The sequence below is a fragment of the Phyllostomus hastatus genome, unplaced genomic scaffold (genome assembly GCF_019186645.2).
Source record: "Phyllostomus hastatus isolate PE091 unplaced genomic scaffold, TTU_PhHast_1.1 phas_contig_150, whole genome shotgun sequence".
Classification (NCBI taxonomy): domain Eukaryota; kingdom Metazoa; phylum Chordata; class Mammalia; order Chiroptera; family Phyllostomidae; genus Phyllostomus; species Phyllostomus hastatus.
Window position 1 is genome coordinate 36,392,225 of NW_025333611.1, and position 72,089 is coordinate 36,464,313.

The following is a 72,089-nucleotide window of genomic DNA, read 5'->3' on the forward strand; positions in this document are numbered from 1 at the left end:
ATAGACCTGGTCTTCCAAACAGCCTGGGCGATGCAGCCATAGGAGCCGAGGATGAGAGTGAGGGGTGCCAGGAGGAAGAACACACTGACCAGCAGGAGCTCCGTCCGATTGAACGTGGTGTCCACACAGGCGAGTTTGAGGAGAACCGGCACTTCGCAGAAGACATGATCTATGACGTTTCTTCCACAAAGCGGGACCCGTGTGGTGAGCACAGTCTGCACCAGTGAGCTGGCCAGGCCAGTGAGCCAGGTTGTGGCCACCAGCTTCCAACAGGTGCGTGGGCCCAAGAGGACAGTGTAGTGCAAGGGCCGGCACACTGCCACGTAGCGGTCCACAGCCATGACCGCGAGGAGCAGGCACTCAGTGGAGCCCATGGCCAAGGCCACATAGAGCTGAACAACACAGCCACCATAAGTTATCGTCTTCTCTGGGCTATACAGGTGAGCCAGGAGCTGAGGAGCCGTGCTGGTGGTATAGCAGAGGTCCATTAAGGACAAGTGGGTGAGGAAAAGGTACATTGGGCTGTGGAGCCGGGGATCCAAGCGAGCCAGAACAATGATGGCCGCATTGCCCAGCAGGGTGAGCAGGTAGAAAACCAGGACGATGGCGAAGAGGGCCGCCTCCAGCAGCGGCTGCTTGGAGAAGCCCAGCAGAAGAAATCCATCAAAGAAGCTGATGTTGGGAATGACCATCACTTTTCATCACATTGCTGCTAAAAGAGAAAAACGTACTGGAGTAAGAAAATACGTGAGATGGGTGAGAAATCTGCGCTGTCCCCACCTCGAGGACTCGGAGAGCACATTTTCTTTTCAAACTGTGAACAGTCCCTTCAAGTTTGAACCTCATGAATGCCTACACTCTTCCTTTCCCTGCCTTCCCCGGGAGTTTGGTCCTTTACTTATTTTATGTATTTACACTGTAAATTTGATTTCTTCGCTTCTTTACCTCTACCTTCAAACATGCACAGGTCTTCTTCCCTGTTTTGCAAGTTGCCGCTGCTGTTGAAACTTCTTTTCCCCTGCTGCTCTCAATACCTCCCACTGTCATGGCCCAGCAGACACTGTAACAATATGATTCCAGTGTATCAGTATTATCTGAGGGGCCCCACCCCTGACTTCGCTGCTGAAAGCTCTCTCCTCCCACACTGCTCCAGTCCTCCCTTGATAAGTTTATGCGCACCATCTATTATTAACCACTTTCTAAATGTACTCAATATCCTAAATTTGTCTTCTGTGCTTTTGTCTCACTGAAAAGGACTCACAAAACTTAGAAATAATCTCTTAACAGTAAGCCCTGTGAGCTGACTCCCTTCCGCTCCATCTCATTACTCTGAGCAATAAACCATGTTGTCATGTTTTATTTTTAAAACTCTACCTATTATGAGATTCTAAGTGTATTTTGTTCTTTCTGCACTATGGGAACTCTTGCCTCTTCTAGATTGAGTTTGTTCCTCCTCCTCTTTGCCACTCGGGTCATTTCCTAATTTTTCAGACTCATTTTCTTCTTTCTTCTGTCAAACTGCTCATGTTTCTCACCTAATCACACCATGCCCCTCGGCTGTGTCTTTAGTTGATTTTCTCAGTTCTGACTGTGGAACTCTTTTCTGGTGTGCCCATGTGCACCTGTGTGTGTTAAAACCCCACCATGAATTCACGAGTCTAAGAGTGGGTCCAGGTACCCACCACCACACAGCACTTTGTGATGCTGTTTGAACAGTAGTGTGTCTCCCCTCTCAGACTCCTTGACTGAAATGCAGCATCGTATTTGAAATCACCCTTCCCCTCTCCTGTCCTGAGCAGCCCTGCCTCCGCACGTCACTGAGACTCAGATCCCAGTAATTCACTGAAATGTTGAACATGCCTCTTTATCGCGATTCTTTCCAGACTGCAATCTTCCGAAGTTCCTCAGTTCTTGGCAGATTGAGATAAAAACTTCAGAAGTTTTAATATGTGCCTCTCTCTGTGAGCTTCTAGTGTTTTTTGTCTTCACTAGTCATTTTGATCGATCACACACAGACTTGCATGTAGAGTATCTACACTTTTTCAGGTTGGCTTTATTACACATACTATAAGCACTGGAAGAAAAGAGAAATACATGTGTTCCAATGGCCTCACAGCCAAAGCTTGCAAATAAAACAGAAATGCTATTAAAATGCAAGCTGATTGCCTGATTAACTGAGTGCCGAGGTCTAGTTCTTTCCTTTCCTAGACGAGATGTTTTCTCATTCTCAGCCCTCTCCTTAGGGTTCTGCCCACTGAGCTCACCCATGTCCCAGCATCGCCCATTGTTTCTCAGATAACCCACAGGTGCATACACACGTTCGTGCACAAACAGCACACACGCACACACACCTCACCCCTGCCCTCCAACCTCACATTTTACCTACTCTTAATCCACTTTAGGAATAAAATAATGATTAAAAGACTCATGTCTCCTCATTGTTTTGACTCAATATTGTGTTTTGTTAACACCGAACGAAGCAGGAGTGAAGGCACTGTCTCAGCTGCACACACTGAAAGACATTTGCCCACAGTGACTTTCATCCTGAACCTGGGTAAGAACCTCGGGTGTGTGGCACCGTGCTCGGGGCTTTGTCAGAACAGTCCACCTGCCAGATTTTGACTGTCAAGCAAATTCTTTAAACGTGATTACAACACAGAAGAATGGAAGGACAGTCAGCCACTTTAAACATCAGTCATGTCGGTGTAGTCACAAGGAAAGCCACCTATATTTTGCTTTCTTAATAGCATTTTAAAAGAATTAGTTTATACTTTCTGGAAATTTAATCTAAATATAAGTGTGCTATACAATATTTTTGACACAATAACACATTTGCATGCTGGAAGAGCACAGAATTATTTGACATGTTTGCATCAACTCCAAATTATTTTTCAAGTTAGCACTTCTTCTGTGACATAAGATTAATAGATTGGTAGTTCTGTAAATAATTCATTTAGTCAATCCACATAAGAGAAATATGTGTCTGCCTGGTAAAAATACTGAAAAACAATCATATCCACTGCCCTTAAATCTGATTAACAACAGGACACTTTATTTAATTACATATTTATTCAATAGAAAGGAGCACAGCGATTGCCTTCCTCCCTGCAGAGTCTTTGCCACAAAATCGACACACACTGCACCTGGGGGCTACTGTGGGCGCTGCCGCTGGCACCATTTACCTGAGGGCAGAGAGCAGAAACCGCAGGGAGCCGGAAGGGAGAGGACTCTTCTTTTTCTCTGAAATGAGGAGGGCTGAGAAAGTCACAGAGAGGACTGCGTGGTGTGTTTACTCGGCTGGACCACTGGGGCAAAGGGTCCCAAGGAAGCAATTAACACTTGTGTTCACTAGTGTGCAGTTAGGCAGAACCTACTTAGGGAAAGAAGGCCCAGGGGGCAAGATATTTTGTCAGTCTGCTTTTATTACTGACTGAGAGATTATTTGTAGTGTTCAGCTTTCAAATAAGATGACTAGTAGGATGGGGCACCAACTACGTTGAGAAGCACTAACATTTTTCAAACCTCTGCTGAAAATTCATCTTTTCCTGATGTTCTCCCAACTGCTCTCTCCCCAATCACTCTGAATAAAGATTGAAATGTAAATGGTCTCACTAGAAGGCTCGTGTAGGTACATATCATTGATTATTAAACTATGGAACTAGGTTTGCCAAAATCATTAAAATCCAAACAAATTAATATGCAAATTAAGCTTAACTACAACGCTGAAGTTGATCAGCAAACATAACCTCAAACGACACCAACTTTTAGACAAAAACCATGTTGGAAGACCATGGGGATGGTCTCCCTCTCCTAGAGGGGTATAAATTGAGAAGAGACCATCAGGAATTCTAGGAACACGTGTGTGCACGTGTGTGCACACACATCTACAAGGCTGAGCTCCAATGTCACTTTCCCACAAGACCTCCCTGGGCCTCCTCATCACAGACACTCTTCACTTACTTGCTCAGGGACACACCACCCCAAGTGTTCCTGCCTTCTGGAACTTTCTGTGCTCTCACTCCTGGTTGTAATCGTTTGACTGCAGACCTGCTCCTCTGTGCAATCACAAACTCCTGCAGAGCTGTGGCTGAGCACGTGTCTCATTTTTCAAATTTGCAGCTCATTTGGATTATTTTGCCTTTAGTTTCATGGAAATATTGTTGCATTGAAAATAGATAAGTGGCACAAAGCAACCCCTCATGTTTTTAAAAGAGTTAGTTTATGTTTAGTGTTATTACTTATTTTGATCAATATTATTATGTACAATATTAGGTCAATATGTTTAAACCTAAAAAGGATAACTGCCTAGAAAGTAAAATAAAATTTCCAAAGTGGATTTAGTAATAGGGAGCTTAAAAAATAACAATAGAATTTAAATCTTTAGTGGAACATCTGCCACATCCACTAAAAGCAAATGTAGTAGTCTGGAAGCTCAGTTAAAAAAACAAAACAAAACAAAACAACATTCAGAAAGGGCAGATAAAGTGCTTCCCAGATAAGGTCAAGTTAAAGGAGTTCATCATCACCAAGCCCTTATTATATGAAATGTTAAAGGGACTTATCCAAGGAAAAGAAGATAAAAAATACAAACAGTAAAATGACAACAAACTCACAACTATCAACAATTGAACCTAAAACAAAAAAAAAATGAACTAAGCAAACAACTAGAACAGGAACAGAACCACAGAAATGGAGATCACATGGAGGGTTATCAGTGGGGAAGGGGAGAGGAAATGGGGGAAAAGGTGCAGGGAATAAGAAGCATAAATGGTACATAGAAAACAGACAGTGGGAGGTTAAGAATGGTATAGGAAATGTAGAAGCCAAAGAACTTAAGTGTACTAATCATGGACATGCACTGGTGGGGGAATGCAGGTGGGAGGGGGTGTGCAGGGTGGAGGAGAATAAAGGGGGGGAAACTGGACAACTGTAATAGCATAATCAATAAAATATAATAAAAAAACATTCAAGTGCAAAGAGTGATTGGCTGCACCAAATGCTGCTTCCACACTTAGTGAAACTTTCAGGAAGACATTGATTTAGCAACAAGATGTCAGTGTAGCGATTTTGACAAGAGATGTATTTTCACATGACCGTTTCTTTTAGGTATATACCCAGGATTGGAATTGCTGGGCTGGCCATAGGTAGGTGTGTGTTTTAAATTTATTAGAAACCACTATCCAGTATTTCAAATTGTTTTACCCTCGCATCAGCAAGTATTCTGAAGTTCCAGTTGCTCTATCTCTTTGTCAATATTCAGTGTTATAAAGCTTTTAAATTTTAGCCATTTTCGTCAATGTGTACTTTGTCTTGCTGTGAGTTTAATTTGATTTTCCTTGATGAGCTGGTATTGAGCAACTTCTCACATACTTCTTAGCCATTTGATTATTTTTTTTTTGCAAAGTTCCTGTTCCAGTGTTGGTCCACTTTTAAAACTTGGATCGTTGGCTTTTTGTTAGTGAATTTTAGAAGTTCTTTCTAAATTCTGAATCCTGTTTTTTTTTTCAGATCTGTGTATTGCGAATATTTTTTCCCAGTCTATACCTTGCCTTTTCACCCCTTTATTTAACTTGGAATTCTATACTTGGTCAAACTCCCCAGCGAGTATGAGATCAAAAGTAAAGACCTTTTTCAGGTGTACATAACATGTCTCAGGATCTCCTAAGATCCTTCCTGGAGAAGTTATTCGGGGATGACCTCTAAGAAGACAATGGTGAAAAGTCAAGAAAGTGGGCCATGTAAGAAGAGCCAAGAAATAGCCAGCTTCAGGAAGACAGTGAAGAGAAGAGGACCAAAGCTCTGCGGGAGCCAAGCTCCTTGACTGGAGCAGGAGAAGGTGGAGCTCGGGAGCGCCATCTCTGGAGGAAAGGTGAACTGCAGGCACCCGCCGTGTGATTGAGAATCTGCACAAGACTGGGGATGAGGTCAAGGCGCCTCATTCTTCTTCTATCAGCAAGAAAAAGGAAAGTAATTATGCCAGGAAGAAAAAGAAAATCTTATGTGAGAAAGTATCATTCAGGTATTATAAAATAAAATAAATGCCACTTAAAGAAAGAGATGTATTTCCAGTATGGTCATGTGAAATGTGGGCGAAGAGGATGTAAGAGCCAGCGGTAAAGAAGAATTTGAGGAAGGAAGTCAAGATAACAAGATTTTTGCTTCAAAAGGGAAGAAAAAAATAAAAAAATCTAGGGTGAGAGGTCTTGTAGATTAGAATAAAATAGCACTTCTTTTTTTGCGTTGCTTGAATACTGTAAAGAGGGGGGAAATGATGTAGGAGAGAGAATAAAATTCTGGAGCAGTTTCATTTGAGGTGGCGAGAGAGACAGGATCTAGGCTACGAGTGGGAGAACCGGCTGTAGAGAGGGGTACACAGTTCATCGAAAAGTGGAAACTGGAGCCAGTAGGCGTGGAGGCCAGCGGCCGACAGAGCAGCGGGAAGCACGCCCTGAAGTGTTCTTCCGACCGCTGTCATTGCCCTGAAAACACGCGAGGGAAAAAAGTAATTAGTAACAACAGCATAGGCCAAAGTCCGACAGACAAACGCAGAACAAACGCAGAACACCGGGCCCCGGGAAGAAAATTAAAGGGCATTCATTGCTTCATCCTAAAAAAATCAGCTTTTCCATTTCAGCCCTCCGGCCTGGGCCGTCGCCCTACCAAGGGCCCGGTGCTTGGGCCGTGGGGCTGGGCTGTGCCGCGCAGGGCCCCCTCGGAGCCCCGCCGCCCCAGGACGCCCTCCCCGCTCGCCCGCGGTGCGCTGTCCTCGGCGCCTCTGCAGCGCCGGGAGCTTGCGCCGATCCGGGCCGGGCTGCGACCCTTCCCCGCCAGGGGCGCTGTCCTCCGCCTGGACTGTTGCTGATCGCGGAGAACTGGAAGACAGGCCCCCGCGCCTGCCGGGAGAAGGAGCAGTACGGGTTTTAGCACCTGGTCAGCCCATCACAGTTTGAAACCGTCGCCCTCTCTGTTTCACAGCGAAAAAGCCCAGGAATAAAATCACCTCTATAGCCTCAGGCAGAGAGAAAAGAAGGAAGGAAAAAGAGAAGGAACAGTCAGAAGTTTCTCGTCCATCTGCTTTGAGCACGCCGTCCTTGTAGGCTTTGAGGCTGTCCCTGGAGAATTCTCGGGCAGGCTAGAGCGGTGGGCTCCGTCATTGCAGATTCCCAGCATCACCGAGCTGAAGTGAAAGAAGAATCCTTAGGCTGTGCGGGCGTCATCACGTTCCGAGGCTCCCACACAGTGAAGCAGGAACATCTGAGCTTTCCTCCCCCGGAGAAAGCTGGCTTCCCTTCTGGAACCCCAGCGTGAACACTCAGGGAGCAGAAACGTCAGGTGTAGGAACGGAGGAAGATGATGATGATGAAGAGGCTGCTGCTCTCGTTCCTGCCCCACCAGCGGATCACACAAAATCAATTTACGCGTGGTCTGTAACTCACCCATTCCTACACCAGTTGGTGATTCTAATGGTGGTAGGGGTGCCAAGTCTTTTCACAAACAGAGACCAAATGACAGATGAAAAGATTATGGAGAAATTGAGAACTATGTGACCATAGGTGACCCTAAGAAAAAATACACACTATATGAAAACATTGGGCAAGGGGCTGCTGGTACAGTTTTCAGTGCTACTGATGTGGCATTTGGACAGGATAGTGATACTCAACAGGTTAACTTACAGAAATAGCCAAAAAAGAAATTGATCATTAAGGAGATTCTGGTGACGAAAAATTAAAAGAATCCCAACGTAGCTGACTCCTTTGACAAAAAATGCCAGTGCCGTTGGTGAACAATGTCAGAATATGCCACTCCAGATACACCTTTTTGGCATAAGGATTATTCTGAACTGATTATTTAAAAAAAACTGCAGGCATAAGAGAAGCTCTGAATATCAAAATGCAAATAAATTTCTTTTGTGAGGGTGTCTTCGTCTCTTCACCAGGAAGAGAAAGATCACTGACTCACAAGAGATTGAACAGCTTTTATGGATCTGAAGAGCATTATGCTGAGTGAAGTAAGACACTTAGACAAAGACGAGTACCATATGATTTCATGCATATGTGGAATCTAATGAACAAACTGAACTAACAAGTGAAACAGAGACGGACTCATAGAGAGTAGGCTGACAGCTCTGTGTGGGGTGTTGAGTGGCTGCGTGGAGGGTAGAGGAATTAAGCAAAAGGGGAAAAACTCGCTAGGGGGAGCAGGTCAGGGAGGCTGGAGGAAGGTCTAGGGGGATAAACGGTGATGGACGGAGACCTGATTTGGGGCAGTAAACACACACTACAGTGTACAGGTGATGTGTTGTGGAACTGTGCACCTGAAACCTATATAGTCTTGTCAGCCAGTCTCACATCATTACATTCAATAAGAAGGAGAAGAAAACTATCAGCTTCTACTCACTTGGTAAGTGTCTCACAGCTGCACACCCAACGGAAGAGGGTGCTGTCTCCATGGTTACTAGACTCAATGTGGGGATCACATGGTAAGGAATAGAAATGTCGAATCACTATTTGTACACCTGAAACTATTATATATAATACTGTGTACCAACTATAATTAAAAAATTAATATATTGTCTCCAAAATCCATGGAGGTTCACTGGTGCTGTGCCTTTACTTTTGGTCATAGGAGGGGCCAGGTGCACTAAATGATTTTTCACCTGAGAAGGAGTATCTCAGGACGCCCCATACCATTGGATCCCTAGAACTTTCAGTTCGGTAGAAACTGGGAGAGAAGCATGAAACTGTTTCTCCCTTAGAAGCCTCAGAGAAATCAAATCTACTGATACTTTGATCTTGGGGTTCCCAGGCTCCATATTGTGAGAACATGAATTTTTTGTTGTTTAAGCCACCGAGCCTGTCTTGGGGCAGCCCTGCAAACACACATACCTGGGAGTGCAAGTATATTTGTAGCAGCTTTGTTCATGATGTCAAAAACTGTAAATACCTCATGTACCCATCAGCAAGTGATTCGATTTATAATTATAGTATATCTATATAGAGGTATGCCCTGAAAAAAGATGTCAACTACTGATACAAGGTAAAACATAGAAGAATCTTAAAGATGTGATGAATAAAAAATGCCCGAATGTAAAAAACACCACAAATACTGGAAGGACCAATTTTTATGCATCTTCAGAAGAGACTAATTGATCTAGTTACACAAAGCAGGACATTAGTTGCCAGGACTGGTGAAATTGACTGAAAAGGAACATGACAGGACTTTCTGGAATGACATGAATGGGGAAGGGGGGAAATGGATACATTTGACAAAATTTATATAACTCCTTATGGTGGTTACATTTTATTGTATGCAAATTGATTAAAGATATATACAAGTTTAAAATTCCAAGTGTTTATATGCACAAAAATAAATTAACCTTTAGAAAACAATTTACAGGTTAAAAACACATCTACAACAATAGTTTTGTTTTTCAAAACCACATAAGATATTTAATTTTGAAAATTCTCTTTTGCTGAAAAACTGAACCTCAGAAAGATTAAGTGGTCTGTCCACAACTAGGTCACATTTGTGCCTTTGAACTTCAATGATTCTTCTATTAAACAATGTTATTCCGTTTGTTCACTAGATTCCACAGGGGACAGACTCGGAGAGCAGACGACAGCTGGGAGGAGGAGGGGAGGGGTGGAGGGAGTCAGCAAAAAGGAAAAAGGACTCATGGACATGGAGAGCAGTGTGGTGATTGCTGGGGGAGGGGGGTATATGGGGACTAAATGGTAATGGAAGAAATGCAATAAAGATTAAATGAAAAAAAACACATAGTATTCATGAGTCTATCGCCTACCCCTTCTCCTATAATTCCAGATTGTTACACAATTAAAAATTACTCAGTCTTACTTTAAATGACACTTATTATATATTAAAATACAAAGGCATATAGAGAGTAACTAATTTTGTCATTTCCTAAATTTAGCTGATTTCTACAAGACTGGCATAGTTCTGACAGAGTGACTGTTCACAATTGTAAGATTTCTATGATGGTCTCTGTTCAGACCTTGAAATCACCACAAAAGAGCACAAGAACTAGTGAAGAGCAGGGAGTCAAAACTTGCATAAAATGATTGGCAGCCGTGTCCATCTACTGACGGATGCTTGTCCACAGCCAAAGGGCCATGATACAGAAAAATGAACCATGGATGCTTTGTCCATTAGAGCCTGTGTCCTCATTGGGAAGTTGGCACCTCAGTTAAAAATTCCTTGGGAATGAAAATATAAATGAATGGGTCATTTATCCACTTGCCTAAAATTTAAAATCAGAGATGACCCCTTCTTTAGCAGAGGTAACTAACAGAGGTAACTTTAGCAGAGGTAGTTCCTGGGTAATTAATTCCCCAGTACGCTGTGAGCAGAGCTACACGTACAAGGTCACTTTTGGTTTTTACTGATATATGAACAAAATCATTCTATTTACTATTGAAAGAAAGACAGCAGACAGCTAAGCCTGAGGCACTTCTTTTTCAATGAATGGCACGCTCAGCTTCTCTTCTCACGAAACCCAGTTACCAATCACTGTCGATTCTTGAAACATTACCACAAATAAAATTTCACACACATAGAAAAGGCAAAATGGAAGTATCAGCTTAGCAAAGGATCTCATCACTGGCCTTATATTTTAAAAGTTTATTGAGCAGTTTACACATCAGAAATAAAATATATACTTAGGAATGAAAATGTTGGCATTTGAAATTTGGAGACAATGATTGGAATGGAATGTTCTGGGTCACATACCGGTGGGTGATTATTGTCCTAGAAAGGCGCCCCACCATCTCCACGTCCTCAAACCTCACAGACAAAAAGGTGGAGAACACTTTATAGTGTCACAGCACCTGGCTTCGCACAGACTCAGCGGGGCCATGTTGAAGGGTCTCCCAAGGCCGCGTGGTAGAAGGGTACCATTTCTCAACTCTGGCGAAGTGGGTGTTCTGTGAGCTGAGTGTTGAGAGACCTCCCCAGAAGCCATAACAGGGTGCGAGGGGCCTACTGGGGCAGCACAAGTTCATAATCGTGCTCGAGGGTGTAGGAGGGCCGCCTGGAGGTGTGCATGGCCCTCAGGAGGGTGTATTCGGTTTCTGGCTCTTCGTTCTGGGCTTTCACTCTCTTTGTGACAGCGTCAATGTTCTCGTAGCCACCTTCGCTGGAGCTCAAGGAGGGCCTGTGGCAGATGACGGTGTAGCACACTTCGTCAGAACCCGCACTGTGCTGAGCTCCCTGCCGGGCACAAGGACAGGAAGGAGAAGAGGAGTCAAGGCTGCAGAACTATCCATCAAGCTGAAATTCAGTGCCTGTCCCTCCTCCTTTCTGACCCAGCACCTTGGGCCCTGATGTCTGAGAGACCTCAGCTTAGTGATGCGTACTGGGGGTGGGTGGCAAAAGTAGGTTTACAGTTGTGAGTTTTCGAAACAGTTTATTCTTGTATTACTATTATTTATTAATTATGGTAGTTTCCATATGAAAAAAATGGTAAACCTACATTTGCCGTGCCCTGCATGTGCTGTTAGTACTCTCTCTGCTTTTATTTCACTTCGTATAACAAAAGGAAAGAAGAACATGGTGGTCCCTCTAATTATCTAGAACAGGTGTGTCAAACTCATTTTCACGGGGCAGGGGCACATCATCCTCGAGGTTGCCTTCAAAGGGCTGAATGTAACTTTAGGACTGTATAAATGTAACCACTCCTTAACAGTTCATCGAGAGCTCGGCGCTGCCGCTGGGGAGGAACGAGGTGCTGGGCTGGATAAAACCAGGTGGAGGGCCGGATTCAGCCCGCGGGCCTTGTGTCTGCACCTGTGCTCTGGAGGAAAGCACTTGCATACGAGGTTACTGTAGGTCACAGATGTTGAGACAGAACTCAGTAAGGGATTAATCAAGTTACATACCTATGAGTACTTATTAGATTAAATACAATGAATAACTTTAGAGTGTAAGTACTTTTTTGTCATATTCCATTTGGTTCTTTCTATTGGCAGCTGAGACCACAGCAAGCAGGGCAATTCCATGGTGACTGGAATTACCACCCAGTTGCCTTTTGAAGCCCCAACCTTCTATCACTCCAAACATGCTTTGTGGTTTCAGCAATTTATAACGGGGAAGGGAAAATATATTGGAAAAGGCCACTATTTACTGGTGATAGAATGACGCTGTAGAGGCCCTGATCAGCCTACAGACAAAAGAAGAAAATGAACAATCTGCACAGGGCAAGCAAGCGTCTGACCGCTGAGAGAGAGGCCCCTGGGCGCCATCCCGGGAGAGCCGTCGGCGAGACAGTGAGACCAAGAGTCAGATGGAGCGCAGCGAGCTGCACTCAGACACACACACAAATGGGTACTCACGCACCCCAGAGAGAGAGATTTCTACTGCACTCTATGTCGTCGATGTTAAACTTCGCTTTTCCTAAGGGTTTGCACTAGGTTGAAGCAGATTCAGCTCCTCCTCTGGGGTGCAGGGTGATGGGGCCCACGGGTTGCTCATCTGCTGGTGTTGCTTCGAGCTTGCATCTTACGCCCCACATCCCAGTGCATGACCATAGAGCCAGTCTGGCTTCTGACACGTGCTGTTGTGACCGCCCTTCCCATTGGCTGCATCCTGCTGGGCTGACTCCCCTAGGGGAGGGAGCCTGCTTTTTATTCTGCTGGGTCCACCTAGCACCCAGGCAGTGGCCTTGTCCAGAATGAAACACTCTTAGTTTCTCCCAAGTTCTACAACGGATTCTTTCTTGCTAGTTCCCAGCTTTTGCTGGAGATTGGAAGGGGGGAGAAAGGAGAAAAAGAACCGAGAAAACCCTATGCGGAATAAATTCCATAATCCCAAACACCCAGTTCAGGGTGCCCCACACTTAGGGCCTCATTGTTTTAGTTTTAATATCCACAATCCCCAGGATGTGACGGTCACCTAAAGTCTCGGATGATGGTAAGTAACCTAAGACTCATGTGCTATTTGGGTGGGTCTCCGAAGACGAGGATGCTGCAAACCTGTTTCTTCCTCTACCACTCCACCTGACACCAGAGATAGGGTACATCTCAGGCATGAGCAATCTCTTTCACTTCTAGCAGCTCTGCAAAGATACAGCTTTAAAGCTTCTACCAGACTCCCTGTAACAAAATATAATTCCCTTTTAAAACTTCCCACCATGTCATCCTTTAAAAACCAGGTTCAGGGACTGGTTATAACTCTATGCTGGGTATCAGGTCCTGCTTTACAAAAAGTTCTGCTGGCCTTTTTGTTCAGGAGAGCCGACGGATCTGTCATAGTGAAGCTCTCCACACAGTGTCCCAGAGGTGGACCTGTCTTCCTAATCCAGAGGAAGCAGAGGAAGAGGAGCCCAGCGCACACCTGGACAAGGTGGACTCCTTAGTGGCTGGCTCGGTGCCAGGAACCATGATAGGAGCGGGGGCAAAGGGAGGTCAGTGATTACCTCCAGGAGGAGGAAGCGGGGTTGGGGCAGTGATTGTAATAGAGGGACATTTCCAGGGCATTGCAAAGCCCCGTAACAAGGATATGGAAAACCATCACCTCCCCGCAGTCCCGTAAAAATCACTACAAAACTGAACTGGAAGCCAGGAGGTGATCAGTCAGCCCCTGTGCGCACCTCTCCACTGCCTGCCCGCCCGCAGACGGACTCTCCCAAGCAGGTGGCTGTCCTCCTCAGAGAGGGTCGGGCACAGAAAACAAGCGGGTCCTCCCAAAGGACACCTGAACTAGAGCCTTTACCTAACACCGTTTGCCGCTCCCTTGCTGCTACACAGCCCCTCCCTCCACCACGGGACTCCCAAGCGCTCCGAGTGGTCCCGTGACCCCGCGGCTGGGGCTGCGCTCTCCGCTCACCCGGTCCCAGGTGTGTGGGCCTTCAGAAGGCACCTTGGGCACCTCGGTTCTGCGCGTTCTGGGGTTTCCGCCTGGTCCCACAGCCATCACTCCGTGCGAAACTGGTACAGTTTGCGGTACTTGCATGCTTCATTCTGTACAGAAATTCTCCCTCCCTCCCCTACTCTTATGTTTTAAACATTTACATAAATTCTTATTTAAATAGTAAGTTAGATATCTTATTTACATCAATTTTTTCTCCAAAGAGAGCATCTAAAATCACACTCCCACCTTTTAATAAGATAGACCATATTTTGCTGTGTATAATGCACACATTTTTGCCCAAATTTTTAAGGGAAAAATAAGGCTGCGCATTGTACATGGGGGTAATGATCACACGCCATGAGTATGATAATGGGTATAATAATCCCGTGTGTAATGTGCACAGAAATGTGGGTGCATGGCAGAATACATGAAACGTTCACTTAAACCGGTTTATATTGGTGTCTTATGGAGAGAGAATGGGAGATGAAGGAGCTCCAGCTAAACTGCTTCCCCATTTTCTATAAATAAATACGAATGGATCACAGCCAGTTTGCAGGGTCCCGCAGGGCCCTCAGTCGGTACATCCCAAGAACACGCCGGGGTTTGGGCCATTTCTCCTTTTCTCCAAAGATGCACTCTACCCTTTGTGGGATGGTTTATTTCTGTTTTTTCTCTTCTCTGTCATGTACCACAAGGCACCCCTGGGGCATCACCAAGCCCACGAGGCTGTCGAAGTTTGGGGGCTCCTCTGATACTGGCGCCAATGGCCAGGAAGGGCGGCCCACAGGCACGGAGGCCCTGGCTCAGGATCCTGATCCTCGGCTACGGCCAGGTGTCACAGTGCACCCTCTTCACCGCGGCCTCTGCTGACCATGGAAATCTCCTCGGTGTGAGACCCTGTGGGAGTGAACGAAAGCTCCAGCAACCACAAAGATGTGGAACAGCTGATGGGAGTGAAACCAGACGTGACACTTGCCAGGAGAGAGGCATTCACGGATGCAGGTAGCATACAGGCAGTCCGCGTGATTTGGAGGCTGGTCGTTTACTGTGGCAGCCTTCAGGAGGCCCTCGGAGATGACACAGTGCAAGGCAGGAATGGCTCACTCAGGCCTGTGCCCCCAGACGTGCCAGCCCTGACTCCTTGGTGCTGATGGGTGGCAGACGTGCCCCACTAGGAGACTGTAATGGCTGCAATGCCCAACACACACAGCACAATTAAGCAGATGAAGTGAGGTTGTGGATTATAGTAGAAAGAATAGTGACACCAAGGAACAGAATTCAATTCTGCATAATCAAAGGAGCAATACCAGAGTAATCCAGTTTAAAGCAGAGTCGGGAGACGCCCCTTCTCAGTGGCGGTTGACTCTGTGGGAGAGCTGTGAAAAGGAAAGGCAGAGACGGATCCCAGGAAGAATCCACACACCACTGTCTCTTGCAGAGTTGCCACAGTGGACATGTTTGGGCAAAATATATGTAAAGATCCCAGGTACAGAAGACGTTGCCTGTCTCTGTGCATATTCTGAGAATGCTCTTAAACAGGCCAGGAAGGAAGGCATGGGGGGCCCTGGCCAAATTGCTCAGTTGATTAGAATGTCATCCTGACACCTCAAGGTTGGGGGTTCGGCCCTTGGTCAGGACATATACAAGAATCAATCAATGAATGCATAAACAAGTGGAACAACACATCAGCATTTCTCTCTCTCTTTTCTTCTCTCTAGAAATCAATCACCAATAAAGAAGGCGCAGGGGGGCAGTGTCCATGTAAAAGGAACTCATAATCCTTGAGCCAGTCTGGGAGCACATCATGAGAGATTACTCTCACGAACCTTTCACATCTTGCAAGCAAACTCTTCCATTCTTCCCACAGCATGACAGGCTTGTCAGGGAGGGGACATACCCATGAACACTTCCCTTCCTGAGAAATCTCGTCACTGCACTCCCGTTCCTCAGGGCTCTTTTCATGAAGAGAAGAAAGAACAGATACTTGTAAAGCAGGCTCTAACCCTGTCCAGGTGGCTCAGTCGGAGCATCACCATTCACCAAAAGGTTGCAGGTTCGATTCTTGGTCGGGGCACATGCTTAGGTTGCTGGTCCATCTCCGGTCAGGGTGCTTAGGGGAGGCAGCCGATCAATGTTTCTGTCTCACATCAGTGTTTCTCTCTCTCTTCCTCTGTCTCTAAAATCAATGGAAATATCCTTGGATGAGGATAAAAAAATAATAAACAAGGCTCCAAATCTCCTTGGTGGTTGTCATTATCACCTTTCCTTGTGACATCAAGCTGGTGCCCTTTTCTGAACCGAATTTCTGGCCTGGGAGTCCTGCTGTCCTCCCATTGGTCTTCTGCAGTCTCATTCATGTATTAAAAAGGACTTTCTTACAAAGTGGTCTTTCATTCTGTCCCTTCTTCTTGGGAGGATGGACTTTCAGGATAGTGAGTTGACCCCAGCCAGAGTTTGTGGTGCCCATGGCAAGGCTAGTCCCCCAGAGAACCACAACAGAGGCGGGGAAGGAGGAGGAAAGGGAGACTGGGGGAGGGGAGGGGCCAGACCCTGGGCAGCTGCCTCAGCGCTGCCTGAGAACGTGAGTGGGCCACCTCCAGGCCACTGCCCTGTCTGCCTGCTTATGTACATTTTCAATCGCATACACCTGTGATTTCAAACTTTTTAAAAAATTTACTCTTTATTGTATTTTTTTCCATTACCATTTAGTCCCCTCCCTGGAGCAATCATCACTTGGTTGTCTGTGTCCATGAGTTCTTTTTCCTTTTTGCCCAATCCCTCCACCCCCTCACCTACCTACTCCCACTAGCTAGCATCTACTCTCCATCTAGTTTCCTTGTTAGTTCAGTTTTTTATCTAGTTTGATTTCATCTAGTTCTTCTGGAAAATTCTCTTGTTCTTTCATTTGGGGTCTATTTCTTTGTCTTTCCATTTTGGCTGCTACTTTGTATTTTTCTACCTTAGATGTTAAACTAAGCAGCTGTTAAACATACCAGTTGTTAATTTAATCAAACTGCAATCAGCAGCCTGGCCTAAGCACCAGAGGGTGGGGCAGAGTGATTCCTATCCACAGCCTATTGCTTACCCTCAGGCTGATGCCATTTGGACAGGAGTGCTCTGCCTGAGAAGGTGGACTCTGCTGTATGGGGCATAACTCAGCACAGGGATCCTGGAGGCTGTTTCTTCAGTTCTCTCCCCAGAACCACCGGCACCAGATTCTCCTCAAGTGTCTCTAGTCCACTCTGCTCTCCCTCTGCCAGAGCCCAGGGTCAGTGGCTGCAAATGAAATTTTGTATTTTGGCCCTTTAAGAGGCTCTGAGTCTCGAGCCATCTCTCCCTGGCCAACAGAACCCCTGCTGCTTTTCATAGCTGGATGTCATCTGGGTTCTTTTCTGGCTCTGATGCTGTAGGCTGGGGGGACCAGCTCGGCATTTAGAGCTCACACTTCTCAGAGGGAAGCCCCTGGATGCTGAAATGTCCCACTGGCATTTCAGTTGCCACCTGTGGGAGCCTAGCCAGCCTTCTCACACCTTCTCCATGCTTCCTATCAGTCCTGATGTGGCAAAGTCGTTTCTTCTGTCTCTCTATGGTTATAAGGCTTCTTTCCAGCTAGTGTCCAGTTGGTTATTCAGGGTGATTTCTCTGCAATTCTCAATTTGTCCTGGGAGAAGATTAGTGTAGCTTCTACTTGCTCCTCTTTCATCTTGGATCTTCAATTTCAACCTTTTTAAATCTCATGACACAATCTAATTGCTATAATTCTGCAACATACCAAAATATATATATTTTGGCAATCTTAGAAAAGAAATAGGTATAATTTTTATTCATGCATACTGGATGGCTACTGTTGTGTTGGCTGTTGTCATCTTTTAAATTTGACAATCTGAAGGAAAGAAGTCAGTGCCCCCCCCAAATTCTTGTGGCACGCTGCTTGTAATTCATGGGCATACACCATAAAGAAAAAGTTAAAAATTAAGATGCTTCATAATAATCAAATTAACAAAATGCTTGTGATATAGTAGTATTAAAAGGAATACACTATTTTCATAAGCTTGTTGATATCCACCATGTTTTTAAATATAAATGTTAATTCATGGACAAAAGGATGGAAACAAATGTGCTGAACTAAAAAGGATTGATGCTTTTTGGAGGTCAAATTATGTGTCTATTTATTTGATTTCATTTATTTTTGTTATAATAATTTTGAAAGTTAAAACAATAAACTTCAGTAGAATTGGAACAGCAAGAACTTTCCAATCATTTAAATGTGTTAAAGTATTTTTTAATGTTTTATTTATTTTCATTTCTGGATTAAAATGACCAAAATTAAAAAAAAATTAAAAATTACCAAGAGTATTATTTAAAATATGAGAAACATTGATCAGTGCGTTCAGAATTTGCACGTAAAGACTTACAGCTGTGCTTATGTAAAGTCATCTGGATTTTGACACTTATCAGACAGATGCAGTGTTTTTATTACCTGATTAGAAGTGGATGAAACTTCTTTACCTGGAGGATAAAAATAAAAGGAAATCAGCATAAGAGTTTTGGACCACCCCAGTGTGGGGTGGGGGGGGAGGTAAAAAGGATAGAATGCAGTGATAAAACCATAAAGAGGCTGGCATCTGCATGCCCGGCATTGTGCCTCATCATTGCACAGCTTTTCCAGGCTTTCGGACAAGATCGAGGAAGAACGAGTGTTTCGAGGCAGCACCGTGTTTCTGTGAAGTGATACACCCAACCTGAAGAGCAGTGGATTTGGGGGTTAGATAACACAAATTTGCCCACAAACATGCTATGAAAAGAGAGTATAGCAGGTATGAAAGAAGAATGATTAAAGGTATAAATTTAAGACATAATTTCTATGAAAGTATCACAGGAAAATTATACCTTTTAAAAGATGAACACTCATTATAGAGATAGGTATTGAATCATTGCTTCTGCAGCACATGATACAACCATTACTTTAAATTTTTAATTCAATAAATAAGGCATAGTTTTAATGAATAGACCATTTTAATGCTATTTTCACAACCACCATCTAAAGTTGTAGTATTTTTTTTAATTTTAAGGCTATTTTCCATGTGAAGAAACCAAAATTTAAAGAATATAAGTAACTTGTGTTAAAGTTGATATATAATATATAACAAAGAACTTTTGTAAAACCCATAAAGCAGAAATAACACAGAAACTGATTGTAATACAATAAATTTATAAATTAATACTAAAAGTATAAAACAATGTTTGAAATTAAAAATTACTCAGATCCAAGAAGAAATAAAAAGTAGCAAAATATTGGGAAATTTTAGTATTTTCTTTAAGAATACATGAGTCACAGAAAAAAATATTATTTAGAGGAAAGGTTAAATTCTTGTAACATTGCCTGCCTGGAATGAGCACTCCATAAATATGAATAATCACTTATATTTGTTATGCTCCACAGGTTTTGAAAATTACAATGTAATTTTTTTGTTGAAAATTTTCTACTAGGAAAACTTGATTAATTATGTGTTTTAGCTAATCAGAGGACCAAAGACATTGCTTTGAAAGAAACCACTAATCAGAGTGGAGGGAAAACATTTTCCTGTGTCTGTTTCTAATGAGCAGAAAGGATCCACAAGCACATCCTGTGAATTTCATCAGGACCTGAAAACATACGTGAAATAGACCCACTGACCAACTGAGAGCACTGTCACATTAATTCTCCTAACCAGTTCTTGTGACTTGGTCCACATAGAATGTAAACAAACAAAATAACAGCAATTTGGCTTCCCCAATGAAATCAGGAAGTTATGTATTTGACTATTGAAAAGATATAGAGGTCTTGATTTTAATAATTTCCCATTTAATTTCCCTTTTTAACCTGTGTAAAGAATGGCTGGGTATTGGACATTGTCATAAATTTAATTAGATGGCAGCTTCAATTGCATCTACTGTTGCAGATGAGGTCTGCTTACTTGACTGACATAATACAACAGCAGGTGTCTAACACACATTGATTTCCCATGGAGGGAAACCAGTGCAGCTATGGTGGCATCTCAGGGCTTTATCGATTTCTGTCTCTCTGTGGAAATCTGCTCTGCAGGAATATTGATCGTGTCCACAGGACATAATGGTCTACAACATAGAGTACATTAGGCTGACAGATGCTGGTGATCAAGAAGGGGTGGTTACCCCAGGCAGTATAAATACATAGCATGTTTAAAAAAAAATGAAGGGGACTGCACCTCAGTGAAGTTACATGGGAATTAGTAGTCTGAATTATTTCAAAATAACCCCATCCAAACCAATTTGTATCTCCTTTTCCTGTAAAAGGAGCAAAATACTTGGTGAATCCATTAGAATTTGTGTAAGGCATATATCATTTGAAGTTGAGCCAAGAGATAGACTTTCCTGTGATAGAGGGTTGATAAAATACAAAATTTGTTCCACAACATGTTAATGAAATTAATGAACTATAGTAAAACTGATAGTCAAATAATAGATGGAAAGCGTGCAAAGAAATAACATTAGATATGAGCAAGGTGGCATCCTTATAGGTCCAGCTAATATTAAATACTCATAAGAATAGTGAATTTTACCAAACATTCAAATAAGAATTAATACATATCCTTCTCAAACTGTTCCAAAAAAATTGAAGAGGAGGGAATCCTCCTAAACTCATTTTACAAGGCCAGCAATTCCCTGATACCAAAACTAGGCAATGATACTACAAAAAAAATTATACAACAATATTCCTGATGAACACAGATACAGAAATCCTCAACAAAATGTTAGCAAACCAAATTGAGCAATACACCAAAAGATCATATACCATGATCAAGTGGAATTTATTTTTGGGATGCAGGGTTGGCTCAATACCCACAAATCAATTAACATAATACACCACATAAACACAATGAAGGATAAAAATCATATCATCTTATCAATAGGTGCAGAAAAAGCATTTGTCTAAATCCTGCATCCATTTATGATAAAAATTCATAGCAAAATGAGAGTAGAGGGGATATACCTCAACATCATAAAGCCATAAATGACAAACTCATAGCTAATGTTGTACTCAGTGGTGTAACTCTGAAAGCTTTTTCTTTAAGATCAGGAACAAGACAAGGATGTTCACTCTCATCACTATTACTCCACGTAGTACTGGAAGTCCTAGCCACAGCCATCAGACAAGAAGAAATAAAAGGTATCCAAATTGAAAAGAAAGAAGCAAAATAGTCATTATTTGCCAATAACATGAAATTATATTTAGAGAACCATAAAGATTCTACCAAAAAAACTATTAGAACTCATAAATGAATCCAGTAAAGTTGCAGGATACAAAATTAATATTCAGAAATCAGTTTTATTTTTATATAGCAATAATAAACTGTCCAAAAGATAAGTTAGGAAAACAACTGCATTTACAATTGCATTAGAAAATACTTAAATCCTTGGCTGGTATAGCACGGTGAATTGAACATGGCCCTGCGAACCAAAGGATGGCCAGTTCGATTCCCAGTTAGGGCACATGCTTGGGTTGTGGGCCAGGTCCCCAGTAGGGGGCGCCAAAGAGGCAACCACACACTGATGTTTCTCTCCCTCACTTTCTCCTTCCCTTCCCCTCTCTAAAATTAAATAAATAAAATCTTTTTTAAAAAAAGAAAATACCTAGGAATAAATTTATAATAAATGAAGACCTGTGTTCAGAAACTTATGAGATATTGAAGAAACTGAAGAAGATACAAATAAATGAAAGGCTGTACCATGTTGTGAATAGAAAGAATTAAAAACATTAAAGGGTTCATACTACCAAAGCAAACTACAGATTCAGTGCAATCATAAAATAACATGGCATTTTTCACAGAGCTAGAATAAATAATACTAACATTTACATGGAGCCACAAAAGACCCAAGATAGCCACAATAATCCTGAGAAAGAAGAACAAAGCTGGAGATATCACACTACTTGATATCAAACTATATTACTAGGTAGTAGTAATCAAAACAGACACATATATTTGTATAAAACAGACACATAGATATATGGAACGAAACAGAGAGCCCAGGAATAAACCCTTGCCTATATGGTCAGTTAGTCTATGATGAAGGAGGCAAGGACATACAATGGGGAAAGGACAGTCTTTTCAATAAATGGCACTGGGATCATTGGACAGATACAAGCAAAAATGAAACTAGATCACTTTTGTATACCATATACAGGAATAAACTCAAAATGTATTAAAGACATAAAGGTGAAACCTGAAACCACAAAACTCCTAGAAGAAAACATAGGTAGTAAACTCTGTGACATCACTCTTAGTAATAATATTTTTTGGATATGTCTCCTCAGTTAAGGAAAATAAAAGATATTATAAACGAATGGGACTACATCAAACTGAAAAGTTTCTGTGCAATCAAGGAAATCATTAACAAAGCAAACAGACAATTTCCTAAATAGAAGAAGATATTCACCAAGGATACAGTACATCCAATAAGGGATTAGTATTAAAAATATATAAGGAAGTCATTCCATTTAACACCAAAAACATTCCAGTTAAAAAATGGGCAGAGGACATGAACAGACATTTCTCCAAAGAGGACATTAGATGACCCATAGACATGTGAAAAGATGTTCAACATATTAATCATCTGAGAAATGCAAATTAAAACAATGAGATATCACCTCACACCTGTCAGAAGGGCCACCATCAAATCAAACAACAACAAATGTTGGAGAAAATGAAACCCTTGTGCATTGTTGGTGGGATTGTAAATTGGTGCAGCTAGTATGCAAAACTGTATGAAGATTCCTCAAAAAATTAGATATCAAATTAATACAGGACCCAGCAATCCCATTTCTGGGTACTTATTCAAAGAAATCCAAAGCACTAATTTGAAAAGATATATGCACCCCTGTGTTCATCGCAGCATTATTTACAATAGCCAGGATATGGAAGCAGCCCAAGTGCCCACTGACAGACAATTGGTGAAGAAGAGGTGGTACATACATGCAGTAGAAAATTACTGAGCCATAAAAAAGAATAAAGTCTTACCATTTGTGACAACATGGATGGACCTAGAGGGTAATATGCTAAGTGAAATAGGTGGGCAGTAGACTTATGGGGGGGTCACTTCATAAGGTATGTAAATTTCAAATCATTATGTTGTACACCTGAAACTAATATGGTATTGTATGTCAACTGTAACTTAAAATGTAAAAAGTATAATAAAATACATATAAGAATATAGTGAATAATTTTAAGCTTAGGACTGAAATTTTAATGAAAAACAAAATGTGAGTACTTTAGAACTACAAAAGTATTTGCATCTGTATGTGAAAAACTTTTTCACAATATCACCACGATCCTATAGTTTCACCAGAAAATTCTACCAAATAGTAGAAGGAATAAGATCAATCCTACACAAACTCTGTAAGAAAGTAAAATGTTCCAAGGCCAGTCACTGAGGAGCACCTGAATTTGAGGTGTGCCCAGGCAGGGCAGGGTGAGGTGACAGAGAAGTGGCTGTGACCAAGGGTGCACAGTGAAGCGTGGTGTCCCATGGAGGAAGGGGCCACCTCAGGAGAGAGATGTGGAGCAACATTTGTAAGTGCCAGAGATGAGGTGGTCAAAATTAAGAATGAACATTGTGTTTTAGGGTCTTTAGTAATTACATCTGGGCAGAGGCATTCAACATGCCCTGTGGTCAAAAATAGACTTTATACCATGGATTAGTACAACCATATATATTATGTACGTACCATCAAAATAACCACGTCATTGACAATGGACAAGAGTCATATGATTTTACTCATATGTGGGGAAATAAAACAAAAAACAATAAACGAGCAAACAAAACAAACTCATAGACGCAGACAACAGATTGGTGGTTATCAGAGAAGGGGGGTGGGGAGAGGTGAAGAGGATGAAAGGCGTAAAATATACAGTGATGGTGGGAGACTGGATTTTGGGTGGTGGGTACACATGGCAATATACAGATGATGCATCATAGAATTTTAAACCTGAAACTTATATAATGTTATTAACCAATGTTAACTTCAGTGAATTTAAGAAATTGTCTCATAGGACAATTTTACATGCAAGGTGCTTTGATGCTTTTTGAGAGTGTTATTTCATTTATGGTCATGATGATATTGGCAAAATACATTCATTTCATAGACCATGAAGTACACTCAGGGAGCTGAGGGGTGACTGGAAATGCAGAGCTCCAGGGGCACGGAGAGGCCATTCCTTGAGGGGGCTTGTAACGCGAGAAGACAGCTGAAGCAACAGCAATGAGAAAAGCCAGTTTCCTTCAGATATGCCTGTCCCAAGGGGCTACACGTTGTTATTTGCAGTTGTCCATTTTAAAATAATTCCATGATTACTACACCTAGATACTAAGTCAAACAGAGCAAAGGCATGAGCAAAAAAGACACTTAACAATACCTTATCCTTAAAACAGCCCTATTTTAAAATAACAATAAAAAAATTAAAATCAGTAGGATTTTGACTAATTGCTTCCCATAGAAGTTTACTAAGTGTTGCTTGAAAGAAATTATATGTAGGTAGTGTCGTGATACAAAGAATAAAAAGGTCAGTTTTATGAGACAAAAATGAAGGACTCAGACTGCGAGCACTGCTTCCTTCAGTCCCAAGGGAGCGTCAGAACCACAGCTAATTTGGATGTTTAAATTTACAGCTGTCCTGGTGCAGCAAGTACTGGTGAGGGAAGACTTACTTTTCTTATCTTGACTTCGATTTTCTCTCTCAACTGGAGTCGCTTCCTGCCTGCAAACAAAAGAGGTAACATGAGACCCTCCAGTTTTCTGAAGCTGACATTGCACTTGAAAGGGATGTTTCATTGCTCCCAACCTAAAGTCATTGCTACACTGACAATTTCAAAGTTAAATAAAATTAAGAACCTGCTTACCCTAGCTTTTTTCCTGGAAAACCATGAAATATAGCTGATAACACTGTATTGTATAATTGAAATCAGCTAAAAGAGTAGAATTTAAACGCTCTCACCAAAACAAAAATAGGAACTTATTTGAGGTGATGGAGGTGTTACAACTCAGTGCAGGAATCATTTCCCAGTGTGTACATGTATCAAATCACAATGTACACTTTAAATATCTTAAAAGTCATTTGTCAATTGTACTTCAGTAAAGCTGAAAAAACCCAAAAACCTAGAGATACATTTTTCATGGAGAATAAAACCCCATATTTTGTGAAACTTAAGGAACCACGGTGTGACAAGACTGTGCATGTGCCACTATGTGGGCAGATCACATATGTGCCACACAGTGAAACTGGGAATAAGTTGAGGAGGCCATTGAAAGTCCATTTTTTTCTCTGCTCTTTTCCTCATGGAATCTATATCTTCAAAGGTAAATGAGGAGTTCTTAGAAATTCTGAATACAAATTTACAGTGACAGGTATCAATAAGTGCGGGCTGGTGATGAAGGAGAGAATTTCTCCACGGGGACAGGCTTCCCTGTCACACCACCGTGGAGGGGCTGGGACGCAGTGGAGTCGCCGACACATCCCTTTCGTTCCATTCCCGGCCAGACTCCGCGACCAGATGGGCACATGGAGGGAACAAAGGATACCACCTGAAATCAGCCGCCCCCCTCATGGGGCGTAGGGTATAACACACACAGAATAGGAATGTGCCCAGGGCAGAGGGAAGAGAGCATTCGGCGAGGAAGCAGTCTGAGACCACACCAAAATCAAATCCTCGTCTGAGCTTTTCCCTCCTCCGCACTGTGCCGACCAAACGCACTAAGGTTCAAGCACGCCGTTTTCTCTTCCTAGGGACCTGCTTCCTCTTCCAGGAATAAGCACAGGGCTGCAAACATGAACTGCATAACAAAGATGACACAGAAAAGAAAATAGCAGAGCGAGATGTGAGAGGCAGCTCAACGGTGATTGCTGGTGTTGTGAGTAATAACACATGGGAAACGAAAGTGGACCAGCAGAACTCAGGACATGATGGAAAGAAATGATAAAATCCTTAGAGAAATTAAAACATAATTAGAAGCATCAAAACTTTAAGTCAATTCTTCTAAAAAGAAGGCAGAAGCATGTGAAGTACACTGGAAACGAAAGCTAATGGTAGAAGTGAGGAGGTAGACTGATTAGAGAAAGGATGATAATAATGAAAAAAAAAAAGCCAGCCTAATATACACACAACACTAGTTTTTCCTGGAGATGAGATGCACACAAACGAAATGAAGTATCCAATGATAATAATAAAGAAAATTCCCAAGATAAAGTCTTGTATCTGAAAATAGATTTTAGAGGAAAAAAAAAGCATCACATGACATACATAGTAGCTTCCAAACTTCAAGAATAGATAATGAATCCCAGAACATCCAGGGGAAAAATGTACATGTAAAACCAAGCCATCAGTGAGGCGCCCTTACAGTGCCCCAGTCTGCACCCTTGCAGCCGTACCCACCGAGTCAAGAGGGAAAAGGAACTCTCCGAGGAAAGAAAGCGGGTTGTCAAATATCTTAGTACTCTGAAGATATGAAACCTCCTAGGTCTTGAGGGGAAAAAAAGATGAACATAGAACCACATTTGAACTTTCTAAAATGCAAATTCACGTTACAGAGATGTTGGGGAATGATGGATGCAGCTGGCTCAGGAGCTGTCTGTGCCTCCAAGCGGCTGCCCGTGAAAGCCGAGCCTGACCGCTCATTGTCCCCTCTCACTGCAGTGCAGGAGGACAGTGCTGGGCCCACGCAGAACTTCGACTCCCTGACATGACAGCAAAAACCTCCCTGGACAGTCTTCCTTTTTTAATCGACCTATGTTGTGGACTACATGGTGTCCCTCCCCTGAAATTATACGCTGAAGTCCTAACCCCCAGGACCCAAAAAGGAGACCATATTTGGAGACAGGGTCTTTACAGAAGTGGTTAAGTGAAAATGAGGTCATCGGGATGGGCCCTAACCCAGTTCCAGCAGTGTCCCTGTGAACAGAGGGAATTTGGATAGGTGCGCATGGAGGGAAGACGCCGGGAGAAGACAGGCATCTCGGAGCCAAGGAGGGAGGCCGCAGAAAAAACCCACAGTGTGGACACTTGGGCCTTGGACTTCGGGCCTCCAGGGCTGTGAGAACATAAATTTCTGTTGTTTAAGTCGTCCTGATCTGTGGTACTGTGTTATGGCAGCCAGAGCAAAGTAACACAGCCCAAGAGTGGAGACTGGACCAGGCAATACTGAGTATTACTCCCGATAGGCATCCTCGCCCTCCATGTGTTCCTTGGGAGTTTGCAGCCCCTTCCCACTTTCCTGCCCTTCCGTGTACAGACCTCCTCACAGGCCAGAAGATGCAGATGGAACAAGCCTCCCTCTCTCACTTCAGAACTAGATCCAGACAAGCAGAAAGCCCCACATATCTGCAATGGTCATCAGTTGTTACACCAACATACTTAGAATCATATAAAGCAGAGGAAAAGAAAACTGAGTATTAACTCAAACAAAATAGTAATAGATTAATTTCTTTTAGCCAAAGAGAAAAAGAAGAAAAAAGAAAGAAAAGAAAAATAAGAATGTAGATTACCTGAAACGCATAATTATTTTCTTAAAGATTTTATTTACTTATTTTTAAAGAGAAGGGAAGGGAGGGAGAGGTAGAGAAACATTAATGTGTGACTGACTGTCATGCACCCCCTACTGGGGACCTGGCCCACAACCCAGGCATGTGCCCTGACTGAGAATGGAACCAGTGACTTTTTGGTTTGCAGGCCGGCACGCCATCCACTGAGCCACACCAGCAGGACCATAATTATTTTTTAATACATAAATTTCAAAATTATGAACCTTAAACAGAAAAATTACATAGTAATTTTCAAAACCTATGGGGCATAATAAACATAATACTAGCTCATATTTATTGAGGGCTCACTCCAGCCCGACATTATGCTAATGAATATACATTTATTTATTTTTTAAATCCTCACCCAAGGATATGTTTATTGATTTAAGAGAGAGGGAATGGAGAGACATAGGGGGAGAGAGAGAGAGAGAGCAAGAGAGAGAACCAGAGAGAGAACCATTGATTAGTTGCCTCTCATTCAAGCCCCACCTGGGGAATCAAACCCAGAACCTAGGTATGTGCCTTGACCAGGATCGAACCCACAACTTTTTGGTGTATGGAATGACGCTCCTACCTAGCCACCTGGCCAGGGCTAGACATTGATTTTTTTAAAGTGTTATTCTCACTACCACAATCTTAAACTGTACGATTTTTATTTTGTAATATGATTTTTGGATAACAAGCATCCTTCTACTCACTGACAACATTACAAAAGCTGTCAGCTGGTTTCTGAAAAGAAATTTTGCAGGCTAGAAGGGATTAGCAAGAAGTATTCAAAGTGATGAAAAGCAAGGACCTACATCCAAGATTACTCTATCCAGCAAAGCTACCATTTAGAATGGAAGGGCAGATCAAGTGCTTCCCAGACAAGGTAAAGCTAAAGGAGTTCATCATCACCAAGCCCTTTCATATGAAATGTGTTGTCTGGAGCCAGTCAAAGGCACTCTCCAAACGGTAAGTAACGCAGTGTGCAGCATCAGTACTGACATGCTGAACTCTACACGGTCTCTACCACATTTGGTCTTCTTTTAAAAATTGTTCATGCTATTCCAGTCATCCCCATTTTTCCCTCTTAGCCCCCCTCCATCTCCTCCAGTGATCCCCCTTTCTTAGTTCTGTCCATGGGTCATGAATATTAGTTCTTCGGCATCTCTATTTTCTTTACTGTTCGTAACATCCCCCCATCTGTTCTATACCTAACAATTTGTACTTCTTAATCCCTTCACCTTTTACCCCATTATCCCAGACCCCTCTCCCCACTGGCCACCATCCCAATGTTCTCCATATCTGTGATTCTTTTTCTGTTCTACTTGTTTGCTTAGTTTGTTTTTTAGATTCAGTTGTTAATAGTTATGTATTTATTGCCATTTTAATGTTCATAGTTTTGATCTTCTTTTTCTTCAATAAATCCCTTTAACATTTCATATGAAAGGGCTTGGTGATGATGAACTCCTTTAGCGTTACCTTGTCTGGGAAGCATTTTATCTGCCCTTCCATTCTAAATGATAGTTTTGCTGGATAGAGTAATCTTGGATGTAGGTCCTTGCTTTTCATCACTTTGAATACTTCTTGCTAATCCCTTCTAGCCTGCAAAATTTCTTTTCAGAAACCACCTGACAGTTTAATTACCAACTCCTTTGTTGGTAATTATCTGCTTTTCTCTTGCTGCTTTTAAGATTCTCTCTTTATCTTTATTTTTTTGCATTTTAATTATGATGTGTCTTTGTGCGGTCTTCTTTGTGTCCATCTTGTTTGGGACTCTCTGTGCTTCCTGAACTTGTATGTCTATTTCCTTTGCCAATTTAGGGAAGTTTTCTTTCATTATTTTTCAGATAGGTTTCCAATTTTTTTGCATTTTCTCTTCTCCTTTGGGTACCCCTCTGACATGAATGTTGGAATATTTGAAGCTGTCCCAGATGCTTCTTACGCTGTCTTCAATTTTTTGGATTCTTTTTTTCTTCATGCTGTACCAGATGTCTTTTTCTTCCTTTTATTCTAAATCATTGGTTTGGTTCTTGGCTTCGTCCACTCCACTGTTGATTTCCTGTAAATTGTTCGTTATTTCAGTTAGTATATCCTTCATTTCTTCCTGGGTCTTTTGTATGCTCTTGTAGTATACAAGAGACCCACTGAGTTCCTTGAGCATCCTTATAACCAATATTTTGAACTCTGTATCTAATAGGTTGCTTATCTCCATTTTGGTTAGTTCTTTTTCTAGAGTTTTGATCTGTTCTTTCATTTGGGCCATGTTTCTTTGTCTCCTCATTTTGGCAGCCTCCCTGTGTTTGTTTCTATGTATTAGGTAGAGCTCCTTTGACTCCATGTCTTGGTAGCATGGCCTAATGTAGTAGATGTCCTGTAGGGTCCAGTGGCACAGCCTCCACTAAGCTGGGTACTCAAGGTGTTCCCTCCATGAGGGCTGACTACTCCCTCCACTTGTAGATGAGTCTCAGTTGCTGCCATCAGGTCAACAGGAGGGATTTACCCATCTGGAAAGCTGGTAGGACTGGCTATGACCCTTGGCCAGTAACTACCTCCCTCCAAGGCTTGTGGAGGTGGTTGGGTGGTGCTCCAATGTGGTCTATAAATGGTCACTGGGTGCCCAGGCTCTGGGGTTTCCTGGATAGTGCAGGCCAGCAACCACCTGTGTTCTGTCTGGAGCCCCTTGGCTAAGCTATAAAGTGATTTGCAGATGACTGCTGCTAGTGCCAGGCCTGGGACCGGTCAGTGGGAGGCAGAGGGGCTAGGCTCAGCTGTCGCTTGTTTGAGTGGATATAGGAAGGTCTGAAGCCCATGCCTAGCCCAGCCTCTCATATGGAAAAGCCACTGTTATCAGTGTGGGAGTGTTGCTGGAGTGGGCCTGTAAGTTGGATGGGGTGGCCCCTTAGCTTATCATCAGGGTGGGGCTTACTGTGTGAGCCAGGTTGATGGAGATTCAGATATGCTGCCACCACACTGTAGCTCTATGAGGAGGAGGGCTCACAAAGGGTACAATGGCCACTGTCTGCATTCTTTCAGGAAGGAAGCTGTACCCCAGCTCTTGCCTTGATGCCAGATACTTCAGTTCCTTCCTATTATGCTACTGGTGTCCTTCAAGCTGCTTACGCAGTGCTGGATCCCTGAGGGAGTGAGTCTGAGTAAGTGCATGTGTGGTGTGAGGCCCTTTAAGAGGAGAGGAGGACTTCCGGCCAAGATGGAGGCATAGGTAGACACACTGTGCCTCCTTGCACGAACAAGATAGGGACAACAATAATTTAGAAACAGAATAACAACCAGAACTGACAGAAAATTGAACTGTGTGGAAGTCGGACAACCAAGAAGTTAAAATAGACACATTCATCCAGACCAGTAGGAGGGATGGAGTCGGGCAGCCAGGCACAAGTCAGGGCGTGGAGAGCAGAGAATGTTGGGACCAGGCACGTAAGGCATCTGTGACACGCAAGACCGCAGCAGGTGGACCCTGACTGTGCAAGTGGCAGCTGGCAGACCCTGGCCAAGGGGTGGCAACCAGCAAACCCAGTGAGGCAGCGATTGTGAAGCAAGGCACTGCGTGCAAACCAGGATCACAGTGCTGGGAAATAGAGCCTCGGGGCACTGATTGAAAACACCTGTGGGAGTCGAGGTGCAGGGAGAGATTCCCAGCCTCACAGGAGAGATCCTTGCATAAGCCCACCCACATGGGAATTGGTACCAGAGGGGCCCAGTTTTCTCTGGGGAAGCAGTGGAAGGGACTAAGGTCCAATGGAGAGCAGAGCAAATGCCATTGTTCCCTCTCAGACCTCACACACACATACAGTGTCACAGCCCAGCAACTGGGGTGCCCTGCCCTGGTGAACACCTAAGGCTCTGCTCCTCACTACATAATAGGTGCAACCAGACCAAAGGAAAAAAAAAGATGGCTCAAACAGAATTGAAAGCCCCAGAACCAGTACTTTTAAGTGACTGAGAGATAGCCAACCTATCAGATGCACAGTTCAAAGCACTGGTGATCAGGAAGCTCACAGAATTGGTTGATTTTGATCGCAAATTAGATGAACAAATGAAGGCTACACTAAGTGAAATGAAAAAACATGCACAGGGAACCAATAGCGATGGAATGGAAGCTGGGTCTCACATCAATGGAGTGGACCAGAAGGAAGAAAAAAACATCCAATCAGAAAAGGATGGAGAAATAAGAATTCAAAAAAATGGGGAGAGGCTTAGAAAACCTCCAGGACATCTTTCAACGTTCCAACATCTGAATTATACAGGTACCAGAAGGAGAAGAGGAAGAACAACAAATGGAAAACTTATTTGAACAAATAATAAGGGAAATAGACTTTCCTTCCCCATTCTGGCAAAGGAAATAGACTTCCAGGAAGTCCAGGAAGCTCAGAGAATCCCAAAGAAGTTGGACCCAAGAAGGAACACACCAAGGCACATCATAATTACATTAGCCAAGGTAAAAATGAAGGAGAGAATGCTAGAAGCAGTAAGAGATAAGGAGACAGTCACCTACAAAGGAGTTCCCATCAGACTGTCAGCTGATTTCTCAAAAGAGACCTTACAGGCAAGAAGGGGCTGGAAAGAAGTATTCCAAGTCATGAAAGTCAAGGACCTACATCCCAGATTGCTCTATCCAGCAAAGCTTTCATTTAGAGTGGAAGGGCAGATAAAGTGCTTCTCAGATAAGGTCAAGTTAAAGGAGTTCATCATCACCAAGCTCTTATTATATGAAATGTTAAAGGGACTTCTCTAAGTAAAAGAAGATAAAAACATGTAAAGTAAAATGACAGCAAACTCATAATTATTAACAACCACACCTAAAACAAAAAGAAACTAACCAAACAACTAGAACAGGAACAGAACCACAGAAATGGAGATCACATGGAGGGTTAGCAACAGGGGAGTGGGAGGAGCAGAGAGGGGGAAAAGGTATAGAGAATAAGTAGCATAGATGGTAAGTAGAAAATAGACAAGGGGAGGACAAGAATAGTATGGGAAAGGTAGAAGCTAAAGAACTTATGACACATGGACATGAACTAAAGGGGGGGATGTGGGTGGGAGGGGGTATGCAGGCTGGAGGGGAATGAAGGGGGGAAATGGGATACTGTAATAGCATAATCAATAAAATATATTTTAAAAAAGAGAGAGAGGAGAGGAGAGGAGAAGTCTGAGATACCCATAGTTTCTTCTGCTGACCCACCCCCCACTGGTTTTTACAGCCAGAAGTTATGGGGACTTCTCTTCCTGGCACTGGAACCCTGGGTGGGGGTCTGGTTTGTGGGTGGGATCCCTTACTTCGGAGATGTCCCTCCATTTTATGTGCACCACATATGGGTTTGGGACCAGCTGGATCCACGTCTCCGTGTCTCCACCCCTCCGTCCCTCCTACCCATCCGTATGAATGTGGTTTCTTTAATTCCTTAGTTGACGGACTTCCACATGGTTTGAGATTCTATCGGGTCTGAGGGATGGCTGTTCTACATTTTAGTTATAGTTTTGCCATGGCTGTGGGACGAAGGGAGCTGAGTCACCTGTGCCGCCATCTTGAGAGTAAGTCCCACTTTTGATCTTCTGAACAATTTCATTGAGCAGAATAACACTAAAGATTTCATGTTTATTTTATCTTCAGGAATGGAAAGGCCTAATTATTCAAAGAGTTTTTATTATAAAACTAAACTCTGAAGGTGTCTACAGAGTTAGCTTTTTCCTTCTCTCTTTAAATCAGTGGTCGAACAAGAATTAGAAAAGACAAAACACTCTTCAGTGCTTCTGCTGAAGTGGAGAGGGTGAAAACATGAATAAGGCTTTATTTGGCAAAACACAAAACAATGCCTCCTATTACCCATGAATGAACAGTTTCCTGGTTACTTCACTCCAGTGCCAGGTAGTGGTCTTCCTCCTCTGTGAGCTGGTGGTTTCCTGCCTGAAGCCACTGTCGTAAATATGTCACAGTCTGATTTGGACTTACAGACATTGTCTCCATCTCAGAAAACCCCCTTTCTGGGGAACCATCACTAATCTCAGCAACAGTGGTATCTCCAGCAGCTTTTACTCTTTTTGATGGGATGAGATCCAGTGACTGTTGAGCCTCATACATCACCAGTTACCTTCTGTCTTTCACTTGGTTCCATTCTAAGTTTTGTAGATGTTTCATTTAACTGTGTTCTTAACCCTTTGACTTCTGTGACAGGTCAGTCATTCCATTTCTGCTTTCTCTAGTTCCATTTCCAGATTCTCTCCCTCTCTTCTCAGATTTTCAACATCTTTTAAAATCTTTTTAATTGTATTTATGTCCATTACCATTTAACCCCTGTATACATACTTCCTGGGCAATCACCACCCTGTTGTCCATGTTCATTTTTCTTTTTGCTCAGCCCTCCTACCCCTTACCTTCCCTCTCCTCTAACTGTCAGTCTGCTGTCTATCTATGAGTCTGTCCCTCTTTCACTTGTTAGATCAGTTTGTTCATTAGATCCCACACATAACTGAAATCATAGTTCACTTATATGGTATTTGTCTTCTCTGCCTGGCTTGTTTCACTCAGCATAATGTTCTCCAGCTCTATCCATGCTGTCATAAAGGGTAAATTTTTCTTCTTTTTTTACAGCCGAGTAGTATTCCATTGTGTAAATGTCCCATAGTTGTTTCATCCACTCGTCTACTGGTGGAAACTTGCATTTTTTCTTCTGAATCACATTAGATCTTGTTCTGAAAATGTGAATGACAACTGCACCTGCTTACTAGTCTTTTGTGATACATCAACCTTAATTTTCCACTTATTTTCTTCTTGTCCCACACTTCTCTGTAACTTCTGTAAAGTTCTTTCTGTTTCTGCAAGGATGGTTTCATATTTCTCACAGTGTAGCTGTAACAATTTATGCATTTCATCAGCTTCTCTAAACTTATGCTCTGGAACCATAACCTCCTCTGTTCCAGAAACTCAGTCACACATTCTCATGCCTTCATTTCAAATCCACACAACCATTCACTATAATTCAAACTAGAAGAGAACCTCTTTAGCTCCTGACTCCACAGCGTCCACATGTTGTCATTTCCTGGAAGTTCTGTTCACTCCATCCTGCAGCATTTTCTCTGTGGATACTGATGCTTCCATCGTTTCCCAATTCTCCCAAAAATCAGTGATTTTCTTCCTCAGGTGTTCCACAGTGTCTTTAGAAGAACCTAACTCATTCTAGAGACCAGCTATTTCTTCCCCTCTTTTTGAAATTCCTTTGAAGAGTTCTTTGTGGGAAGAAAAAGAAGATGCCTGGTGGTCCTTCTGTCTCTTATGCTGCTAATTCGGGGTTGAAACTATTTGTTTTCATCTTGCACCTCCTGTAGCAGCTTTGTTTTGTTCAAAGATCACTCCCCCTCACTTTAAGCATCCTTTCCACTCTTTTCACATATATGCCTTTTCTTTCAATAGGATCTCAAGTTCTTCAAATTGTGATGCAGAACAGGCCCTTTTCAAGGATAACCTTGTGCTACCTCCTGAATAGGAGCCCTGAAGGATTCATTTTATGCTTGAAGGTCCTGTAACCATTTCCCTCAATTGGCTAGATCTTTTCCTTCTCTTCTAAAACAGCCTTCATGGTGTTCCTCTGTTCCTTCTTTCCTTGTGATAGGTTCTGAAGCTCCTGACTTTCAGAACTTTTATTTCCTGCTTCAGATAAGAAGAGTTTTCTCTTTATTAGCAACTTTCAGAAGTCCAGCTTCCAGAAGCTCTTCAACGGAATTGATCTTTCTATTTTTTCATGCATCACTTTCTTAAGTTCCTCAACTAGGGATGCAAAAGAAACCCAATCCTTTTGCTTGGCCTTTAAATTCTGAACTTCTTTAGCCCATGATGAATTTTCTGTTCCTACTGTATTCAGTTCTTCTTCATCAGTGACCATCTGTGTAAGTCCACTTCCAGGTAGTCCTTCTATAATCATCAGCTCCTCATCTGTTTCTTGAATGTATTTTTCCACTTGTTCCACAACACCTTTATTGGGCTGTTCAGAAACAAGAGTGCATTACTTCTGAACTTCTCATTGTAATGCTTTGCTTTGGTCATTTAGAATCTTAATTCTTCCATTTTGTTGGAAATTTCACTTCGTACGTGCTCTTTGCTCTAAAATATCCTGAACTTGCCTTTGCTCCAATTCCATTCACTGAATTAGTCTTTGCTTTGATTGTTGTTTTGAACCAAGGTATCTGTAAGCTTACAAGGCAGACTCTGTCTTCTACTTTTTTGGGCACAAATTTACTCTGTAAACCTCACATGCTGCTCATGCTCTGCTATTCTCTTCCCAATATGACTCTGGACTTCTCCCCACCTCTCTGAGCTGCTTGTAGCTGCCCCTTCAGCTGAGTAGCTGCTTGCTCCACGTTCTTCCTCTGGACTTCCTCTGGCTGCAGCTGCCCTACTCCTCCATCAGCTCATCCATTCAACCTGGCACAGTTTATGTGGTCCAGTAGACTACTGGCACTCTAGTTCATTTGCAGCATCACTGACAGCATGTCTCAGTGTGCCATTTCCTGCTGCAAGTGGGTTGTGTCTATCAGCTCACAGACTTGCTGGAACTTCACCTCTATCTGTCTAGTCTCTTGATAACTGACATGCATTTTTGTTATGAAATATATTATGTTCCTTTACTAATGTCCAATCTGATCTCTCATCCTTGCTGTAACCACAGTGCTTCTTTTTTCCTTCCATCAGCATTTCCTAGGTTCACTGGTCGAACTTTTGTAGCAGGGGTGTCTTCCTTTGCAGTAGCAAGTGATTGATCTTGTTCTTGAACCTGATGTGTGAGTGCAGTCAGTTCTCCTTTACGCAACTTCCTTAAAGCTTCCTGGATCACACCAGACCTCCCAGTTAACAGGTCTACAACACAGACGGCTGAATCTTCAGAGAATGGTATAGTCTTCAAGGACAGAAGAAAATCTTTAAATTTCACATCAGCATTTTCTCCATCAGTTTCAGTCTTCAGGATTTTTAGCCCCATTATCTGGGCTCTTTCTACTTGGTCAGGGTTAGTAAGATCCACAGCCTCTCCTGTCCACTGCCAGACTTGAGTCTGCATTCCCCTTCAAAGGAATACTAGAAGTTGATTGCATAGGGGTTCATCTACCAAGACATTTTCTGTCTTCTCCTTCTTTGTTGAAAATTTCTTCTTTCCTGATCCACTTTCTTGTTGAGTCTCTTGGTGGAGGGGTAATGATTTTTGCTTTTCTGAAGGTGCTATAAGTTTCCACCCTTTTATCTTGATCATTGCTTCTGTTTTTAGACTTCTGCCCCAGTTTCTTCTTTGAGGCAGCTGCTTTGGAGGAGGTGGGGGTGGGCTGTTCAGTAACTGGGATCAGGTTCTACTTTTTTACCTGAAATCGTTCTTTTGGTGACCTGCTCTTCTAGTACAGGCTTGTGTTTCCTTTCCTTCTTTTTTCTTCTTCTAACATTCTTTGAAATTTCAGCCATACTCAATGGAACAGGTGTAACTTTCTTACCTTCTACAGCCAAGGCATCAGATTATTTAAAGTCCTGGGGTACACTCTAAGAATCAGGTTCATGGAGGTTTCCGTACTGGATTTCTTTTACTTTTCTACCTTCTTTTTATTTGTTTTGGTAGTAAGAGCTTTTGTTCTCTTTTCAGTTTTGCAAGAAATTTAGCATCTGCAAGAGGGGACCCAAAAAGCCCTGAATTATCTTCTTGTAGTAGAGGCTTTCCCCACTACGTGAGTGTTCTAGGAATGCATCTGTACCAGTGTACCAGCTGCTGTTGTTGTGAGAGGCTGTGTTCGACCTCAGTGAATTTTTTTAAGACTCTTTTAACATGTTTGTCCACTTCACGATGGGTAATTCACGAGTGCACCTGCCCACATCGCGCTGAGTGTTCATCAGTTTTTGACCCAAAACAGCGTGACCCCCATGCTCCTCTCTCCATATTCACCTGACCTCGCCCTGAGCGTCCTTTTTTCCATTTCCCTGAATGAAAAATGTCCTCAAAGATTAACATTTTGCTGACATGGAAGAGGTGGAATAAAAAAACAGCAGAAGCACTAAAAGGCATCAAAATTGGCGAGTCCAGAACTATTTTGAGAGGTGGAAAAAAATCTCAATAGGTGTATTTCATCAAATGGAGGGCACTTTGAAGGTGACTGAAGTTTAAACATGGAATAATAAATACACAATATTTTATAAATAAATTCTAGGGTTTTTTGGATCCCCCCATTGTACATTTTCCCCCCTGAAAAGCCAGAAGAGGAACAGCACTGTAATATCTACTGAAGGAATAAGGACAATAGAATATGTGGACTCATAAGACTCCACTACAGCTTTCTCTTCATTACCGTGACCCCGTGAAACTCTGTGCGGCACAGGCAGGACCCTGGGCAGAAGCAGAGCTCCAGAATCATGCCCCCCCCCCCACTGCCCCCTGTTCCAAGGTCTTTGCTCAGGTGCCATCTGCCACTACCCATCCCCCGCCACCGTGGCAGGAAACAGGTGGCTTCTGGGTAAGGCCTAAAATTGTAGGATATTTAAATTTTCAGACTATTATCCATATGAAGAACCCAAATGTAGAGGATATAAGCAACTTGTTTCAAAATTGATACATAATATATGACAAAGAACTGTGATAAAATCCACAAAGCATAAATAACACAGATATTGATAATAAGACAGTAAAATTAGAAGTCCGTATTAAAAACATGAAACAATACTCAAAGTTAAAAACATCTCAGATCCAAGAAGCTATAAAAAGCAAAGTAGCAATTACATTGGATAGTAATAGCATTTCATCTGACAAAAGGTTGGGTGCTGATGAAGCAAAGGTTGTGTTTTTACATGGCCCAATTACTAAAAGGAAGAAAAATTAAAAACATAAAGATTAAGTCTTGAATTCAAAACAATTAGAAGAGCAACAATTTCAAAAACTAAGGTAAGCAAAACATGAGAATCCAGTCAAGATAAAGCAACAATACCGTGACATCCTGGGGAAAAAAACAAACCAGAAATCAGATTGGCAGTGGTGAGGGGCTGTGGAAAGGGGAGAGGAGGGAGAAAAAAAATGTTCTGTGTCTTCACTGACGTGCAGGTTACCTGACTGAGTGGTTCTTCTAAATGTATTTAATGATTTGTCTAAAAAGGGTAAACTGTATTATACCTCTACAAACCTAGATTTTAAAAAGTTAAATGACTTGAAGGAGCTCATATTATCATTTTTGTAAATATGTTTGAAGTCATGAATTAAAATAAATGACTTTCTTGTAAAAATAGGATAACCAAAATTGACTCAGGAAGATGTAGATAATGTGACTTTATTCAAAGAGCACCATCCTGTCAAAGTAGCCCCGAACAGAACCGCACAGCTTCTAGCCGTGTGAGTGACGTGCGGAGCGGACTGAAGTTGGTTGGGAGACTCTGTGGGTGAGACCTTCCCCTCCAAGCAGACTGGTGACAATGCGGCAAGTCCCTCTCGTAGTGTTTGCTGGCATGGGGATGCCTTAAACACATGAGATGTTTCTTCATTTAGTCACTGGCTGTGAGCAATAAAGACTTGCTTGTATTTCAAACTGTTGACTCTTCAGCTCCTTAAGAGGGAAGAAGGAGAGCGAGAGCTCATGTGGCCCCTACTTCCAGGCCAGCAGCAGTGAGAGCCTCGTTTCAATGGGCCCTCTCCCAAAAGAGCTGATGCTCGGGTGCTGGCTGTCTCTTCTCCAGCCACACACTGCAAAGGGGATTGCAGAAGGTCACAGCGCAGCCTCTGCCACCCACAGTTTCTGCCTTTTCATCTGTGCAGAGCAAGCATAGCTGAAGCCCTCAGGGAATGGCTGATTCCCACCGACGCCCTTTCACATCACCAACAAACACCGGCGACCCTCTCAGACTGCAGAAGGGGGAAGTGCGTCTCAGTGACAGAAGCCAGACCTCGAGATGAGATGATTAGGAAGGAGGCTGAACGCTGAGATATGAAACCTGGTGATCAACCACAAGGCAGGGTGTGTCCGTCCATCTCAACCAGGCGAGATATCGGTGTCCGGTTATCTGCTGTTTTTCCATGATTTTTTTTTTCTTTTTTCCATTCAGTGTCGTGTCAGGATCTGTCCACAGATAGATGCTAGCAAGACGAGGAGCAGTTAGTGCCTTGCAGAGCATGTGGTCCGTAGAGAGAGTGACAGGGGTAAAGTCCACTGACAAATGGAGGGTAACAAGCTGAGACAAAGGCATGGCAAGTGTCACAGCGGCAGTGCAGAAGCCCACGGGGTGTGGAGGGAAGTTCCCACAGGGTGCAGTTCGGGAGGCCTCTCAGAGGCGAGTGTGAGGGCCCCGTCTCCAGGAAGAGGTGCTACCAAGCCCAAGTACAGACAATGAAATCTGTGTGCAGGAGAGAGCAGCACGTTCCAGGGCCCTGTGGTGGGGGAGTCAGTGGCCTGAAGAACACCCAGAAGGTGATGTGTGTGAATGGAGGGCAGGGACTGAGACTGCGGAGGACACGGGGCTCGTCCCTGTGGGACTGTAGTCCCTGGTAAAGGATTTGATTCTCGCTGTAATACAGAACCATCCAAGAAGGGTCTCCGGGAAAGGCATGATAACACTTATATTCTCCAAATGTTATTCTGGATAAGCATAAAGAATAGTTTGTAAATGTGGTCACTGCAAATAGCAATTCCTAGTTTCCCTTATTGTTAAGAAAGAGGCTGCCATTTTTTCCCTTAAACTTACCTCTCTTTCAGGTTTGACAGGCAATCACAGATATAAAATGCAATTCAGAAATACCACAGGATCTCATTCATATGTGGAATCTAATTTACAGAAGTAGTTGATGAACAAAATAAAACCAGAGGCATGGACACATGGAACAGACTGACAGCTGTCAGAGGGGAGGTGGAAGTGGGGAACTGGAAGAAATTAGCTTAAGAACATGTGTGCATATGTGCCTGGCCCGTGGACACAACACTGGTGAAGGCCAAGTGGGCAGGGGTTAGGTGGAGGGGGTTAAGTGGAGGGGGACAGGGAATAGGGGACATCTGTAATAGTGTCAACAATAAAAATAAATAAATTACTTAATTTTAAAAAAGGAAGATATTAACCACAGGGGCCTGACTTACACTGGGATGGAATACCTGTAGTTGGACTTTTGATTCTCTCAGTCTTGTATTTAATAATCAGAAAAGTTCCAGACTTGAAGTTTATCATGATCAGGTATGCAAACTTCCTGAGTTTCCAGAAGAGGTGGGAGAGGCTAAGAAAGTAGAAAGGGCCTAGCAACCTAACATCAGGAAGGTGTGGCTTCTGCAGCAAGCCTGGGTGGGGTCAGCAGGCTCCTCCCATCCGTCCTGTGGAGTGCTGGGACCGTTAACCTTGGCTCTCAGGACCATCCATGTCAATGCAGGGCACTGTGATCCTCACCTATGTTCAGGGAAGTTTCTGTTATGCATATTACTCTTGGTTTTGTCCCATCAATTATCATCATCCTTGGGAGACTCAGGGAAGCACTAAACAATGAGGTAGAGGCCAGAGCAATGAGTGCTTGCATACTTACACGGTAGTTAGCTCTCCACTGCACTGGTTAGCCTATCACGGCTTCTCTGCTCTTTTCCTCCTATTCTTCCATCCTCCCTGCTTCTGTGTTAGGCTGTACAGAAACGGTGTAGGCTGTGAGCCCCACTCTCACTTACTGCCAATATTCAGAGACGGCATCTCCTCAGTGTTGATGTTAAAAAGTACAGAGACATTGTTAAATATTGACATAGGGGGCCACTAAACAAATAATAGAACTTATTAAATATGACACAAGTCGGATTTTCAGAATAAGCGGCTTTTTTCTTATATAGGATGAGACCATAGATAGAGATCTGGATAATATTCCAAGTATTCAAATTTGAATGACATAATTACTTAATAGTATAGATCGTACATCTAGCAAAATTAATTGCACTGTCCCCTATCTTCTTGTATCTTTCTGTTTCCCTGGAGTCCAGTTTCCTCGTGATTTCATTTTCTCAAACTGGTCAATGAAGAAAGGATCTGCTAAAATAATTCTCCCTGAGGTTATTAGTGATTCACTGACTTGCCCTTCTAAACAATGCTAGTACTTTAAAGTTAAAAACAGGAGCATAAAACCCATAACATTAGCAGGAACCAAACTGGAATTTCATGTCATTAATATCACTGACCATAAATGGATACTCAACTCTGCCATACATGAAGTATAAATTTTTTTTAATAAAAGGAATTCAGATAATGTCAGGCCATAGGTGCTGTACAAAGATTTGTTGACTGAATTAATAAATCAACTAATACTCTATTATTAAAAAACTAGATATTAAATTAAGCATAGAAATATATCTTGGCCAAAGTATTGAGATAGTGGGTGATTTTTTTCCATAATGTTGGTTTTTTTTCTTTGTGTAACTGTCAAGATGTTTGACATTAGCTTAAGGCACTATAACTTCAAAAAAGAAATCTAAATAAATATTCAGAATATCTACAATGTGCAAACTATTTCTCCATTAAGCAATAAAATTAAAAATCAACAATGAAATGATAACTAAAAATGTCTGTTTGTCTAGACATTAGGTAATATAATAAGTAATCCTCCTTAAAGAATAAGTTATAGGTATAAAGTAGCTGTCTTAAAACATAGTAAAATAATAGTAAAAACTCTACAAGACTCTTTGAAGGATATAAGGAAAAATTATGGAGAAAATGAAAAAGAAAGTGAAAACAAGAAAGGCTATGGGCAGAGATAAAGGTAATAGAGAACCGAATATCAGAAAGTGCTGGTATCAGTAAGATGGGCCAAAGTCTGGCAAGATCAATTCAGTAAAAAGAGAAGGGATGAAAAGTAACACAAACACACTTCAGAATGAGTATAGAGCTAAAACTATTATGAACAATTATATATAATAAATGACTTAAAATGGATATATTTTTAAAAATTCATAAATTGATACTTGAGTACCTTATATATCTCCAAAACTTTAGCTCACATATTTCCAAATAAAATTTCCCAAACTTTATGTGACAAATGTAGCTTGTCTTAAGAAGATGTCCCAGAAGTAGAAAATATTGAGATTAGGATATTCTTCACTCCAAGATTAAATGAAGAGGAGACAAAAATATAGGCCCAAATGACTCATGAAAATACTATAGTTGTCAATAAAACATGAGTGAGCTCAACCTAAAATTTGCAATAAAAATAATATGCCCTACAATTAAGTGGGTTTTATCCCAGAAATTCCAGGACAGGTCAGCGACACAAAATCTATTAATACAATTTACATTTAGAAGTCTAAGAGAAAAATTACAAGGTTATCTCAATAGTTTCCAAAAATTGCATTTGATAATACCTACCTCACGGAAAATAAAAAACATACAACTGATTTTAAGACAAGTCAGTGTACCAAAAACATACAGCAGATTTAATGAAAATGATTTAGAAAAAAATCTAAGATCAGTTATAAGACAAGAACACCCAAGGATACAGATATTTCAAACATAATAATGGTATAAGATGAGATGCAAGTATGAGTTATAAGAAATAAAAAGGAGAGAAAATATTTAATATATAACTAGATATAATATATCTTATATATCTATAATATAATATAATATAATATAATATATCTAGTTACATATTAACTTTTAGAAAGCCCAGTCAACTTAACAAACCATTAAAAGAAATAAGAAAGTCAGCAATGCTGGTAGATAAAAAAATAATCTTACAGAATTGAGCAGCATTTCACCCTGGCCAAATGTCTCAGTTGGTTGGAGCATCATCCTGTACACCAAGAAGTTGCGGGTTCCACCCCCACTGAGGGCACATACCTAGGTTTCGGGTTGGATCCCTGGTTGAGGCATGTGGGGACGCAACCGACACCCATGTTTCTCTCTCTCTCTCTCTCTCTCTCTCTCTCTCTCTCTCTCTCTCCCCCTTCTCTCTAAAATCAATAAACATGTCCTCAGGTGAGGGTTAAAAAAAGAATTCAGTAGCATTTCAGCAAGAGCAGGCTAGGAAATAATGTACTTCATAACTTTACTGTTGTGAATGGTATCTAACAAAGAATGCAAAAAAAACAAACATTAGAATTCTACTAAAATCTATTAAAATATCTGAATAAGTTCATTAAAAACAACTGTTTTAACTGGAATAGTGTATTTGCATCCATGCAGCATTTTGCTCTCAAATTAGATAGTCAGTGTACCCCAATCAAAATTCAAGCTGGCTCTTCTGATAAAATCAACAAATTTAGTATAAATAAGAATGGGAGGATAAAGCCCTGGAAGAGTCAGTCAGTCTTGAAAGAAAAGACAAGATGACGCGTGCTGACACCGTTGACAGTGTCTGTGTGTGTGGTCCCACCTGTCCCGGACTTGCTTACTGCCAGGACTCATGCTGCCAGTCAGATGCTGCCCAGGGCGTTTGGAGGTCCCGTGTGGCTCTTGCTGCACAAGCAGGCCCAGTGACAGAAAGGCTCCTCTACGTCAGTGTTCTAGTGTCCACTTCCATCCTCTCAGACAGCACTGGGGGGCGGGGAGGGACTCCTGAATGTGGACTCACTGCAGGAGCCTCCTGCATGGTAGCAGCTCCCCTGGGTCAGGTCCTCAGGCTGAGGGTGACTTCACAAGAGGCCTGGCCTTAGGCCCACCACTTCAGCCATTCCAATGATTTCCCAAACACCCAATTATTTATATTGGAACCCATCAAACTGGAGGGAAAAAAATCTACCGTGGTTTATATTCCCTGTGCCAAACCTCTGTGATGTCCTCAATTGGATGCCAAGTCACATTACAATCATAATAATCAAAACAGTATGCCACTAGTAAAGGAATACAAGAAACTGGCCAATATAAACGCAAAGAAACAGATCCATCTATAAGTAGAAACTTGATATGTAATAAAGGAACCACAACTCAATGGGAAAAGAATGGATCTTCTAAGAGATGGAATGGCAACATCTGGCTATTTGGAGAGGGGGAAAAAATCAAAACCCCTATATCATGCCATGTTCTAATAAGGATTAAATATCTAAGGAGAGAGTCAGTTGAAGGAAATTCAGAATAATAATTTTGTCACAAAAGAGTTGGGAAAACTTCTTCATTAAGACCTGGAAGAATAAACCAGCAATTCTACTCGTAGGAAATTAACTAAGAGAAAAGAAAACACATCCACAAATATTTACAGAGGACTATTTTAGTAGCTTTATTCATGAGAGCCCCCAACTGGAAGCAACTCAGAAGCCGTCAGTAGGAGAAAGTGTAACGCTGCTTCCGTAATTCGCACACAGCAGGCAGACCCTGCGGGACTCCGCGTTGGAAAGGAGCCACGGATGTGGAGCGCACAGCGCGGGAGCGGCCTCTCCCGGCGTTAATGGTGACGGAGAGAAGACAGACTCGAGCAAGCACCTGGGGTCCATTTATGAAGAGGCAAAGATAGGTATAAAAATCGGGACAGAGTTTGCAGGTGATAGAGAAGAGGCAGAAGGGAATTTTCCGAGATGATCAAACAGTTGAACATCACGACCGGATGGAGTGCGGGTTATGCGGGTGTACATTTGTAACACTCAGCAAGTGTTACCCTTAAAATTGGCTCATTTCATTTTGTGCAAATTGTACTTTATTGTAGAAGTCAGTTAAAGGAAATTTAGTTATTTAAAAAAGAAAACCCCTTTTCACCTCCCGGTGATTGGCTAACGTGGACAGGAGACCCACCAGCCGGCTGTGGAGCTGGACCGTGCTGCCCCGGCAAAGCTCAGATAGCTGGAAGGTGCAGGTGCGCTGTGCGGGGCACTTGGCTGTTCCCGGGAAGGAGCGACGCAGCACAGCATTGCAGAGCTGGCCCCGAGTGCAGCAGTGCAGCGAGTGTGGCTGCAGGGCGGCCTTGGAGGGCCGCTGCTGGGAGCACCAGGCCTCCCGCACGGTGGGCCACACGGGACTCTGCCTGTCCCTGCATTCTGCCCGCTGGGACTCGGTGTGCTCTACCACCTCTACTTGGGCTTCCTGGTCAGCTGCTTCAGCCTCTTCCGCCTGAGCAGCGAGTACCCCGCCCTGCGCAGTCCATGGTGGCACCCCCTGAACCTGCGCCAGATGCTGGCCACGGTGGCAACGGAGTGAGAGGCGTGTCCACGAGAGCAAGGTCCTCCAGGAGAAGTTCAAAGGGAAGACATGCAACACAACCCATGACAAGATGACCAAGAGGACATGCTATCCAACTGCAAGATGTTCTACCTGCTCAAGACTGCCTTCTCTAATGTGCAGATAAATAGGGAGGAACATCAGGGCTTTATCTTAGGGACCTTAAAATTACCCAGGCCGTCCTGAAGGAAATAGCTACCCTAGAGAGGTAGCAGCAGAAAGTGCTGCTGTCTGGACTGACTCACTTGATGTTGCACAGGAATACACGGAGGGTCTTCAGGAGTATGTTACTGCTGTGGGGTGTGTGGCTGTATACATGGTAAGCCTGTCCTAGGAGTAATGCATAAGCCGTTTTCTGAATATGGGGCTTGGGCAAAGGGAAGTGCTGGGTTAAATGTGACAGCCCGCACTTCCTCCAGTGAGAAGAGCCCAGGGATCTTGGGTCTGGCTTCCATTCCCAGATGGTCAAGCCATTTGCTCTCCAGACTTTTGGAAACCAGACTACATTACCCTGGCTGGTGGTGGGGGTTATAAAGTTTTAGCACTCTTGGGCGTGCCCGGTAAGAGTCAAGAAGAAGCTGATCTATATGTTCCTGGGACATACATCAAAAAATGAGATACCATACTGACCGGCAAAGCCGTTTTATAAGCCCTTGGAAGGCGTCTGAAGGAATCAGTTGCGCCGGTTCCCAGGCACTGAGGAGGAGGCCTCCTGGCCAGCGACAGAGTGAGCCACCAAGCTCTGGTCAGAAAACTCCCAGATCTAGAGAAGGCGGGACATAAAGAAGCAAAGTGGATTATAGATCACAGCTCCTCCCGAGCTGCATGGTCAGCCTGAAACGCTGGAGGCTGCAGGGGATCAGTAGAGACTAAGGCCACCCTGAACTTCAAAAGTGTTTGTGAAGCATCAGAGACTAATCTTCCCTGTAATAGGGTGCCAGGTCAGGGAAGATGGGCTGCTTCGTGTCTCAGGTACTGTGACTATTTTCATACAGTTGTCTACACAAAGTGTGTGTGTGCATATACATATATATATATTTGTGAATTAAAATCTATAACTGAGTCTATATTATCAAGAGTCACTGTTTTCACACAACATCATGAATTTTCACTGTTTGTACTTCTGTGTAGAACTGGGCTGAAGAAAGGATTGATTTCGTATAGATGTTTAATATTACTTTATACTTATATCTCATTGAAAATAAAGTAACTTGGGATTTTTACCCCTAATTTAGATGGAAAGCATAAGAAGCCACACTTCCATTATAAGAAATAAATGCTCTTTTGATCTGTTTCTGAATATTTCTTGTAGATTAAAATAGAAAAAGCTTAATAAATAAATAAATAAATAAATACCCAAAAGCGCTCCTCATGAAGCAAAAACTCAACAAATTTCAATACACCAACATTTAGGTTTTCTGGGCAATAAAAAATGAAGCATTAGATATTTGGTAAGAATGGCTATTTGCAATGGCTGACTGAGATTATTTTCTTGGACAGACTTTAGTCAGGCTTCTAAACCTTCTCAGGCCCATTTGTGCACTTTGTTCTAAAAATCCAGTTTTATCAAGAAACCTGCTAAGAGAGAACATGTCTCTGACCCAGCCCCCACATACAGTGTCACATCCCAGTAACTGGGGGGCCCCGCCCTGGAGAACGCCTAAGGCTCCGCCCCTCACTACATAATAGGTGCAACAAGACCAAAAAAAAAAAAGGTTCAAATGGAAGAGCAAATCAAAGCCCAGAGCCAATACTTTAAGCAACCAAGAGATAGCCAACCTATCAGATACACAGTTCAAAGCACTGGTGATCAGGATGCTCACAGAATTGGTTGATTTTGGTCTCAAATTAGATGAACAAATGAAGGCTACACTAAGTGAAATGAGGAAAAATACACAGGACACCAATAGTAATAGAAAGAAAACTGGGTCTCAAGTCAATGGAGTGGACCAGAAAGAAGAAAAAAACCATACAATCAGAAAAGAATGAAGAAATAAGAATTCAAAAAAATGAGGAGAGGCTTAGAAACCTCCAGGACATCTTGAAATGTTACAACATCTGAATTATATGGGTACCAGAAGGAGAAGAGGAAGAACAACAAATGGAAAACTTATTTGAACATATAATAAAGGAGAACTTCCAAAGGAAATTTGAGGAAATTCCAGGAAGTCCAGGGAGCTCAGAGAGTCCCAAAGAAGAAGGAACACACCAAAGCACATCATAATTACATTACCCAAGATTAAAATGAAGGAGAGAATCCTAGAACAGCAAGAGATAAGGAGACAGTCACCTACAAAAGAGTTCCCATCAGACTGTCAGCTGATTTCTCAGAAGAGACCTTGCAGGAAAGAAGGGGCTGGAAAGAAGTATTCCAAGTCATGAAAGCCAAGGACCTACATCCAAGATTGCTCTATCCAGAAAAACTTTCATTTAGAATGGAAGGGCAGATAAAGTGCTTCTCAGATAAGGTCAAGTTAAAGGAGTTCATCATCACCAAGCCCTTATTATATGAAATGTTAAAGGAACTTCTCTAAGAAAAAGGAGATAAAAAATATGAACAGTAAAATGACAACAAACTCACAGCTATTAACAAGCACACCTAAAACAAAAACAAACTAAGCGAACAACTAGAACAGGAATAGAACCACAGAAATGGAGATCACATGGAGGGATAGCAACAGGGGAGTGGGAGGGGGAGAGAGGGGGAAAAGGTACAGAGAATAAGTAGCATAGATGGTAGGTAGAAAATAGACAGTGGGGTGGGGGTGGGCAAGAATAGTATGGGAAATGTAGAAGCTAAAGAACTTAATGACACATGAACATGAACTAAAGGTGGGGAATGTGGGTGGGAGGGGGTGTGCAGGGTGGAGGGGAATGAAGGGGGGAAATGGGACAACTGTAATAGCACAATCAATAAAATATATTTTTTAAAAACCATAAAAGTTGTCTTTGTTCCTCCAGCCCACACCACCTGCATGAATCCCTGCTACACTGATGGCAGCATCTGGCTGCAGGAGATAACAATGGAATTTCACAGAGCTAAAAACTTGTGATTCAGGATTTCCAGCCAAGATGGAGGTGTAGGTAGATACACTTTGCTTCCTTCCACAGCCAATAGAAGGACAACACAAAAACTTAAAAAATAACCGGAACTGTGAGAAAATTGAACCATAAGGAAGTCCAACAATCAAGGAATTAAAGAAGAAACATTCACCAGACTGGTAGGAGGGGTGGAGATGGCAGCCAGGGCAGGAGGATGTGTGGCAAGGTGGCAGCTGGAGGACCGGGATGGGTGAGGTGGCAGCTGGCAGACCAGGAGGTGCCACATTTGCATGCAGATAAACCAGGAGGAACAAATGCGGGGGGGGGGGTGGCCGAGACAGACCATGCAACCCAGGGTTCCAGAAGATGGACCCAAGGAAGCACACACCGAGACACATCATAATTACATTACCCAAGATTAAAGAGAAGGAGAGAATCTTAAAAGCAGCAAGAGAAAAGGAGATAGTTGCCTACAAAGAAGTTCCCATAAGGCTATCAGCTGATTTCACAAAAGAAAACTTTTGGGAAATAAAGCCTCAAAACCTCTGGCTGAAAAATCCTGTGTGTGTTGTGGTGGTGGGAGAAACTCCCAGCCTCACAGGAGAGTTCGTTGGAGAGACCCACAGGGTCTTAGGATATACACAAACTCAACCACCAGGGAATCAGCACCAGAAGGGCCCAATTTGCTTGTGGGTAGTGGGGGAAGTGATTGAAAACCAGCCAAGAGCTGAGCAAGCCTCATTGTTTCCTCTTGGACCCCTTGCCCACATATAGTGCTACAACGTGGGTTGCCCTGCCCTGGTGAATGCCTAAGGCTCTGCCCCTTACAACCAAACAGGTGCACCAAAACAAAGAAATAAGGCCCAAATGAAAGAATATATCAAACTCCAGAAAAAAACAACTAAGCAATGAAGAGCTAACCAACCTATCAGATGCACAGTTCAAAACACTGGTAATCAGGATGCTCACAGAAATAGTTGACTATGGTCAAAAAATAAAGGAAGAAGTGAAGGCTATGCGAAGTGAAATAACCAAAAATATACAGTGAAGGGAAGGAAACCAAGACTCAAATCACTGATTGGGAGCAGAAGGAAGAAATAAACATTCAACCAGAACAGAATGAAGAAACAAGAATTCAAAAAAAAAATGAGGAGAGGCTTAAGAACCTCCAGGACAACTTTAAACTTTACAACATTCAAATAATAGGGATTCCAGAAGGAGAAGAGGAAAAGCAAGAAGTTGAAAACTTATTTGAACAAATAATGATGGAGAACTCCCCCAATCTGGCAAAAGAAATAGACTTCCAGGAAGTCCAGGAAGCTCAGAGAGTCCCAAAGAAGTTGGACTCAAGAAAGCACACACAGAGACACATCATAATTACATTGGCCAAGATTAAAGGTAGGGAGAGAATCTTAAAAGCAGCATGAGAAAAGGAGACAGTTGCCTACAAAGGAGTTCCCATAAGGCTACCAGCTGACTTCATAAAAGAAATCTTACAGGCAAGAAGGGGCTGGAAAGAAGTATTCAAAGTCATGCAAGGCAGTCACACCCGAGATTACTCTATCTAGCAGAGCTATCATTTAGAATGTAAGGACAGATAAAGTGCCTCCCAGATAAGGTCAAGTTAGAGGAGTTCATCATCACCAATTGCTTATTCTATGAAATGTTAAAGGGACTTCTCTAAGAAAAAGAAGATAAAACATATGAACAGTAAAATGACAACTAACTCACAACTAGCAACAACTGAACCTAAAAATTAACAAAAACCAAAACAAACTAAGCTAACAACTAGAACAGGAATAGAACCACAGAAATGGAGATCACAGGGAGGGCTATCAGTGAGGCGAGGGAGGGGAGAGAATGAGGGAAAAGGTATGGGGAATATGAAGCTTAAATGGTAGGTACAAAATAGACAGGGGGAGGTTAAGAATAGTGTGGGAAATGTAGAAGCCAAAGAACTTATATGTATGACTCATTGACATGAACTGAGGGGGTAAGGGAAAGCTGGTGGGAGAACAGGTGCAGGACAGAGGGGAATAAAGAGGAGAGGAAAAAATGGGACAACTGTAATAGCATAATCAATAAAATATACTTCAAAACAAACAAACAAACTTGTGTCCTGGTTCATGTGGCTCAGTGGATTGAGTGCTGGCCTGTGAACCAAAGGGTCACAGGTTCAATGCCCAGTCAGGGCATATGCCTGGGCTGCAGGCCAGGTCCTCACTTGGGGGTACACAAAAGGGAACCACACATTGACATTTCTTTCCATCTCTTTCTCCCTCCCTTCCCCTCTTTCTAAAAATACATAAATTTTTAAAAATCTCAAACAAACACACTTGTGATTCAGCACCACCTATTAGAAAAGAAGAGAAAGATCTTTTCATATTAAAAACCTACACAGAGAAGGAATCCATCAAATACAATGAATAACCAAGATCAAGTGGCAGCTCAGAAAGAAAATGAAAAATTTCCAGAAAAAAAACCATAAAGACATGAAGATATGCAATATAAATAATAGAGAATTCAAGGTTATAGTTCTGAGAATACTCAACAAGATCAAGAAAATACAGATAGGCAATTTAATGTGCTCAGAAAACAAGTCAATGAATGAAACAAGTACTTTACCATAGAGATTTAAACTTTAGAAAAGAACCAAACAGGAATTCTGAAGATGAAGAACCCAATAAAAGAGATCAAGAATGAACTAGTGAGCACAGGAAATACAGCTGACCAGATGGAGAAAAGGATTCATGATATTGGAGATAGAAATCTAGAAATGACTCAGAGAAAAGAAGAGAGAGACTTGAGCATAAAAATAAATGAAAGATCCTATGAGAACTGTCTGACTCCATCAGAAAGAGCAATATGAGAACAACAGGCATTCCAAAAGAAGGAGAGAGAGAGAGGGGAATGGAGAGTCTGTTCAAACAAATAGTGGATGAGAACTTTCCAAACCTATGGAAAGAGCTGCTCGATCCTTGAATCCAAGAAGCAAATGGAACACCAAATAACCTCAATCCAAAGAGGCTTTCTCCAAGGCACATTGTATTAAAACTGTCATATTATAATATATAAATGTACCAAATCAATGCACTGTACACACCTTAGACTTACACAGTGTTATGTGTCAATTATATGTAAATGTAAAAACTAGTCTTCTTAGATAACAACATACCAAGACTGGCAGGGTCAGGGAGAGCGAATGCAGAGTAGGGTGCTCAGGAGACAATTCTTTAAGAAAGATGTAAAAAAATGCCTGTTATCCATATCTGTTTTACAACTTCAAAAGCACTTGAAAAGTAGAGAGGTGAAAGTCACTACTTAAATCAAAAACATTTGAGTGCATGATTTTGCATCCATAGTTTCAAGAACCTGTTTATTCAAGGGGCTGCCCTTAAAGCTGGTGAATGGGAAGATAATCTCTCTACCTTGATGAGTAAAGACAGGTTCTGACTCTTCAGGAGTCAAGTGAACTGGCGGCCTACCCCGGTTCCAAAGCAAGGAAGGGGAAGGAGTGACGGGCAGGGGGCCACTGTGTGTTCTTGGAGGATGCTGTCAAGGTTAAGCCTTCTTGAGCACAAATGCCCCACCCTTCCAAGTGTGCAAGCCCAGCCTCCTCCCCCCTGTTCTCTTTCTCCAGAGAAGGTCAGGGCCCAGAGTCAGGACTCACCGGACTTTTCTCAGGAGACAATTTCCCATCCTGCCAGCACGACTCGGCCTCTCAGCTCCTGAGTTGCACTCCACTTTGGGTGGTCTCGACCAAAGCAACGAAAAGCACAACGCGAGGCCGGATGTGGCATCTGACCACTGGCTTGTGCTCCTGCCAACCACCAGCCCAGGGGATGGGTGTGTTAGAGAAGGAGGGAACCATTCAGAAGGGGAGGGGAGGGAAGGGGAGGAGGAAGGCACGCTTTGGTGTGTGCGCACATGCACACAAGTGTGGGAAAACAGGAGACTGAAGCGTGAGAGAATAAACCTAACACTCTGGGGTCACTCGGCTTTCAAGGAAATCCCAGGATTGCAGGATCAGGCGGGGTAGGGGCTTACCTATTCCTCAGAAATCTGATGTCAAGACTCCCAACACTTTGTCCTCTTTCCTCTTCCAAACACAAGAAGAAAGTGTCTTGTAAGAAAAAAAAAAGCAAAAAGAAAGAAAATCTCAGTGTGTTCCCCAAGTCATGAAAATCAAATCATCTGTAAGGTCCTTCCTCAGAGGTCTGACACTTCAAAAGACAAGACTTCCAAGAAAGAAAGGAGTGTGGTCTTCATGTTGTTCGAGGTGGGCCACGGAGCAGGCATTCTTCCCATTGTTCCAAGGCTAAGGCCGCCAGGGGAAGGAGCCAGGGCCTGACAGACCCATCTGCCCCATCTGGTCCCCACTTCCTCCCCTGCACCACCCGGCACAGCCACAGAGCACAGGCTGGCTGCAGTGATAAGGCAGGCAATTCGCTGGCTGCTGACTCCTAGCCACTGCTGATGGGGGAATGAAACAGCTTATTCATGGTGCCTGCCGCCCAGCAGAGTGCAGGCAGGTGCCTGGCTCCCTGCAGTTTTCAACCAACATGAAACTGGCTTCCTGAATTCAGTAACTTTGTGTTCAACTATTCCAATTTTTAAAATATTTTTCAAATAAGGATACCAAGGTTGATGAAATTTAATTTACCCCTACTCATCGTCAGAGCTCAGAGGTTCAAGTGCCTTATGGTTCTTTCTAAATTTTGTTTTAATCATAAGCTTGAGAAAAATTATGACAGGAACGGGACTGTCACACACCCCGTTACTAGTGTTTGCTTCATCTGATTCACTTGGCAGACCCTCTTTTCCAGAGCCCCACTCCCCAGGGTTTCACGTCCACACCAATCATGTGAGGACCCTGTTAGACGCAGGTTCTGATGCTGCCAAACCAGGTTGATGTTCTGCCTTTCTCACAAGTTTGCAGCCGATGCCACTGCTGCTGGCCCCTTGAGCAGCTGGATGCTAGACCAGGGATTCCCTCGCCCTGGGGCCAGACCAGCAGCACTGGGCACCTGTCACCTTGTTAGAAATGCGAATTCCAGGTCCTAGCTCACACCTGTGGAATCAGAAACTCTGGGGCTTCTTCCTGTTGCCTGCTAACGTTTGAGAACCACAGCAATAAACCATTTATTAATCACAAATAAACTCATCAATCCCCAAATGCTCAATTAAGTAGGTCCCTATTAGGTCCCAGCCACTAAATGATAGAGGTGTGGACCACACCAAAGGTCTCCAGTTTCTACTACGGAAGGCTGATCCATGAACCATCAGGATGTCACCCACCTCATCCCTGGAGGGAATGCAATAGAAGCAAAAGAGAGCTTCTAGTGAAGGAAAGTGTTCTGCAGCGACGGTGGCTGTGACGACTGAGGAACACAGCAGGGCTGCGAACTACGCAGCTTCCTCTGGAATCTTGGTGCTGTGTGGAAGGACAGACAGTCCTTTCAAGGCAATGCCTCCACACACTCCTCCCCCGCCCCGCCCCATGCAGGTCATTTCCACCCTGGACAGGCTCCTGGTAATAATCTCTACTCGCTTGCTCTTTCTCTGGTTCTTTCTGCTTGGTCTCCTGCCTACCAACTAGTTTAGTTTTCACATATCAGAACTTTATGTAGAAAGGACACACGGTACCTTCTGTTTGCTCTGATAAAAGACAATCGCCCCACCATGTGCTGTCAAAGACAAATATTTAATCACACACGTTTTTCTTCTTATTAAATTGTTAGGTGCTTGGTATTGAAAATCTAAAAAAGTGCAAATAAGAAAACATAAAAAACATTTAAGTAACCCAGAGTCCTAGTACCCTGAAAAAATTCCCGTGTGCATTTTGATGTCTATTTAGTCTTTGCTCTGTGAACGCACACGCTCCCATTGGCCTAAAGAATTCCAGGAAGGAGAGCACTCTGCACACGTGTCTTTCTGCACCAGTAAGTAGGTTTTCAAAGACCCTTCCCCTGCTTTACTGAGGTGTGATTGGTATGCACAGGCAGAATTTATTAGTGTATTCCATCTGATGGGTTTGAACATTCCTGATACCATCACCACAGTTAAGGAGAGAGACATGCCCGTCCCCTTCACAAGTTTCCTGGTGTCCTTTTGGGGCGTGTGTGTGTATGTGTGTGTGTGTGTGTGTGTGTGTGTGTGTAAAGAACACTTAACATGATATTTCCCCTCTTGACAAAATTTTAAGTGAATAGTATGGCAAATGGCATATCTGAAAAGCAGTTAATTTCCAAAATATGTAAGGCACTCCTATGACTTAAGAACAAAACAAAAAGCAAAAATATCAAAACAACTCAATTTGAAAGTGGGCAAAATACTTGACTAGACATGTCTCCAGAGAACACTTACAAATGGCCAGCAGGCTCACGGAATAATGGTGCTCACCATCACTGATCACCCGGAGAATGCACATCAAAACCACAGTGAGATAGCTCCTCCGTCAAACTGAAAATCTTTAACTTCCATGACTGAAGTCTTTGTTAAATAAGGTTTTACTGAGCCAGAGGACTGACTGGGCATGTGGAGTCTAAACTGCTAGCAGCATGACTAGGTAGAAAAGACAACTTGTCCCTCATCCCAGAGTTTTGTAAGCATCTTTCTATGTCAGTGAGGGGCCTGGGGAGAAGGAGGTCATCTGAAGGAATTGCAGTAGCTGTAGGCAAAGGGCTGGGGCAGGTGAGATGAAGCCAGTTCTGGGCCAGCGGAGTCCTCATAAGAAGTGTCGGCTCCTGTGGGTGAGCTGGGGCAGCTGCCTGGTGGACCCTTGCTTGAACAGGGGGCTCCTGGGCCAAGTGGGGCCTGGCCGAGATGACCTGCTACTGGTGGATGCAAAGGGCTTCACTGTGTCATGAGCGTCTCCAACCTCTTCTTTGGTTACTTCCAATTTCTCTATTGTAACAAGTCTGCAATGAACATTCTTATAAATAAACTTTGACATGGCATTGCTGATCATGTGTAAGAGTTCTAATACTAGTTGCACATATTCCACCATGGAAATTACAGCTCTTTGTAATGTTCCTGTGTCAGCCCACCCACGGGGTGAGAGATTGGGTCTCAGTTGCTTTTGTAGGGTGCACAGCTAGACGGAGGAGCATGTGAAGTGTAACACGGTTTCTGTTAGCAGCTAGGTCCTGCTCACTTGCAGGTAAGACTGGAACCAAAACCAGTTCCTCACCCAAGCACAGGGTGGGGAGACACAGAGTCTCAAGTATGACTCAGCATTTTGTCAGTCAGGAATGACCAGTAACGCAGTAAGCACTGGTAAAGTTAACATTCCAACAAGTCAGGCATTTGGTTTCAAATGTTTTCAGTGTCATTGCTTGAGTAAATTTAAATTTTGTTATATGTGTAGTCTGAAAAAAAGAATTTGTTTCAAATTTGGGGAAAGGTAAAGTGATGATTATGTAGGAACACAAAACATGCCGATGTGGCATAATGCAGACATTTGAGGATCGGCGAATGCAGGTGAAGCCTTTTCTCTGCACCTCATTATCTGCTTAAAAGCAGGTCCTCCCCAAATCCTTGATTATCATAAACCCCCACCCCGGGAGTTTCATCAACAGGAAAGATTGACTCATTACAGGTGAGAGGTTTGTGCTGCACCTAGACAGACATCAGCAACAATCATATCTCCCCTCTCGCCTCCTAGGGGCCCATTTATCTTTCCTAGAAATCATCTGCTCCATTGTAAGTGGCCTTTGTCCCCTCCCTTTCTCCTATTAACATGCTATATAGGATTTCCAGCCAAGATGGAGGCGTAGGTACACCTCCTCACTGTGCCTCCTCGCACAACTAAAATAAGGACAATAAAAATTTAGAAACAAAAAACAACCAGTACTGACAGAAAATTGAACTGTATGCAGTCCGACAACCAAGGAGTTAAAATAGACACATTCATCCAGACCATCTTAGGTGTTCACCAGGGCAGAGCAACCCCCATTGCTGCGTTGTGATGCTATATGTGGGGGAGGGGTCCAAGAGGGAACAGTGGCGCTTGCTCCACTCTCTACTGGATTTCAGTCACTTCCCCTGATTCACATAAGCAAAGTGGGCCCTTCTGGTGCTGATTCCTGGGTGGGTGGGTTTGTGTACATTCTAAGACCCTGTGGGTCTCTCCAACGAACTCTCCTGTGAGGCTGGGAGTTTCTCCCGCTACCGCCTCAAGCCCCTCAGGTGTTTTCAGTCAGAAGTTTAAGGCTTTATTTCCCCACTGGGACCCTGGGTTGTGGGTCTGTCTCGCTCCCCAGTTGTTCCTCCCAGTTTATCCGCACCCAAATGTGGGACCTGGTCCTTCAGCCTCCACCTTGCTGTGAGTCCTCTCCGCCAGGCTGCCCGACTCCACTCTTCCTACTAGTCTGGATGAATATGTCTATTTTAACTCCTTGGTTGTCGGACTTCCATACAGTTCAATTTTCTGTCAGTTCTGGTTGTTTTCTGTTTTTAAATTTCTTGTCCTTCTTTTGGTTGTGTGAGGAGGCACAGTGTATCTACCTATGCCTCCATCTTGGCTGGAAGTCTGACTACTAATTTCTTTTAAAATGAGGTTTCAATTTATTTTTTCCAAGATTTCAATCCTTCTCGGTTTTTTCAGAACAGATTAAGAATTGTTTTAGGGAAGACAATAGCGCCTAAGATTAAGCTTTTGAGGTTGGCATCTGTGTGAAAATTAGGGGATAAGTTTTGTCTGAATTTAGCTCCGTGTCCAAATAAAATGCAGTATCAAAACAAGGGGCTCTTGTGATTTTTTAACAACAATATTTGCATTGTCATTCCACAGGGGACAAGATTAGACAGAGGACATCATAGGTCATGTTACGAGGACAGAATCTGTGACTTTTGCCAGAGTGCCTGACAATCTTATTCTGGCAAAGCTTGAGGGAAAAATATTGGACTAATGAAAGTGAATGCATTAAAGAAAATTTATATTATAGAAATGCCCCTTGCTTGAGAGCTATCTGCTCATAGAGAAAAGCTTGTTGGCCCTACCGGTCCTTCGAGGCCCAGGGAATCTCACTGGATTCGGTTCCTGCAACCTTAGGAAACTCCAGCTTTCATATTCAGTGGCTGGGACCCTGCTGCTTCTCAGTGTTTTCTGTCCCTTGATAGCACTGTCCTGCCCACAGTGTGAGGGAGCATCGATGGCTAATCTTGTCTGAAATTCTCCTCTTGTATTTGTAATAGGCCGAACTAATTTTCAATTTGCTGTACATTATCCTTGGGAAACATCATGGGCTGAAAGACAAGCATTAATCGCTTGGGGACCATTTTGGTGGTTCTGTGTCAAACCTTATGAATCTGGAGAGATTGGTGGCTCTCGGCACTGCATGAACGCCTCGCACCTCACATGCCTGTTGTCCTGCCCCTGCATCTTCCCTGGGGCAGCATTGGAAGAGTCTCACTGGGCCTCCTCACCTAGGAAAACACTGGGTAGTGCCCAGTGCACTTTATTTGTAGTTCATTTTCAATAACAAGATAATAAGTTTATATAGTTTAAATTTTCCAAGGAATGAATTTTGAGTTGATTTATATTTGTAAGTGTGTCAAGAAATTTAGACCTAATAATTTTTATTATCTCTATAGTGCTTATTATCATGTTTCATCTAAGTTTGGAAAGTCTGAATTTTGATCTAAAGTGTTTCCCAAAAATGAATTTAGTAACACTCAGTAATCTCACCCCCCCATATATTATATACAGAAAAATTTATATGTGTAAAAATTATAATTATATACATGCTGAATAACCATTTATACACCTGAAACTCATATAATAATGTAAGTCAACTGTATTTAGTAAAAAGTGTTACATTTATAATCATAACAGTTATAAGAATTACTGTTAAAGCTTTGTTTATAATTGTAAAAATCTAATACAGTATTAATACAGTATTAATCTAATATAGTGCTAATTGATATATGCTGTCCTATGGTGTATATCAAAAGTATAATGAATTCCAACAATAGACTTAACTCCAGGAGTTAAAGGGAAAGTGCAAAGTAAAGCTCTAAATCAATGAAGAGTATATCTTACATACATGATGTTAGCCAAATAGAAAATATATGAATATATAATGCTAAGACTGAATTGTGTCCCCATAAATTTATATGTTGAAGCCTTAACCTTAAGCTGTTTATGGACATAAGGCCTTTTTAAGAATATATATAGGCTGAGAGTTAGGGTTGGAAAAAGATATTTGAAGCAAAGATAACCAAAGAAAGCAGGTGTAGATTCATATAAAGAAGAAAATACTTTACTAAAAGTGGTCAAAAGGAAATTTAATCAGTAATTTAAAATCTCCCAAACAGAAAAGCCCAGAACCAGATGGGGTCACTGGTGAATTTTACCAAACAATTAAATAAAAGTTATTGCTAATCATTTTCAAACTTTCAAAGAAAATTGAATATGAAAGAACACTCCTAAACTCATTTATAAAGCCAGGATTACTCAGATACCAAACCTAATTAAGGGCACTACAAGAACATAAACCTATGTTTAATAACTATGTCTGGTGCCAGGTGGGTACTAGAAATATCTGGGGGAATACTTTGTGAAGTATTTGATAGTCTAGCCACTATGTTGTATACCTGAAACTAATACAAAATAAGTTGACTGCAAACTGTAAGTAAAAAATATGAAAATAAAATTTCTGGGCTTTCTACTCTGTTCCATTGACCAATGTGTCTGTTTTTATACCAGTACCATACTCTTTTGACTACTGTGGACTTGTAGTATAGTTTGATATCAGGCAGTGTGATTCCTCCAGCTTTGTTCTTTATTCTCAGGATCACTGTTGCTATGAGGGGTCTTTTGTGGTTCCATATAAATTTTTGAAATATTTGTTCTAGTTCTGTGAAATATGCCATTGGAATCTTGATAGGAATTGTGTTGACTCTATAGATTGCTTTGGGCAGTATGGACACTTTAATGATGTTAATTCTTCCTATCCATGAACATAGTATATGCTTCCACTTATTTGTATCTTCTTCAATTTCTTTTTTCAGTGTCTTACAATTCTTTGATACAGGTCTTTGACATCCTTGGTTATGTTTATTCCTAGGTATTTTATTCTTTCTTTTTAAAGATTTTATTTATTTATTTTTAGAGAGGGAAGGTAGGGAGGGAGAAAGAGAGAAACATCAATGTACAGTTGCTGGGGGCCGTGGCCTGCAACCCAGGCATGTGCCCTTACTGGGAATTGAACCTGCGACACTTTGGTTCACAGCCCACGCTCAATCCACTGAGCTATGCCAGCCAGGGCTGGTATTTTATTCTTTTTGAAACATTTGTGAATGGGATTGTTTTCTTAATTTTACTTTCTGTTAGTTCATTACTGGCATGTAAAAATGCAACTGATTTCTGGATATTAATTTGTATCCTGCTACTCTGCTAAATTCATTTATTAGTTCAAGTAGTTTCTTACTGGAATCTTTGGGGTTCTCTATGTACAGTATCATATCATCTGCAAATAATGAGAGTTTTACTTCTTCTTTTCCAATCGAGACGCCTTTTATTTCTTCTTTTTATCTGATTGCTATCACTAGAACTTCCAGTACTATGTTGAATAAAAGAGGTGAAAGTAGACATCCCTGTCTTGTTCCTGATCTTAAAGGGAATGATGGCAGGTTTTGCCCACTGAGTACAATGCTGGCAGTGGATTTGTCATATATGGCCTTTACTATGTTTACATATGTTCCCTCTAAGCCCACCTTGCTGAGTTTTTTTTTTTTTTATCATGAATGGGTGCTGGGTTTTATCAAATGATTTTTCTGCATCTGTTAATATGATCATGTGGTTTTTAGCCCTCATTTTCTTGATGTGGTGAATCACATTTATTGATTTGTGAATGTTGTACCAACCTTGCATTCCCAGAACAAATACCACTTGATCATGGTGTATAAGCCTTTTGATGCATTGACGTATTCAGTTTGCTAATATTTTATTCAAAATTTTAGTGTTTATATTCATCAGGGATATTGGCCTATAATTTTCTTTCTTTGTAGTGCCTTTATCTGGTTTTGGAATACGGATAATGCTGGCCTAGTAAAATGGGTTTGGGAGCCTTCCCTCCTCTTGAATTTTATAAAATAGTTTGAGATGAAGAGGTGTTAGTTCTTCTTAGAATGTTTGGTAAAATTCACCTGTGAAGCCCTCTGGTCCGAGGCTCTTGTTTGTTGGAAGTTTTTTGATTACTGCTTCAGTTTCACAAGGTATAATCTGTCAATTCAGATACTCTGGTTCTTCCTGATTTAGTTTTGGAAGACTGCATGTTTCTAGAAATTTATCCATTTTGTTCAGATTGTCCTGTTTGTTGGTATATAGTTGTTCATAAAATTTTCTTACAATCCTTTCTATTTCTTTTGTGTTGGTTTTCATTTTCCTCTTTCATTTCTGATTTTATTTATTTGGGTCCTCTCTTTTTTGTCTTGATGAGCCAAGTTAAAATTTTGCCAATCTTGTTTATCTTTTCAAAGAAACAGTTCTTGGATTCATTGATCTTTTGTATCACTTTTTTGGACTATATTTCTTTTATTTCTGCTCTGATTTTTATCATTGTCTTCTTTCTGCTCACTTTGGGCTTTATTTGTTGTTCCCTTTCAAGTTCCTTTAAGTGTAAAGTTAGATTGTTCATTTGAGCTTTTTCTTGAAACTCACACCTTTATAGTCAATTATATTCTATAGAGGAAGCAAGCACATACAATGGGCAAAGATAGTTTATTCAATAAATGGTGTTGGGAAAATTGGACAAATACATGGAGAAAAATTAAATTAGATCACCTTCTTAAACCACACACAAGAATAAATTCAGAGTGGATCAAAGACTTAAATGTCACACCAGAAACCATAAAAAATCCTAGAAGAAAACAGAGACAGAAAAATCTCATACATTGCTCATAGTAATAGTTTATCGGATTTATCTCCCCAAGTAAAGGAAACAAGAGAAAAAATAAATAGGACTATATCACTAAAAAGTTGTTTGCATAGCAAAGGAAACCATTAACAAAATAAAAAGACAACCTACAGAATGGAAGAACATATTTGCTGATACATCTGATAAGGGGTTAGTATTCAAAATGTATAAAGTACTTACAAAACTCAACAACAACAAAAAAAAACCACCCAGTTAAAAAAAAGGGCAAAATACTTCTCCAAAGAGGACATACAGATGACCAATAGACATGAAAAGATGCTCAACATCACTAATCATTAGAGAAAAGCAAATTAAAACCATAGTGAGATATAATCTCACACCTGTCAGAATGGCTATCAACAATAAATCAACAAACAAGTGCCAGTGGAGAAAAGGGAAACCTTTTGTATTGTTGGTGGGAATGCAGGTTGGTACAGCCACTGTGGAAAACAGTATGGAGTGTCCTCAAAAAATGAAAAATGGAACTGTCCTTTGACCCAGTGATCCCACTTCTGAGAATATGAGATCTGTCCAGAAGGTATCCAGCCATGTACTATGAAAAAGAGAGACATTTACTGAAGAAATACAAGATACAAGAAACATTGTACATAGGACAATGATACCTCAGTCCCCTTCAAAGTAGGCACCTTGGGACCTCACACAGGTCTCCCAATCGCCATCAGCTGCCTCATCGTGTTTTCCTGAATCTCATCAACAGTCTGAAATTTCTTCCCTTTCAAAGGTGATTTTAGTTCTGGGAAAAGCCAGAAGTTGCAGGGCACCAAATCTGGGCTGTAGGGGTGCTGAGTCACCTGGGTGATTTGATGACTCTGTGCACAAGACGTGATGCATGAGTGGGCACATTGTTGTGATGAAGCTGCCAAACACCAGTTGCCCATAGCTATGGCCCTCTGAATTATCCGAATAGTTTGTGCAGAGGAATGCTCAAGCTTAAGGAAAAATTTGATGTAAATTCATTGCTGTACTTGCTCAATCATTTTGAATGTGACAGCCACACAGCACAAATGCTCACTTAACATTTTCTACCACCCTTACTGACTGATACAGTGAAGTCGTCATTGCGCATGCATGCTCATTCCAGTTCACTCTCCGTGGCTGCCAGGTTACATTGATGTCATGCAAACCGTTCTCATTATATTAACAATAGCTGACTTTTTCCAGACAGACTTCATATATCCATAGAAACCTGAAACACTAATTCAAAAGGTTAAGCTCCCCTATGTTCATTGCAGCATTACTTAAAGTCACCAAGATATGGAAACAGCCCAAGTGTCCATCAGACTGTTAAGAAGAATAAGTTATTCTTTTGTTCTAAGGATTCTGACTTTATTATCAAGATGATATATTTCGTTAACAGCTTTCTTTTGTTCTTCTTATCTGCCTCAAAAACATCTTTGCAACTCTTGCCTTTTATATTTCTCACTTTCTCTTGCTCAAACTTGTCATCACTGACGGACTGATAGGAACCCAGACTGCTGGATGCAAAATTCAATTCGGGGCTTCTGCAGTCTCACCAACCAGCCACCTGACTGCAACCTAGAGAATACAGGGAAGGTGTAGAGAATGGCACGAGGCACAGAATAGAGAACGGCCTCTTTTGTGAATTAAATTTTGTGGGGTTTTTTTTTCAATAAAACGGGGTTAAACATAGAAGGAAACTGGTGCAGATTTCTTAAATATGGGCTGAGGCTCAGCTATGAAAACAGTGAAAATCCTGTCCCTAAGCTGGGCTTCCATCAGCCCATGCTCAACCCCCCGAGTATGGGAACATCTCTGCAGCCAGTCAGGTGTTCAGAACGAAGGAATGAGTATGGATGACCCATGGTCACGGACAACAGGGTGGGGACTGACTGTGGGAGCAGGGATGGGCTGGGTGGAGGAGAGCAAAGGGGGAAAAATGGGGACAACCGTAATAGAACAACAATATAATATTTAGTTAAACCAACAAACCAACAAACCAAAGCCAGTCAGTGCTATCTTCACTGACATTCTCTGAAGTGTGGTGATGATAGAGATGTGGAAAAAAGGGAATACAGTAATGGCTTTGTGTGTGGAAAAGAAACTTTCAGGAAAAATGGTATTGTGAAATAACATTGCATAAAGATGCCATAGCCTTCCTCCAGAACAAGAAAATATATATCAGTTTATCTAAAGAGCTATTTGATTTTCTACAGAAATAATGAGTTTATGTTTAATATAATGCTTTACATGTAATCAACCATGTCATTTTTTAAAAAGATTTTATTTATTTTTAGAGAGAGAGAAGGGAGGGAGAAAGAGAGGGAGAGAAATATCAATGTGTGGTTGCTTCTCACATGCCCCCTACTTCGGACCTGGCCCACAACCCAGGCTTGTGCCCTGACTGGGAATCAAACTGGTGACCCTTTGGTTCCCAGGCTGGTGTTCAAACCATTGAGCCACACCAGCCAGGGGTCAACCGTGTAATATTTAACAACCCCCCCCCCCAGGATGGACATCAGTCTGTCCCACTGAGCATTCTTTGATAGGGGGCCACAAAAATAGCTGAATGCACCAGAGACTCTATTTCAATCCTGTTCTCTGACAATTTTATCATTTCAGGATCCTTCCCTCAGCTCACTGAGGCATATTCTCCAGGGCAAAAATTATTTTAAACACAGTAAGGTAGGGGTAGAAATCCCTCTAGAATATTTGTTTTTATACACTTAGCCCCTGCACTAATTATCTATGTGAAGTATCTCAGGTCTCAGAGGATCCAAGAAAATAAATCACAGGAGGCCCCTCCAATGTCAACAAGCGCTCTCTCTCTTTCCCTCTTGGCTGAGTTCAACTGGTCCTGCCCTCTCTCTGCGGAACCCTAGGCCCTCCGAGGACAGCCTGCATCCTTCCAGCCCAGGTCTGAACACCCCAAGTGCCAGCTCCTTGCCTCTACCTCCTCCTCCTTTCACCTTGAGGTAATATGGGTGGGACAGGCCAGGCTACATGCATTTGCCCTTTCTTTAGCACCAATTTATAATGAGCAAACAATGTGTAAATTGTGCTAATTCCTCATCTAGAGGTGAGGAAGTGGAGGCTAAGTTGTAATGGGCCTGGATCACTGTTAAAGGTGGGAGGCAGGATACGAGTCATGACAACAAACTTCTCCTCTTGCCGTGCTGACTCTTGTGTGCTGTTGTGTTTTGCTTTTGCTTGTTGTTTAGTCCTAAAACCACTATGTCTGTGACTGACAGAACGTGGATTCAGAAATATTCACTGTAGTTAAAAACACTCGGCTCATTTCCTACACCAGGCATCCAACCTGGGGACATGGCGCCCACCCCCTAACCAACACTGACAGCTCCATCCCCTGGACCACACTACTTTCTCCATGTTTTATTAGAATTAGCCTGTATTTGCTACTATTGATCACAGTCTCAGAATGCTTACAAACTATTTATTTAATAATCTCCTGTAGGTGTTTCCAGGATCTATCATCAAGCTTAATAATGTCCAGTCCCAGGATTCTGCTCTCTCTCCTCTTGAAACTTGGTGTAATATTTGCCCGTCTTATCCAGTGGTACTTTTTCTGATCCTCATGGTTTGTCCACAACTGTGGACATTTTCAAGTTAAATTAATATACTGTGCTGTCATACCTTTGAGTCTAAAAAAATAAGTATTTCAAAAAGTGCAAGGTACTCATCCATAGGTGCTCGGCAAGACAGGGCTAAAATGCTCCCTGCTTGCTCTCATTTTCCCAAACCAGACTGATTGTGTGTAACAGTGATTCTGTTACATCTTTTTTACTTTTATTTTAAATATAAATAGAAATATTTTAACTTTTAGCATTTTTCAAAAATCTTAACTCACCTTTTTCTCCCTAGCCTCATGAAAGTACTTTTCCAATTTCATGGCATTTGTTTTATTAAATCCAGTTTACATATGCTCTTTGTTGAGTAAAATATCCTTCCAAATTTGAAGCATATGAAAATATTTACTGTAGCAAACTTTGCATTCTAAAGTAAAAAACAAAACAAAACAAAGAAAACCCTGAGACGAAGAGGATAGAATGAGGAATGCGGGGAAGGGAGAGAAAGACAACATACAAACAATAAAGCCATAATGCGGGATTTAGGAAAAAACGTCAACCTGCTGGTCACATCAGACCAATTTTCCTGTGGAAACCCACTGCCAGGAAAACACCTAACACCACTGTTGTCAAACGGAGACACGATCGCGGTGCCAGAACACCGTGTGCCTCACAGGGCAAGCACTGCCTCTGGGCAGGCAGCCTCCACTTCTGAGCGCGGCAGGTAACACTGCTTCCCCAAGACATCATCTTAGTCAAGCCCCCTAAAGATGTGTCTTCTCCACAGAAGTGTGAGAAGCAAAGAAATTCCCCCCAAATAACCTTATATTTAGTTAGTTGGTCAGTTGTTCTAAAAAGCAAATTAAGTAAAAGTTGAAGGGGCATCCATAATTCATATCAACTATGAACAAGAGTTCAAAAGAAGAGAATAAAAAAATCTGCCAAATCAAAAATAAAACCTAGGTGCTCAGCACCGCTGCGACTCAGGGAAATGCAAATCCAAACCACAGTGAGCCCTCATCTCACACAGCTCTCGTCAACAACACAAGACCTAAGATGAGCTGAAGGACAGAGTGGTGCTCACAGGCTGGCCACAGGGATGAAACTTACAGCACGGGGAACAGACTCAGTCCCTATCATAGTAACTACGCACAGGGCCAGGCAGGGACCGGAAATATCAGGGGACCAGTCTGTAAAGTGCTGTACACCTGAAACTAATACAGAGTAACACTGAATGTAAACTGTAATTGGAAAAGTGAACAATGAAAAAGAAAACCATACATATATTTACACATTGGGAAAATAGTTTTATTTTAAAAAGTATATATTTGTATAGGAAAATCTTTAAAAAGATATACAACGAAATGTTAATGTTGGTTAACTCTAGGCAGTAGAATTTTTTGCTTTAAAGATATTGCTTAGTTTTATCTTATCAAAGGTCTGAAAACATGTTTTACTTGTATGATGGAAAAGAGAAAGCAATAAAGCAGAAGGTTTTTTCTTTCTTTTTTTAAATGTTTCTTAAAGATCATTAAGCAATTATTTATTCAGGATTTCTTTTTTCTTTTTTTAGATTTTATTTATTTATTTTTAGAGAGGGAAGGGAGGGAGATAGAGAGAGAGAGAGAAATATCAATGTGCGGTTGCTGGGGGTCATGACCTGCAACCCAGGCATGAACCCTGACTGGGAATTGAACCTGCGACACTTTGGTTCGCAGCCCACGCTCAATCCACTGAGCTATGCCAGCCGGGGCTGGTTTTTTTTCTTTAAAGATGTGTTGGCAAGGATGTGGAGAATAGAGAACCTTCGTGGCAGTGTTGGTGGGAGTGTGAACTGGTGAACCACTGTGGAAGGCAGTGTGGAGGTTTCTCAAACATCAAAAATAAAGGGCCACATGACCCAGCAACTTCACTTCTGGGTATTTATCCAAAGGAAGTAAAATCACCGTCTGAAAGAGACACCTGCACCCCTGTGTTCACTGCAGCATTATTCACCATCGCTAAAGCATGGAAACAAACTAAGTGTTCATTGATTAATGAGTACATAAATTTGAGAAAAAAATATATGAAGAAAATGTGTGTGTGTGTATTTATGTAACGAGAGAATAGTATTCAGCTGTAGAAAATCTATGTATGATAACGTAGGTGAAACGTTAGGGTGCCATGATAAGTGAAAGAGGGCAGAAAGCAATATACTGATCATCTCACTTTAAAAAGTCAAACTCAGAAACAGAGAGTGGAGCAGAGGTTACAGGTGCTGGTTGGAGGAGGCGATGGGGAGCATGCTGGTCAAACAGTCCAAACTGCCAGTTAGATGATAAATGCTTTCTGGGATCTGATGCACAGCATCATGATTACAGTTAACATTGCACTGCATACTTGGAAGTCAGTGAAAGAATAGATCTTAACAGTGATATGTGCTGGCCAGTATGGCTCAGTTGGCTGGAGCATTGTCCTGTAGACCAAAAGGTCACAGGTTTGATTCTAGTTGGGGTGCATACAAGAAGGCAGCTGATTAGTGTTTCTCCCTCATATCAATGTCTCTCTCTCTCTCTTCCTCTCACTCTAAAAGTGATGAAAAATGTCCTCCATTGGGAATAACTTTAAAATTATACACACACACACACATATGTATATGTATATATATATAATCTAGGGCTGGAAGAATGAAAAAAACTGGTATACAGGAATAGGTATTATTTCTACATAGTTACTGTTAGTAGTGTTAATATTCTTCACCAATATTGATACCCAAGCTTGAGTAGAGGTTCCTATTTAAATACTGAGCCTGGGACTGCAATTAAAAGATTGACTCAGGGTGCACCCCAGGCAGTCAGCCTGATTCTGACTTCTGGAGAAGGAATCTGTCCACCTTTCTGAGGCTATCCCCTTCCCTCCAATCAGTCTCACTTACCCTACCTGCAAAAAAAAAAAAAAAAGCGGTAAGTTTTCCTAAAAAAAAAAAAGTTACTCTGACAAACATCTGTGACACTTCTGACTGATATGTGACTATTCTGACCATGGCCCATCCCAGTAAAATTTTGCACTATAGAGTTAAAATGGGATAGTTTGAGAAGTACAGACATTAGTGAGAGAAATGTATTTGTGTACTGTGGTACTCAGGCTCCTAAATGGCCCCACACTGCAACCATCTGTCTGGCCTCCTTGGGGAGCAGGGAAGCAGGGAGGGATGATGATGACTGCACTGAGCACAGTGAAGGGGTGGAGGGAAGGCTCACCGCACTGCTGAATGAGCATCAGTGGAGTTTGGGAGGCACCAAGTTTGAGAGACTGGCGGAGCATTCCAGAAAAAGTCTCCTATAAGGAGTAGGGATTTGAGAGGGAAGGGAATGTAAACATCTTGAAAATTCACAGCTTATGGGTATGAAAAAGCATCATTTTAGAAAGAATTTGAGGGAAACACATGAAAAATTTTTAAATGAGTTCTAAAAGGAAAGAAAGGGTAAAACAACAAAGAAGTGAAAATAAACTCAGTGAAAGCTAGGAAGACAAGAGTTAGAAGAGAAAGAGAGGATGCACAAAGTAAACTACCAGCTTATGCCTCTTCCCCCAAAGAAAAAGTCCCTACTGCGGTGTGGCTGAAACAGCACATTCCTGCCGCCAGCCCGTCTGAGCACCCACGTGTCCTCAACCCAACTGGACTGGAAGGAAGCAGCAGGTAGTGTTTTCTTTACAAACTTCTTTTTAAGAATGTGCCTGCCTGGCCAGGTGGCTCAGTTGGTTGGAGTATTTTCCTGTACACCAAAAGGTTGTGGGTTCCACCCCCAGTCAGGGTGCGTATGGGATGCAACTAAATGATGATGTTCCCCTCCCCCACTCCCCCTTTCCTCTTCCTTCCCTCCCTCTCTAAAGTCAATAAACATATCCTTCAGTAAAGATTTTAAAAAGTAAAAAAATAAAAAATGAACCAGACTCAAAGGATTATAATGCCTCTTTCTTTATGACATGAGAGCCATGCATTTTATAAATCAACTGAGAGAAAAAGAAGGATGAGGGGGGAGAGAGGGAAGGGGGGGGGGGAGAGAGAGAGAGAGTGAGAGAGAGAGAGAGATGGACCAAGAAGGGAGAAGGGGAAAAGAGAAAAAGAGAAAAGAGAAAAACAGGAAGAGAGAGAAGGAGAGTATGGATATAGATAAAGACAGTTTTTATCTTCATTTTTAAAAGAGGAAACAGAAACACAGAGAGCTTAAGTGACTTGGCCACAGCTATAAGTGACTGAGAATAAACTCTCTTTCTTCTCCAGAGTCTGCAGACCACACTTTTAAGAACTTATAACAATTATAGGGATTATCCCACAGACATAGTTGAAGGTTTGAGGGTGTTGCTATGGAGTGATGGAAACATAAAAGTTGTGTTTGTCCTCTTAACCTTGTCTGTTGCAGCCAAATAGGAGGTGGAAGCCATGGAAGGAGCAAATGTAAGTTTCTCCAGCACAATCGTCTTGTTGGGCTTCTCAGATCTCCCGTGGCTGGAGATGCCCCTCTTTGGAGTGGTGCTGGTGGCCTATGTCCTCACTCTGATGGGGAACAGCTCCATCATCTTTCTCTCTGCAGTGGAGCCCAGACTTCAGACCCCCATGTACTTCTTCCTGGACAATCTATCAGTGCTGGACCTTTGTGTCACCTGCACCATTGTCCCCCAGCTGCTGGCCAATCTCTGGGGACCAGACAAGACAATTGCTTCCTGGGGCTGCTTCACCCAGGCCTACCTCTTCCACTGGACAGGGTGTACTGAATGTGCCCTGCTGGCGGTAATGGCCTTTGATCGCTATGTGGCTATTTGCCAGCCCCTCCGGTACACCCTCATCATGCGTCCCCAGGTGTGTGTACAACTGGCAGCTGCCGCCTGGTGCAGTGGCCTGGCCAATTCGATGCTCCAAGCCACACTCACACTTCAGCTCCACCGCTGTGGTCACCATACAGTAGACCACTTCTTTTGTGAGGTGCCTGTTCTGATCAAGCTGGCCTGTGGTGACACCACTGCCAATGACCTGTCCCTGGCTCTGGGAGCCATCCCCTTTGCACTGGTGGCCCCCTTGCTCGTACTCCTCTCCTATACGTTCATTGCCAGGGCTGTGCTGAGGTTGCCTTCAGCTCAAGGAAGGTACAAGGTGATCAGTACTTGCAGCTCCCACCTGGTGGTGGTCCTCATGTATTTTGGACCAGCCATCTACATGTACCTCCAGCCTCCTGCCAATAGCACTCAAGCCAAGTTCATGTCCTTCTTCTACTGTGTAATCACCCCACTGCTCAATCCACTTATCTACACCCTGAGGAACAAGGATGTGCAGAGAGCATGGAAGAGGATTCTGCAGCCCCAGGGAGTGGTCAAGTCCTAAAAAGGTTAGGAGTCACAAAAAGCCAGGTAACCCCAGCTTGCCTCCTTGAACAACCATGTACAACTGAATGAATACAGGAAGGTCTGTGTTTCCAAATGAGAGACCATGAGCTCCAGGCAGAGTCCCCATCTATTGACATTGACTGCCTTGATGTCTAGAGAAATGCTTCCAACTATGACAGTTAGTAGTGCGGGCAGGTTAGGAGGTGAAGGAATTGAGCAAAAAGGAGAAAGGACTCATGGATGTGGACAGCAGTGTGGTAATTGCTGGGGGGAGGAGGGTATAAAAGGACTAAATGGTAATGGAAAAAATACAATAAAGATTAAATAAAAAATTTTCAAAGGAAGAAAATAAAATCTTTTTGTTTATTGAGACAAGAAATTAAGAAAGACACAAATAAATGGAAGTATATACAGTGTTCGTGCATTGGAAGAATTAACATCATTAAAATGACCATACTGCCCAAAGCAATATATAGATTCAATAAAATCCCTATCAAAATACCAATGATATATTTCACAGATATAGAACAAACATTTCAAAAATTTATATGGAACCATAAACAACCCTAAATAGCTTCAGTAATTTTAAGAAAGAAGAACAAAGTAGGAGGGATCATAATACCTGACAAAACAGTCTGGTGCTGGCATAAGAACAGACATGTCGACCAATGGAACAGAATAGAGAGCTCAGAAATAAACCCATGTCAATATGGTCAATTTACATTTGACAAAGGGGGGCAGGAACATAACATGGAATAAAAATAGCCTCTTCAATAAATGGTGTTGGGAGATCTGGACAAGTACATGCCAAAAAAAAAAAAAAGAAAGAAAAGAAAAAAAACTCGACCACCAACTCACACCATACACAAAAATTAACTCAGGGACTCAGGGTAAATAAAGGATTTATATATAAGTCGTGACACCATAAAAGTCCTAGAAGAGAACATAGGCAGGAAATTTTCAGATATCCCACACAGCAATATTTTCACCAACACAACCCCTAGGGTTAGGGATATAAAGGAAAGAATAAACAAATGGGACTACCTCAAACTAAAAAGCTTCTGCATGGCTAAAGAAAACATCAACAAAATGAAAAGGTAACCAACTGTATGGAAAAATATAATTGCCAGTGTACCTCAGACAAGGGTTTTATCTCCAAAATATATAAAGAACTCACATGACTCCACACCAGAAAGACAAACAATCCAACTAAAACATGGGCAAAGGACCTGAACAGATACTTCTCCAAGGAGGACATACAAAGGCCCATAGACATATGAAAAAATGCTCAACATCTCTTGCCATCATTAAAGTCACAATGAGATACCACTTCACACCAGTCAGAATGGCCATCATTAGCAAATCAACAAACAAGTGCTGGCTAGGCTGTGGAGGAAAGGGAACCCTAGTGCACTGTTGGTGGGAATGCGGACTGGTGCAGCCACTGTGGAAAACAGTATGGAGTTTCCTCAGAAAACTAAAGTTGGAACTGCCTTTTGATCCAGTGACCCCACTGTCAGGATTATACCCTAAGAGCACTGAAACACCAATTCAAAAAGAACTTATGCACCTCAATGTTCATAGCAGTGCAATTTACGATAGCCAAGTGCTGGAAACAGCCTAAGCACACATCAATAAA

The 72,089-nt window shown here is 42.2% G+C and overlaps 3 protein-coding genes across 3 annotated transcripts in view; 1 reads left to right on the forward strand and 2 right to left on the reverse strand.

The window, feature by feature from the left end:
- The window catches only part of LOC123812672 (olfactory receptor 2G3-like), a 927-nt gene extending 235 nt beyond the window's left edge, over nucleotides 1-692 (reverse strand). The window contains exon 1 of the mRNA XM_045829461.1: nucleotides 1-692. This exon is cut by the window's left edge and continues 235 nt beyond it. Coding sequence (XP_045685417.1) covers nucleotides 1-692 — 692 coding nt within the window.
- Nucleotides 693-10,866: 10,174 nt separating this feature from the next.
- GCSAML (germinal center associated signaling and motility like) lies at nucleotides 10,867-52,343 on the reverse strand. Its single transcript, XM_045826332.1, has 4 exons — nucleotides 52,271-52,343; nucleotides 24,589-24,638; nucleotides 18,344-18,372; nucleotides 10,867-11,226 (listed from the first exon to the last, which is right to left on the reverse strand). The coding sequence occupies exons 1-4, from the start codon at nucleotides 52,297-52,299 to the stop codon at nucleotides 10,996-10,998; spliced, it is 339 nt and encodes a 112-aa protein (XP_045682288.1). The 5' UTR covers nucleotides 52,300-52,343; the 3' UTR covers nucleotides 10,867-10,995.
- A 9,601-nt stretch (nucleotides 52,344-61,944) lies between these two features.
- LOC123813014 (olfactory receptor 15-like) lies at nucleotides 61,945-70,448 on the forward strand. The gene is made up of 2 exons (XM_045830003.1): nucleotides 61,945-61,954; nucleotides 69,511-70,448. Exons 1-2 carry the CDS (start codon nucleotides 61,945-61,947, stop codon nucleotides 70,446-70,448), a joined length of 948 nt encoding a protein of 315 aa, XP_045685959.1.
- The last annotated feature ends 1,641 nt before the right edge of the window (nucleotides 70,449-72,089 follow it).

Bases quoted from the DNA above. Each gene is read 5' to 3' on its own strand.
- GCSAML (XM_045826332.1), bottom strand. From the start codon at position 52,299: ATGGGAAATTGTCTCCTGAGAAAAGTCCG. The intron at 24,639-52,270 runs GTGAGTCCTGAC...TTTTGTTTGCAG, and splicing joins TGTCTCCTGAGAAAAGTCCG to GCAGGAAGCGACTCCAGTTG. The intron at 18,373-24,588 runs GTAAGTCTTCCC...TTTATCCTCCAG, and splicing joins TCGAAGTCAAGATAAGAAAA to GTAAAGAAGTTTCATCCACT.